This window comes from Charadrius vociferus, unplaced genomic scaffold, assembly GCF_000708025.1.
Source record: "Charadrius vociferus isolate BGI_N301 unplaced genomic scaffold, ASM70802v2 scaffold72, whole genome shotgun sequence".
NCBI lineage: Eukaryota > Metazoa > Chordata > Aves > Charadriiformes > Charadriidae > Charadrius > Charadrius vociferus.
This window is the reverse complement of record NW_009647830.1, coordinates 2,323,417-2,387,802: the sequence shown is the minus strand read 5'-3', so window position 1 is coordinate 2,387,802 and position 64,386 is coordinate 2,323,417. Positions and strand designations below refer to the sequence as shown.

The 64,386-nt window shown below is 37.8% G+C and overlaps 1 protein-coding gene across 3 annotated transcripts; it reads right to left on the bottom strand.

Moving 5' to 3' along the window:
* Positions 1–10,346: 10,346 nt before the first annotated feature.
* On the bottom strand, positions 10,347–51,208 carry NR2C1 (nuclear receptor subfamily 2, group C, member 1). Of its 3 annotated transcripts, XM_009882593.1 has the most exons (15): positions 51,019–51,206; positions 47,119–47,194; positions 43,218–43,325; positions 38,043–38,273; positions 34,588–34,669; positions 31,644–31,823; positions 29,068–29,215; positions 28,876–28,966; positions 27,378–27,562; positions 22,299–22,461; positions 20,090–20,211; positions 16,844–16,983; positions 14,724–14,861; positions 11,332–11,437; positions 10,349–10,905 (listed from the first exon to the last, which is right to left on the bottom strand). In XM_009882593.1, the coding sequence occupies exons 2-15, from the start codon at positions 47,170–47,172 to the stop codon at positions 10,731–10,733; spliced, it is 1,923 nt and encodes a 640-aa protein (XP_009880895.1). In that variant the 5' UTR covers positions 47,173–47,194; positions 51,019–51,206; the 3' UTR covers positions 10,349–10,730. The 3 variants fall into 3 exon arrangements, with proteins under 3 accessions (XP_009880897.1, XP_009880895.1, XP_009880896.1); XM_009882595.1 differs by lacking the exon at positions 38,043–38,273 and having other exon boundaries at positions 10,347–10,905; positions 51,019–51,208; XM_009882594.1 differs by lacking the exons at positions 43,218–43,325; positions 51,019–51,206 and having other exon boundaries at positions 47,119–47,172.
* Between the last annotated feature and the right edge of the window lie 13,178 nt (positions 51,209–64,386).

Here is a 64,386-nt window from a genome sequence, read left to right as displayed (position 1 = left end):
CCCCCGCCCCCGCCAGCGGACGCGGGTGGCTGCCCGGGCCGCGGGGGCTGGGCCGGTTGGAGCGGGGCGGTCCAGGCCCGCGTTCAGTTTGGAGCAGGCCCGCGGTGGCTTTCCCTGGCCTGCCCCGGAGAACGGGCAGGGAGGCAGGTGTGGAGCCCTCCGGTCAGCCCGGTGCCGCCCTGCCCAGCTGCCGAGTACCTTACTCCTGCCTCAACCTCGCAAGCGGCTCTTCAGCCATCCCCTCCTGCTCGGTGACCCGCTCCCATGAGGAATATGGCTCCGTCGTTGTTGTTAACTCTCCTGCAAAGAGTTGTAGGCTGTGATCAGACGCTCCTGAACACCTCCTCACCAGGCTGTAGGTGCAGAACTCAAACCCCCCTCTTCACAAATCCACGTCTCCCTGGCTGGTGGCCCTTGCAACAACCATCTGCTGGAGCACGATCTCAACATCCCACTTTAACAGGACCTCGGTGTCCCAGGTGCTGCCTCACCAGCCAAGGGGATGATAATTAGCCTGAACTGGCTGACCAGGCTTCTCCCAGTGCAGCTAGCATGTGGTTTGCTTTGTTTGTGATAACAGAGCAACTGTCCAGAAACTTACCCAGCGGTGAGATCCTTCTGGCCTTTGTTAAGGTTGCTGAAGGCTATTTTCTGATGAAGACACAGATTTTGGCTTCCAATCTGCATTGCCTAGATCCATAAAAAGAGCATTTGCCTAGTCGTCACACGTGAAGATCAGCGAGAGACAAAACTTCAGCATGGCGGGGGGGGAAACTCCACTTTTTAAATAGAAATATCTATCCTTTATTTCACACAGGTCAGAAGATCTGTGATGAGAAAAGAGTTACGACTGGCAGTGAGGAGTCCAGGATTGCCTACGTGAAAAATTAGAAGATAGGGGAGGTAACATCTCACCCCATGCAGACTGTGGGTGATTGTCAGAGACGAGCTTAACAGTCTTGCCTCTCCCTTGCAGGCCATTAAGGAACGTTTATCTCTTACCTTATCTACTTCTCTACCCCACCATCTCCATCTAGTCCCACTGACTTCTCCTGGTTCTGCACCAGCAGGAAAAAATATTTTTGATCACCCTGCTGTGGACATTGGGAGTACTCTACTGCTGTCACTGCAAGTCTGGTCTGGCAAGGCGCAGAAGCTGCTTCACAAGGCCAGGGTTACACAGGCCAGCCATAGATAGATCCACGGTACCTTGTCAGAACAGGCAGGACTTGGAAAAGCACCTGGTAAACACATCATCAGAGCTGCAACCAGCACTGGCCGTTCAGCAGAGCCCAGCTGTCAGTCAGTACCGAGAGGCCAAGCTGCTGGGTGGGAGCTGACATCATCAGAACTGGGGATTTGGGAAGGGACAAAGCAGGAGTCGAAGTGAAAAATGAAGTAGGTGATGTTAAACCTGAGAGGAACATGAGACTGGGAAAAAGGTTTGTCAGACAAGTTCACAGCGTGGAAGTGTAATTCCCATTTCAACGTCAAGTCTAGTAGTCTAAGTTTCCCATTCAAATTTTTTAATTTGAACACAAGTGATTTTGCGTTCAAACACGAAACACAAGCCCTGCTGATCCAGTGCTCTGCTCTCTAACCACAGCATCTGTTTTGCGGTCTCAGGCTTCAGTACACTTGTAGCGGGTTATTTGCATTTTCACAATCAAAACTCTTAGAAAATTTATGAAATATATTAAAATATGCTCAGATAATTGTACATTAGCAGGCAGAAGAACAGGGAGGAACAGAATTCACTTGTGTTTTCTGTAACTTCATATACAGAAACCACTATTTTGATACAAACTACTGATGATGGAGCGTAAAATATGAAAGAAATGGAGTTTAAATTAGGTCATCCACCTTTTGAAGCATTGGATAGGTTCAACTCTTGAACCAATTTCTAAGCCTATTCCCGGTTCATTTAACTGGGGTAATTTTCATTGACTGAGAGTATAGTTCCATGAGCATTTTCTCTGCTGGTAGGGAAATAACATGGATTATTTTTTTTCCCCCAAGTGTTAAAATGATTGGGATCACTACACTGATCCACGTGGCACCATGAGCAGTTCTGCTGAGTGAAATGCGCTGTACTAATTCCGAAGAACCCGTGGTGGGGCGGTTCTATCTAGTTTCTCTGCTCTCACAGGCAACTCTACCACAGAAGTTTAGTTAAAAGCATCCCCAGGACTTTGCTTCTGTGCTATCCTCCTTTCCCCCTACCACTGCACGCAAGCCACAAATACTCCTCTTTCCTTATTAGCACCCCATCCACCTTTCCCTAACCCAACGACAGTTAACGTGAAAATACATTTAAGCAAGCATTACTACAAGATCTAGTTACTAAAAAATAATCAGGAAATGCATTATTTCTCCCAGTGTCAGCAGCCACAAAAACCTTAAGTGTCCAGTCGTTGATACTTGAAGGCAGCGATATGCTAGTGGTCCAAATGACTTGCTTTCATCTCCAACACAGTGACTCAGAGGACACACTTGGTTCCTACACTCAAGCCGAAATGCACAACCCTGACTTCTTCCAATAAAGATTCATGTAGGAGAAAATTGTATTCTGTACTAGCTGTTGTATATCAGAGCGAGGGTAGGGCTTTACACTAGAGAGCTTGGGGGTAAAGGAATACTGAGGTGGCTGAGCAGGGTTATTCACAGGCATGTATTAATGCAAGAATTTTTACACATGTAAAGAAAAACAGGAGCTCATGAGAGATGGATTCCTACGGTGAAGTACAAATGTTATTTGGGGTTATTTGATAGAGTTATGAGGAGGAAAGGCAAGACGGGGTGCTAGGGATGTTTGTTGAGTAGAGGGAAAAAGGGAGATGCCACAGGGAAACAAAGTTGGAGAGTTCCCAGACAAGCTTTTTTTGTTCACCAGAAGAGCACTTTTTTTCTGGACAGCTTTTCCTCTTCCCTTCAGAGGTGACCAAAAGGCTGTGGAAAGTTACTGGTATGAGAGAGTAATTGATTAGCAGGCCAATTGCGGAACAGGGCTTTGCAGAAGATAGAGCGGGTTCAGAGGAGGGCCACAAAAATGGTCAGAGGGCTGGGACACCTCTCCTATGAGGACAGGCTGAGAGGTTGTTCAGCCTGGGGAAGAGCAGGCTGCAAGGAGACCTTATTGCAGCCTTCCAATATTTAAAGGGGGCTTAAGATGGAGAAAGACTTCTTACTAGGGCCTGTAGTGACAGGACAAGGGGCAATGGTTTTAAAATGCAGGAGGGGAGATCTAGATTGGACATTAGGAAGAAATTCTATGCTGTGAGGGTGGTGGGACACTGGAACAGGTTGCCTGGAGAAGTTGTGGATGCCCCATCCCTTGAAGTGTTCAAGGTCAGGCTGGATGGGGCTTTGAGCAACCCGATCTAGTGGGAGGTGTCCCTGCCCATGGCAGGGGGTTGGACTAGATGACCTTTGAAGACCCCTTCCAACCCCAACCATTCTGTGATACTATGATTCTAAGTACTGAGAAAGGTAAGTTTTTAGAACAGAGGCAAAAGAGACAGCCGGGAGCGTTTTGATGGGGAAAACTCTAAATGCTTATTTCCAGCTGTCATAATTAGTGAACTCATTGTATCATCCAAACTTTATCTTTTACCAATGCACTTTACAAACATTTTCCCTGCAATGTGTCAGTGTCAATTAATTTACTTCATGTCCTTGTTTCGGCTAGGATAGAGTTAATTGTGTTCCCAGTAGCTGGTATAGTGCTGTGTTTTGGATTTAGTATGAGAATAATGTTGGTAACACACAGATGTTTTAGTCATTGATAACTACTGCTTATACTAAATGAAGGACTTTTCAGGTTCCCATGTTCTGCCAGTGAGGAGATGCACAAGAAGCTGGGAGGGAGCATAGCCAGGACAGCTGACCCAAACTGGCCAAAGGGATATTCCATACCATATGATGTCATGCTTGGTATATAAACGAGCTGGCCGTGATGCTGGGATCACTGCTTGGGGACGGGATGGGCATTGGTCAGCAGGTGGTGAGCAACTGCACTGCGCATCACTTTTTCTATATTCTGTTTGGGTTTTTTTTCCTCCTCTTCCTTTGCTGTCCTATTAAACTGTCTTTATTTCAACCCAAGAGTTTTGCTTTTTTTCCCAATTCTTCTCCTCATCCCACTGGGGGCCTGGGGGGGAAGGGGGAGCGAGGGAGCAGCTGCATGGTGTTTTGTTGCCGGCTGGGGTTAAAACCATGACACTTCATGATAAAAACATTACAGGATTTAAACATGGAAATAGTGGTAGCTCATTTCTCGTTTGGGATGCTGTTCTGGGTTATCTGCACGTTCATGCAAGTGCCACATTCATTTATAATAGAAGACAAAGACCAAAAAAAATTGTACTTCTTCAATTATCATTGAGAAATCAATTCTGAAATAGACCAAAACTTGTGATAATTTCACAATTTTAAGCATGAATTCATTATTTATCCAGTAATATTTAAAACTGAGATAATTAAACCTGAATATCTGAAGTCTGTATTTCTTTCAAAAGAAAAAAACCCACCTGTGTTCAACCATGCTCTTAACTTCCAACCTAAAACTGATCCATAATGAATCAAATAATAATTTCCAAATATACATTATTGCATTATATGACATGAAGATCTGCGATCAGGGTTCATTACAATACATATTTCTAAGTAGTGTTTTAAAAAGCAAAAAATTGGTAAATGAAATTTTATAATAAATTATTACATTTTCAAATTCATAGGCCAGAAAGTAGTAAGCATGGAAACAAAGGGTTAATAGCAACAAAGGTTAGCAAACGGCAAGATATTGCAGCTATCACAAATCCCAGAGACTGAATATAAATGACAATGCTACATTGCGTAATAAAAGTGTGAAAGATCCACAAACTCTTTGTAACCATATATGCTGTTTTAGGTCTGTAAGTCAATCCATATAAAACATTAATAAAGTAATAGGTTATTGCAATTGTTTTCTACAATGGAAAGTTACAATTTATTTTAAAAAATACAGCCAAAATAGAATTTACCAATTTAGGCAGGTTTCAAGACATTTACAGTGTGATTTTTTTAATACAACAGTAAAACAATTACAGTGACATTGTAATGCTTACACTGAAACCAATGTACTAGCAAACTGCAAAGGCTGAGCAAAATAAACAGACCAGTTTCAAACTGAAGAGACGGACTTTCACTGAGACTGAAGATCACATAAAGAGAATAAACGTATGGACAGGTAAGTTTGTAATGGCAGAAGGTATTGCATTGAATGTACTTTGGAAAAAGTTTAACATAGCACAATTATTTGCACCAGGAACTTTACCAGTATGAAACAAGCAACCTAAACCCACGTATATATGTACCACATATACTTCCATGAAAAATGTTTGAACTATTAAGCTTATTATGTGTAACATCACTCCCATCTTTAAATGACAGGATTCTAACATGTATAAAATTGCTTTTCCTTTCATGTGATTTATATTAAAATGATTTTTCTTGCTCTTAACATGGAAAATTTTAAAGCTCTTGAAATGGAACTTGTCCTTTCATTGGCAAAGAGACTTCCTACTTTTTGGCTAGTAAGTGCCACAGTTTGGTTAAATCCTGATTGGGTATGAAAACTGTCAGACTGCTGAAGGTCAAAAAGTTGAAAAATAAATTAAAGGTGAAAGGAAGAGGTCACAAGAATAACGAGATATTTTAACATCCATGGTGGAGTGAGCTTCAATATTCATATTTTTGTTAGCTGATTAACAGTGTTACTAAACAGCATGAAAGAAACCAGTAATATTAGCCAGCCTTTCATTCAGTAGCAAAGAACATTTATTCACAAGACTATAAATGACAAAAAATCACACAGGTGGTAGTGTGAGATCATACCATCATAAAAAATAGCTATTAGAAACACTAAGGGCCTGAGTTGAAGGTAAATTAGTATGCTCCATTTAACTGAGCAGCAGTTATCTTAAAAGAACAAAACAACAAAACCAGAACTTCACTATTCAGCCTTTCCATGAGCTGTTGCATCATTCTCAGATGACTGCAATGGTTAATATCCAGAACTAAGGAAAAAACATGTTCATCCCTGTATTAATTTACCTGTTTTAAAGCTCCCATTCCTGAGAAAACCCAGTTAAGCCTCATTCCTTATCAAAAGCACGAATTTACAGTTTAAGAATGATTGATGAAATTATTTTTAAATGAATAATGAAAAATCTCGATGAGCAAAGTGAGTAGCATGGGATCCAGCTTCTAGATCATCGTGAAGATGAGAGATTACATGTGCCAGGCAGCATACACCAGCTGCACCCTACGTTTAAATCATTACTGAACTTCTGATGAAAATTCATTATTATGAAAAAATGCAAGAAAACTTTGGGGGAAAAAAAGGTTACTTACCAGTAGGCAGAGCTCTTTGCAATGCGTTGTTTGTATGCACATTTGCTGTATAGAGGTCCAAACATCAGAGGTGTCCAAGATCAAAAAAATGGGGGTTTTTTGGCCCTCACAATACTGTGGGTGTGTACTACTCTCTCTCCCTTTTCCTTGACTTGACAGCAAGAATAAAGTTATAATATTCTGTCAGCCGCACAGAGCAAGGGAGAAGGGTATATGGTTATCACATATATGGACAACACACAAGTAGCTAGAATCTGTTTGAGATAAGCAACTTTTCTTTACATGCATACCCATATAGATCCCCACACCACAGATAATTAAGTGTCCCAGTATTCTCAGAAAAAGATGGCTGGCAGAGACTTCTTGGTTCTTTGGTTGAAGATTTCTCGAACTAGTTGTCCAGCTTGCAGAGATAGGAAACAGAGAGATTATTGAGCAAAGTCTTAAATGTACTCTGAGAACTTTTATTAGAGTATATCCTGATTACTGATGGTGACTCAACCATACTGTTCAAGAGAGGCAATACAGTCTGTCACCTAGTTTGGAGGTGGTTATCCTGTTTGATTTCTCAGCTGGTCAAGAGAACTAGATTAAAGATAATCTGAAGGTCTCTGTCCCACGCAAATAAGAATATTCTCTTGCTACCCAACATGTGAAGGGAAATCTCAGACCTGAAAATACAGGATTTAAAAAGAAAAACATGGACAGGTGAATTTCCTGATTTGGTGATTTGGCAGAAATCCCAGATGAGTCCAAGGGATTTGCCAGGAAAAGAACAGTAAGAGGTGTGGGAGGGGAAAATGTCAGCCATTGGGATTTGGATCTTCTGCTGCCCAACAAAGGTGATGGGTATCAAAAAGAACAGCAAGGACACGCTTCAAACACCTGAATTTAAACAACCTGATATGAAAAATTACTAAGGTTCTTGTGCTTTTGAGTTGACACATCTTAAGAAAGTCGTCTTGACTCAGCAGTCAGTGGTAATGGCAGTCCACACGTTACTGAAGTAGGCTAACTTGTATTCAAGCAGACTAGGGCACAAAGAGGAAGCAAGAACAGAAATACAGAGAAAATCAGGTTCTAAGGCCATGTCCTCCAAAACAGTGCTCTGATAAAAAAAACAAAGGAAAAAAAAAAAAGAGCAGCATACCAGCTATAGAAAGGCAGTTAAATACCCGTCCAAGACTACAAGAACCTTGCTAGGGCACGCAGAGATTCAGTCAGGAAGGCTAAGGCTCAGCTAGAACTAAAATTGGCCAAAGATGTCAAGAACAACAAGACAGGGTTCTTCAGATATGTTGGCAGTAAGCAGAAGCACAGGAAAGACACAGACCCATTGCCTAACAGGGCAGGGAAACTAATCATTAATAATGCTGACAAGGCAGAGGTTCTCAGTATCTTCTTTGCCTCTGTCTTTACCAGCTGGACCACAGAATCAAGTAGCTATGACAATGCATGTGTCGACTCACGAGTAGTGGAGGAAGGGCTGGTCTGCAGCCTCTTGCAAGGGCTCAACTCACATAAATCCATGGGCCCAGAGGAGATCCACCGTAGGGTATTCAGAGAAGTGGCTAACGTTGGTACAAGGCCACTGACTGTCATCTTTGAAAAGTCTTAGAGAGCTCCATAGAATTCAAAAGAATTTTTTTATGCTGAGAACAATCAATGACTGCAACAACCTCCCCAGGGATGTGGTGCATCACTGGAGGTTTTCAAGATCAATTGGACAGGGTGCTACATAATCTCATCTAGGCTCCCTTTCCCACAAAAGGTTGGACTGGATGGTTGTTCGAGGTCCCTTCAAACCTGGGTTGTTCTATGATAAAAAAGGATGAGCTGAGGGATTCAACTGCTAAAGATTTACATCTGCAGAACACTGGTATTTTCTCAGCTGTTTCTGAAACTGGACAGTACCATGTGAGAGGCTGCATCAGCTGAATCTTTTGGCCAGCTGTAAACAAAGAACAGCATATCACACCTGAGACTAAAGCTATGGAGTTAAGATTTCTGCAAGAATGTGAGAGATTTGCACAATGTACTGCATTGAGAAGGAAAACAAACTTTTATTTCCACCCTACTATTATCTGGGTTACATGGAGAATGTTGGAGTAAATCTCTTCCAAGAGTATTGGGAATGCCTGGGAAACCCCCTCCAAAATATTGAGTAACACGCTGTCAGCTTCCTTAAAAGGTTTAACACAGAGGACTGTAAATCTCCCATGCCTGTTGGGGCCAGAAGCGGGTTATGGATAGCACAGGGCTAGAAAGCAGGGTCAGCATTTCTAAGGAGAACTGAATTGAAGAATGATATACCTCCCATCTGCAACTTGGTCCTACAGATAGCAAGATGGGCCTCTAACCCCTGGGGAGAGAACAAGCACAGCATATTATCAGCAACTGTCTTTCATATTTTCATAAACCCTGCTGATGAGATGCGTATCTCCTGAGACGCAGAGAAGTAGTCCTCATACTGCTCTCCAGGGAACATGGATGAAGAGCTTGAATCCTGTGCCCTTGGGTGGTGGAATATGGGAAGGGCTCAGCTGCCATGGCCAGCTCCAACACTGAAGGCTGTCCTCCAGCAAGTCAGTAAGTGCCAAGGCAGAAGCAAGGAAATGGTTCCATCCCATCGGCGTCCTCAGCACTGAGTGCTTGGGTCTGTGGTATTGGATATGACCGATGCTGTAGTAAAGCCTCACATTGTAGAGCTTGGGTGGCAGAAGATCCAATCAGCTCAGTTAGTGGAATTGAAAGGAACACAGAAATTCAATATCAGAGGCAGTTCTCTGATTCTTTTTGGCTGGTTGAGATCCTCAGGTGCTGAGAAAAACTACAGAACTCACACAAGCCTCATCTAGCAGTCTCTTGGTGTTAGGGTGGCCTTGGAGCTGCTACTGCAGAGTAGGCAAAGGCCCCCATTAAAGCTGATGTTTTGGCTAAGCAATTTCTGGCGCAACTGTCTGTTTCTTGATTGGGCAAGGCTCTTCCTCACCCAATGTTGCCAGAGAAAGAGAAGGTTCATGATAAATAGAACTTGGCCTCGATCCAAGATTTAGATAATCCTAAATGCCAGTGTCAAAGGTAGACCACCACGTATACTAGGATACTTCTCTCATTTTAAGCAACAGGTATTAAATGTGCTAGGGATGTATAACTTGCTGTTGCAAAAGGGAGCAAGAAGCAACCATATTCCAGTGTTACTTGTCAGTGAGGCACATGCCTCAAGATAGAAAAACACTGAAACCCATCCTTAGATGGAGCTATGGAGTATGATACAGGCAACATATATGTAGTATCTAGACCCATTTCTAATAAGGAAAGGAAAAGCAGCAGAGACCATGCTCCCATAGGGAGGGGCACTGGATTTGACAAACTCAAATTTAAAAAATAATCATACGAGAATGGTTGGAAAAGAGAACTACATAGCCAAAGGCTAATGATAAAAAAATATAAACATTAACACAAGTTAAGAGGCATTTAGAATGCCTCCATCATTGTGCACTGAGTATGAAAGACGAAGGGGTATTGTCAAAAAGCTTTAACTTCTGAGACCAGGAAAAACAGGAGGATGCTGTCTTTGAATACCCGCAGTATACACTTTGCTGTTAGTTTTTCATATCATAAAATAGCTGATGTCTACCAAGACGTAATACTACAACACAGTATTCCTTTGCATCCATAAATCAGTCAGTACTGACCCTTTGCCGCTTCACTTTTGATCAACTGCATCACCATATCATCAGAATATTTTAAAATGTGAACAACTTCTACTTTCCCTGCACTTGCAATGGTGTCCAGTGTTTCATTCAACAAGAAACAAATCTCTCTTCAAAACAACAGGGAAATAATGGTCTTGTTTCCATGGAAACACTGGCCTTTTCAGGATGTTTGATCATGTATTTTCCATTTGATCAGTGAGAAAGACCTAGTAGCAAAACACTGAAAACACAACTCAGAGAGGAAAGTTAATTTATTTGTCTAAAACATCAAACTAAGTTGAGATACCTTAGTTCAGTCAAAGATTCTTCCGTTTCTTCACAAGCCTGGACTTCATAAACAAATATTCCAAGTTCATCTATCTACAAAAATAGGATGGACAATTCTTGACTTTCTTCAGATATCAAGTTAATTTACAAGTCCTTGAAGATCAGATGAAAAATAGGAAGTTATCCTATATTCCTTAATACACTCCACCATGTTTCCCAAGTGTACTGGAAAGGAGGAATATTAGCCTTCTTTGGAAAGGTGCATGGGAAGGCTTATTGCCATCTCTTGGAGACAGGGTATGCATTTACATCACCATGACTGCCATGGTACAGAATCCTTCACTGCTACTTTTATACGGCATGACCAATTATCTGAGAGTTGTAGTCCGCTGTCTCCATTCGCAGAATATATGGGATGATGCTATCAATCTGAACATTTCCAATTAGTCCTGCAAAGAATAGCTCTTCAGTGATGGCAGCACTCATCAGCCTAAGAGCAGGCAACCGGAGAAGAAGTCTAGACAGTCTGGAAAATAAGTTTGGTAAAAAGGGTTACTTGTGGTTACAGATTTTGATGTTATTCACAATCATGTTATGATAAAAAATTACCAAGGGACAATACTAGTCAAAATTTGCTATATCTAATTCATGAAAGGCTTTGGACTTAGACTAAATGAGGAAATATTCCAAGTAGGTACAATTCAAAATGAAAATATTAAAAATATTTATTTTATTTCCAAGATTTCATTTTGGAAATTAATAATGAATGAGTAGATAAATAACACTCATGTATGAGTACATGCATAATATTTTAAGTGCTCTAAAGGTAATGTCTTACTTTAAGGAGGTTAAGAAGAAAATGTACATATTTATTACAAGAAATACTGCACAAATCAGTATCACCATTGCTCTGAAAAGAGACTCAATCAAGTAAGCATGTAAGTTAACAAACCTGTAAGTATCATCTGGATATGCTTTTGTTACATAGTCTTGGAACTCCATGTAAGCCTTTTCTTGAAATTTCTCAATCTGTACCACATTTTCTAGACCTGGGTGATCTGAAAAAAACACCCCAATCTACATTGGTATACATGTTCTATATAAGATGCACTAAAATCCATACAGATTATCTAATTGTGAGCATACTGAAATCATTATTTGGTAGCTGTAGCAACTTCACAGTTTTAGTGGAGGACACTGCTTTACCTCTTTGTATTTCTTCTCCTCTATGTTTATGTTTTACTTAATTTTTTATAAATACAACTAGACATTTTGAAGAGCTCAAATAAATGCAGTGCTTGCAACATTTACATCAATCTTGATGATACAGCTCTGTTTTCTGTGTAGCAGTAGAACAGCCTTGTTTCAATATAGTGACATTTATTGGAATACTTTATGCACAGATAGCATTTGGGTGGGAAGTGAAGGATAAAATTAAGATCAGTGGAAAGAGCAGAATAAAAGGCTATGAACCATTTGTTTCCTAAAACCGATCTGTAGCAGATTATTCTTTTTCAGCTGTTCGGTGCAAAATTTTCAAATGTGCTAAATGTAATTTTTATCAGTGATTTAAACACTTGAAATCTAAATCTTGCTAAAATGAAAGGATATTAACCTAACTGCCAGGACACATTTGGAAATTATTATCTGGTAATTCTGAACACTTTACATAGTCTGTAATTTTTATTATCCATTTATCTTAATGTAAATATTTTACTGTCATAGTAGCACAACAAATCATGTAGATTTTATTTTTCAGAAATGGGATTATAAGTGAGCTGCCAAACTGTCAGATAAAAGATTATTTCTAGCAGTCACTTATTCTCTCCAAATATATGGCCGTCTGTCAACAAAACCAGGAGTTTTTGGTCTAGCTCTGCAGATATAGAAGCTTTCAGAGCAATTTAGCAGTTATGTGATACATTGGACTCCCCTGAACACATCATTTCACGGAGGAATATTTTGTCCTATACAGTAATTAAGTCATTCTGAAAGCATGTTCTCAAATTTATGCAGAGGACAAGAGGTTAACAAGTTCACAAAGAAGCAACGCATTTTGAAGAGTTGTTGTTGACATAAAATATGCATCACTTCATGATGCTGCTTTTAGAGGAACGTCACAAACACAACTAGAGGTCAACTTCTGAAAAGAGTAGTTTGAAGGCAACTGCTATTACACTAGTAGCCGTTTATAAAGATGCAAAGTCTTCCAGACACTCCCTTTACACTCATCTCTTTGCCCAAGGCTGTCTTGTGACGGCCAAACAGCTAGTTTGGCATAGAAGATTTTCAGTAATCTTCAAGTCTCCAGCTGTGCAAGACAGCAAATCAGCATGGCCTGCTAAAGCAGGTATTCCTACCTTAGGACTATTCTGCATGTGCAGCCTAGCCCAATTCTGTAACAGAGAAGTAATATCCCTGAAACTGTAATTTCTGTCCTGTAAAATCATTTCCAGAACATCCCTTCTCTTCAGGGTACTGAACGTAACTTTCAGGTATATGAAGATTTTGTTATATGGCTCATAGGATCAAGAATATTGACAACACATTGCATTAAAGCAGCTTCACATCATTAGGAATGTGATCCTGAAAGCATGTGAGCTGAAGGAAAGTAATTTTAATTATGTGACTGGATATAGTCTTTTCCCAAGACATTTCTCCTTCTACCTCTTGTGTTGTCAAATCTAATGAGAAGGAGACAAATTAACTTCAGAATAAACGAAAAAGTCAATAACGCTTTGCAGGTGTAAGGTTTGTGAAGGAAATATTATCTGGTGTCTAACAGGACTGATTTCTTCAGACAGGCCAACAGATTCTGTCATAAATCCTAGTAGACATTGTACTAGAAAATTTGTCTTGAGGTATTCTTTCATCATTTTGTTTCTTTCCTGAAGCAACCAGTTCTGAGTATGGGAATGCCATGAAAGGACTATTTTGGGGTAAGGAACACCTAAAGGAGAATTACCTCTCCTGCAAGCATTATCTACCAAAATTACACAAGAAAACACCCTCACACCCTCCACTTAAAAAAAGTCTCTGCCTCTTCTGAAGTAACAGTGAAAAGTCCAGGCAAATCTTCAGTTCTCAGTGGAAAAGAAAAATTGCAAACATTTTCAAATGCTCTTAATATTGCAATTAAACTCATGGTGGGTACTGCTTATCAGAAAACTGAAAGCATTCCTGTACGTCAGTCTTCTGCCAATCCTCCTCCACATCCTACACTACTGATGGGAGGCAGGTCACTAAGATTCAGGCAGCTTTTTAAAATTTACTCTGATCTTTTCTACGGGACATCAGCATCTAAAAAAAGGCAGAGCAACAAGGATTAAGGAAGCTGTTGATGCTTTTAAAACTTTTTAATGCAAAATGGAGTGACCGAAGATTTGCTTTCTAAATGTGACAGTGAAAAATCTCTGGAGATACAGAAAGTATTTGAGGTTTATACATTTTTCTTTTATCAAAAGATTTGGTCTTGGTTTTATATTAAATCCCTAAATTCTGAATGATGAATCTAAGACCTGCAGTATACTGATATAGTATCTGAACGCCTTTAATGAAAAGTTAATTCTACAAGTTTCAAATAAATAAAATTAATGTTGTAATTTTCTACAGTCCAGGCATATGTGTTACATAATCTAACTACTCTGTCACTATCTATCATAACCAGAGTACTCTTCTTCCTCCATATTGTAGACTAATCTCCCAGAAGGAAAAAATAATCATTATTTTATTTTATCTTCACTGTCCAATGTATGTCCATTAACGTTACTTGCACTACATTAGGCAAATACTGTTCAGAGGACAGAAATAATGGTATAAGGGCACATTTGTGGTGTTCATTCACCAGAAATGCTGTATGTAGTATTTATTTTCAAAATACCCATGTGAAGTGAGGTGACATGTTTCTGTAATTCTGCACCTGAGAATCGATACCCAGCGAGATAGTCTTTCATACATTAAAAACCCAACTTCAATCCATCTCAGCTGGATGTGCAAGAGCAACACTTAAGAAAATTAAACTGCCGGTTCTCAGAAAAAGTACCCCAGAAAGGAGGCACAAAATTAAAAGCAATAAATAAATAAATAAAAACTTAAAAAAACCCCACATCAATGGCAGAGGCAAGAGTAAAATTTAAGTCTCCAAAACAGCATTCAACTATTTACATTAAAAGATTAACCCTCCTCTTCCTACAGTCCTCATTATACACCTTCCAAGACTTCTCAACAAGCAAGGCAGTAAGTAATTCTACAGGTGATAGTAGTAACTGCATATAATGGAACAGGCAGAAGTTATATGGCAAAAAATAGCATAGTTTAAAGTTTTACATTTAAATAATTACGTACCAGGACTGAAGAGGACAATTGCTTTCAAATATGCATATTCATATCCATCTAGGCAAAGCTTAACCATGCTGTTACAGAACTCTTGCAATTTGAAGATATGCTCCATTACTAGTTTTCCTCTGTCTGTTGGCAGCTTATCTAAGTCAACACACACACAAAATATAAAACCTCCAAGTCAACACACATGCAAAAAATGTGATCACACTGGATTTTTAAAAATAATGATTTGTATCATTAGTGGGAAATCTATGCCAGCTATAAACTCACATGCTTGGTCTGAATTATCTTGACACCAACTATTATGGACTATAGCAATCTTTTTTTTCCCCTCACATTGTACAATTAGGTCTCTTCCTGCCACTACAGCTTCTACAATCAGGGGCAGACTAGAGCTTGAAAGGATCAATGAAGGAAAGACTATGAGTAAGGAAAAAACACTGCTACTCCACATCTGTGCTCTATGTCTAACAGTCAGGTGCCATGAGACAAGTTAGTGTACAGTTTTATGGGTTATTTTAGTCAGTCAAAGACCATGCCACTGCTGAAAAAGAAGGTGCACTATACACCTTTCCTGATTTGCGTCTAGGGGAATGTGGTTGGTGCAGAGCTGTTCCCCTTGCGTCAGCAATAGCTAAGCGGTCTGAAAATCCCGTTCCCTCCATGATCCATCAAAGTAGGGTCCCTGGGCCACACAGATTTGTTATCTCTTGGAGATGCTGCAGCTGGCGTACTACACAACTGGAAGACAATAGTTATAAATTTCTGATTTTTGCATTCAAACCGAATTCCTAAATTAAATAGCAAAAATATATATTTGTAATAATGATAAACCCATTATTAATTACTACAATACCCTTTTTGGTTAACATGCTTAAAAATTATGTAGACTAAAGCAAGCTCCCAAATTCCATTTGTATCCCTCCTAAAGACATTCACAGATTTGTTAGTATGTTAGCTGATCCATAATATTTAGTGGTTTAATCAATTTGTTTTAATGATAAACTATTGTTATTTATAGGAGGATCTTGTGGATATTTTTAAATCATGAAAACCCCTCAGAAATAATTCCCTCATCATACAAGCAGGGGAAAAATTTATAGTCTGGTGAGCTGTTTTTCTACAGCTTACCAATCTGTTTTGCATAGCAATAACAAATTTTCATCCACATAACACCAAATAACCCTAAAGTCTAGTTAGACCTGAAAATGCTAAGATTTTTGTGTGTGCACCTACCTTATTAAAAATCTGTTAAGACTATGAACAGATGAAGACTACATTATTTTTGATTGGTTAGATTTTAGTGCTGAACACCTTGTGAATGTTCACAAGCACATAAAGAAGATTAGCTAGAAGACTCCCCTGCCACTCAGAAGAACATTTCCTTCCCTGTAGATGGAAGAGGAGGCCAGCTGACACCTCCTTCTCTTGGAATGAAAAACACGCAAAAGATGCAGGACATAGGATTAAGAAGAAAGGAAGTATACTTTGTGAAGGTCTGTTGATGATTTGCATGTAGTCTAAAACTAGTATACGGAAGCCAGCAAGCCAGGTTAGGTAAAGGAATTACATCACCAAGCTGGCAGTTGGCTGCTTTGTTTCACAGTTATGAGCAGCAAGGACAGGTGGGTCATTCTTTACTTTCTACCCTTGACACAGAGGAATCACATTCACAGTACACTTGTGAATATGTGTGTTCTTAATGTTGATGCTGCCTGAAATATTACTGATTTGAGCTGATGTATACTAACAGAAGAGCCAAACACTATTTGACATTACACAGACACAATAAAAAACCCCCAGTAAATGCTAATCTATATTAGAAAGATTTGTTGTTGTTGTTGTTGTGTCTTGGGTTTGGGTTGTTTACTTGTTTTGTTTTTTTTTTAATTTGGGGGGAATTAACTATTAGCATAGCTGACTTTTGCAAAATTGCTAATAAATTCCATCTTGTGAACTGATTTTTCTAGTATTATTTTGTTTCAATACTAACTGCTAAACTCTACAAACAGTAAATTTTCATTAACAACTGAATGATAACTAAGAAACTTCTACGCAGTTCAAAACTTAAAAACCATGAAGTAATTCCCCAAGTCTGGCAATGTGCCCAGTATGCACCTTACCTTGCTGTAAACTGCCGTGAAGGTGATTAACAAACGCAGTTAATATAGTTGCCACATTCATAACTTGTGAACACTGTGCAAGACCAAGTGTAAAAAGTTCGTTCCAGCAGGCTTTTACTAATGATATGCTGTTATCCTGTCTATTAAAAAATACATAATTTCACTTAATAAAACCAGCCATTTGCATTCACAGTTTTTTTTTAATTTGAAGAACACTTCATGAAACATTCATCCAATTCAATCATTGCAACCAGTATCAAAATGAAGCCCTGCATCAAAAGGATTTTTATTTGCATACTAGGATTAAAGTACCTGTTTTAGAGTGACATTTGCAAAGAAGTAATTTTTGTTTTAATGCTCTAAAAGGAAATAGATCTGTATTACAAAAGCAAGCTGAAGTTACAGTAAATGCCAACTGTCTAGGCATATTCCATTATGCTAGTTTTCTTATGATTTACACTATTTTTTGGGTAACATTTACATGCATGGACAAAAAAAGTTCGCATTGCTCCTGTATTGTGGATGTAGAATAGACTTAAAGGTCTATTTAATTTTTTTTCTACTTGAAATCTGGCAGTTTGGTATAATTTCTTAATCAAAAATACATGTGAAATGGAACACGTGAGATCAAGTTCCTGAGCTTCCAGACTGCTATTCTCTGTATCCTCTTCATGTTTGGAATCAGGACTGAAATACAGACTTTTAAGTATAAATAGAAGTCACGAGGATTTGTCTGCTGACAGAATTAGTCCTTAAATTAAGTTTCATGTGTAGTCAGTATTTTTTTTCAGATGCTGAAGCTTAAATTTAGGTGTATCAATCCATATTCAGGCACTTCCTTACTTTCAGTATTCCCAAGCATCACTAACTCGTAGAGCTTAGCAAGAGCTCAGTACCTTAAAAAGGAAATACTACCAGTGAGGAGTCAAATTCAGGTACCATGTGTCACAGTTTTAGCCAGTAAATATAAATATAAATAATGGAAAGTTAAAAGAAGCACAAGACCTATCAAAGAAGAAAAGCACAAAAGCTACAAAAATACAATTAAATAGATTTTTGCAAGAACGTTGATGAACATTGACGAACTCTTCAAGAACATTTCTGATGATTTACTGCAATACTAAAATGCCAAATGACAGACTAATGTAGCCTTGTCCTGTACTGCATTACAGAGAGCTCACCTAGGGCAATATTTTTTACTATGATCCAGTTCTTGTTATGGTAGACATGATACTGTACATGCAGCTTCTACACATATTTGTCACATCCCCATTCATCTCCTGTCAAAGGGACTATGCTGAGGAACAGTGAAAAAAGGGTGTACTGGCTACTCAGCTGGTATGCGTGTGGATAGATGTATCATCTAGAGCAACTTTATGGCTGATCAAACTTAAGCAGCCTCAAAAAACTAAGAAGCTGTAACCAGCTTGATGAACATTTCAGTAGGAACATCTCTTGCCTACTAAGATCCTCACGCAGGAAGATGAACTAAACAATAACTTGGTATCATTAACGACATCAGTATGCCAAAGCCAACTGTCTTCCAGAGACTAAGGAAAACATTGCCTGAGGAGGAAACCACCTGGATACAATTATCTATCTTCCTTACAAAACCGTTACTATGGTTTTGTTTTGGCTCCTCAACTCCTCTCAATTACTAGTACCATGAATTTCTCTTAATTTTCAAAGTCAAATGAGTCACCCTTCTAAAAGTCAAAATTATAGGATATAATGTGCTCAAACTAAAAATGCTGCATTAATTTCAAATAAATCTCGACATGAAAAAGTATTTTAAGCTCTTCAAAAGGAAAACTTTATATTTATGTTAAACGGTGTTTAAATATACTCTTGCCCAGGATCTTGATTGGGACTGTAAATGCTAGCACAGGTGAATATTAACACTATTAAGACAGCCTACTCCTCTTTTTTTTATTCAGACAGAAAAATGTACTGGAAAATAACATATTCAAAAAATATGCAGATTTTCTTTAAGCATTTCTTGTTAATCTTTTTGGAGAGACAGGTCTTCTGTACAACATTTTATTTTTAAAAAACAGTTCCCATTTATTGTTATAACACTAATTTGCAGTGTCCCTCAGTTGCAAAAACCTTTAAAAATGTATAATGATATAATGTACTATGTTAATTCCTATGTATTTTGAAATTCTGTGGGGCAACAATTTCTACTAAAATAAAACATCATATTTACCTGATCTTTTACCCTTGCTATTGTTTAACTCTATAGAGTTTAATTTTTTTCTTCTCCAAAACACAGGCTTCGATTACACACAATATAGTACCTTTCCTTAAACAATGTAGAATCATTTGGCTTAAACATCTAAGTAAACACAAATGATAATCAGAGCTCATCCTGCTTTTGACAGCTTTCCTGGAAAAGGGGACAATGCCTCACTTTAAAAAGGAATTCTCTTTGCTGCCACAGTCATGCACTATTTTGATATCGCATAAAGAAAAATACTGTAGATGAGAACAGACAAACATGATTTATACTCCATTTGTGTCAGAGCTGATAAAGTATCTTTATTTGTTTGATGTGTTTACATAAAATTACTTTTGAAAATAATATAAATCACTTTTCCTCATGCTGTTTTGAGATGTTTTCTCGTGATGATCGGCAATGTGCTACTACATTTGGCTTAAGAATTTTAAGTGATACACTGAATTCTGCTGGAAAAGCAGGATGTTATACAAACTGTAAAAGGAATAATAAGCATTACTTTCTGGTCACAGCAACCATTCGTTTTTGGAAAATCCCCTGAAATTAAACAACTTAATCCTGAATGCTTGCTGAATCTAGCTAATCATTTTCTTCATATAGGTTATTAAAGGCAAAATTAATACTACTAATTCACCTATAAAGATAACAATATCTGGGGATCCAGAGAGGAGTTTCTTTGTTGTGACTGCCTGATAAGCATCTTAGTTTGCGATGTAGCTATTAAAAAATGATAGGAAGTCCTATCTTTATTAAAGAAGTAGCAGTGTGCAGGCATTTGATTGTTATAAATCTACTCCTTTTTCCTTCCAAACCCAAACAAAGTACCTGAATTGGACTGAAGTTGGGAGTAGTTTTGATTAAGAAAATTTACCTTCATGATGAAGATCTATAAAACAGTTTTAATAAGTAGATTTATATTTTAAAGTGTCCCTGAAGATGACAGTGAAAATAAAAAATTTAAAAGTGCGTATTCACAACATGAGTGTACAGAGCAACCAAACACTTACCCTAAAGCTTGGAAAGATGGAATGGAACGTGCCCAGTGCATGGACAAGAAAAGCAACCTGGAGGCAGACTCGCAGATATAGTGAACATTAAGATATTCAGGCATAGGAGAAGGCATGGTGAGCTGGCAATCAAAAAAAAAAAAAAAAGTGCAAATCAGTTATTTTACTTTCTTCATAAAAAACATGGTAAGAAAAAATCAGTCTCAGAGTTTCTTTTAGGTGAAAAAGTAAAACTGGTTTTTAAATAAGCATGAGATAATCCTGAAATAAAATTGAATGACTGCCTTTTTTGTTATAAGCCACACTGTTATACTCTATAATAACTACAAAGCAATAAAAAAGGCAAACAGTTTGAATCTTTATCTTAGATAAAGGTGTCTGGGACACCTCGAGATGGAAAATCCCAAATAAAACCCAACTTTTGAAACACTCTCAAGGAATAAAAGTTTTAGAACAAACACTGTTATTAGAATGAAGTTGCTTATATTTATATATAGATAAATACATTTAAAAAAAACAAACACAGAGGCATCATTACTTTCTAAAGCTTCCCCCAGAGGAGTGGCAAAATGACCTGAAAAAAATAGAGGAGTTCCCACAATTCCTGGGGAGGGTCTGTGTGTGGGAATTGTATTTCACAAAACATCTGGTTTTGTACTTTTAATTAATATTTTATGAATAAATGCATCAAAAGTCTTTTGATGTGTGAGTAAAATGCCTAATACACAGCTGCCACCAAGTCCTAAAACTATAATCAATATACATCAGAAAGGACCAGCTCTACCTTTCTCAACGTACATGAGTAAAATCAGGGGTGTTACTGTCAAGAAAGTGGGATTTGACCCCAAACTGCTAAATATGGCATTGTAGTTTTATCTTCAGAAATTAGTGCTTCTTAATATAATGGTTTGGCTAACACAATTTAAAAAAAAAAACAACACTGACATTTGCATTAGAGAGATGTTTATCTGAGTGATCAAAACATGCTGATGAGAAGGTATTATGGTTTAACCCCGCCAGCAACTAAGCACCACAAAGCTGCTCACTCACTTCCCCCAGCAGGATGGAAGGAGAGAATTGGAAGGGTAAAAGTGAGAAAACTTGTGCGTTGAGATAAAACCAGTTTAATATTGGAAATAATATAATAATAATGAAAAGGAAAATAATAAACAATAATTAAAAAAAATAAAAATAACAAAAATAAATAAAACCCAAGAAAGACAAGTGATACAAATAAAAACAATTGCTCACCACCAGCCAACCGATGCCCAGCCGCTCCCCAAGCAGCAGCCCCCACCCTGCCAGTCTCCCCTCTAGTTTATATGCTGAGCACGACACCATATGGTATGGAATATCCCTTTGGTCAGTTGGGGTCAGCTGTCCCGGCTGTGTCCCCTCCCAGCTTCTTGTGCACCCCCAGCCTATTCGCTGGGGGGGGGATGTGAGGAGCAGAAAAGGCCTTGACCCTGTGTAAGACCTGCTCAGCACTAACTTAAACATCCCTATATTATCGACACTGTTTCCAGCACAAATCCAAAGCATAGCCCGTTACCAGCTACTGTGAAGGAACTTAACTCTATCCCAGCCAAAACCAGCACAGAGGGGCAAAGTTTAATAAAATGCCTGGTACTGAAGAAGTTCTCAGATGAGCAAGCTTTTTGATTTGTCCATGAATAATAAGATTAAAAAAAATGAATAGAAGAGTTTCTGCAGCCTTGTAAAATGAGAAATAAAGCCAGAAAATACATGGCTCACTAGAAAAGAAACCATATTTTCCCATAATGATTAAAGTCAATTAATACCATACTAAAATAGGGCATATACACATAGGAGAAACTGACAAATACACTTAAGAGTCCCAAAATCCAGTTGCAGATTATCAGATCCACCTGTTAACAAGTAAGAATGTGGATGCTGATTCTCTGCTTTGTACGACTCTTGTTTATGTAAAACCTTTTACATGGATTACCTAGTATTTTAAGGTAAGAAGCCACAAAATAGTGTAGCTAAACCACTGAAAAGAGCTGTACATTTTCCAAAACAAATAGTTAACTAGTGAACAAAGGCAGTGTATTCATCAGAAATGAATGCCAATAACTTAACAAATAGTTAATCTAAGAAATCCAATACAAGATTTAATCAGATCATTATTTTATATTACTATGTTAAAATGGTTGTAAGTAGTCAACAGTAAAAAAGTATTAAGTACCCTGAATGCTACATGTGCATCACTAAGTAGTGGCCCCTCTATTTCAACGATATTCATGCTTGTTTCTCCACCAATCAGCTGTACGCTGGCTTCAATATTTTCAGAGTTCTGGCACGCTGCAGTCTCTCCTGGATTTAATGCTTTAGCAAGAGTATCAAATGCCCTGCAAGATCACAACAAACAAACAAACAAACAGATTAAAAAAAATAATTAAAAAGAAAATAAATTTTTAGAGACCATTTCAATTTAGGACGAAGCATGCACATGTGTGAAACCTGTATTTAGATGCCTGTTTCAAAGAACTGGATTTGGAAAACAGAAATTAGTAGCATGCTTTTCCTGCCGCTCCACCAAACAAAATCCGTGAAAACTCCAACTTACAGTGGCTCTGAAACAAAAATTAGCAGCAGACTCTGTTCACACTAGTTGCCAACAAATTCACAGTTTTGACATATTGATTGTGTTGCTGAATCACAGTTTGCCTTTCAAGATCTCTTTAGTGATGTTTACTGAGAGTGCTGGCATGAGCGTTTTGAGGACATCAGACTGCTGTTAAAGTAACTTAGGGCACGTGTAAATTTTACAGGCTTTTTGCTGCTATGATGCACAAAGAGAACAAGCTTTTTTTTTTTTTTGGAGTAATGAGTTGTGGTTAGGTTACTCAGCTTAATTTGAAAAGACAGTTCTGAAATACGTAAAAGAAAGCACTCTTATGCTTTCAATACCATCCTTAGTATCCTTTGATGTGTGGCAGTGACTCCTGTGAAGACCAAATCACATGCACAAATGTTATGGTGGAGATGCCAGGAAGAGCACAGATATATTATTAATTACTTTGCTGCTCGATGACAAATCCATTGTTTTTCTGTGCATGAATACACCTGAAAACCAAAAATTATATATCTTCAATCAAAAATATACAGATTTGATCACTGCCTACAGACAGATGACATATCCTGAAAGCAGTATCATTTGTACACAGCGTTGCATGAAAAACTTATGCACGGAGTTCTGAAAACTTTACAAAAGCTGATTAACAGCTTGTATGTAGAACTGATTCTCAACTTATAGAGACATATTTATTATCACAGAATCTAAAATCACTGATTTAATGCCAAAGTCTGGAGGAGAATTTTACCACCTTCTCTTCCCCCACACTCCCTAGCTATATATATTCATTAACATGCTAAAAAAATCTAAATGTTTACTGTGTTTGACATAACCATTTACAACCAAACCAAACATCACAATAAAAGAGCTGCTGACACTGCCTCAGGCTTGAGATGGTAAAAGAACTAGTTTTTGGTCCTACACTAGCCTGCACAGCTTGATGTGTACACGAGGGTGACTGCAGCATGCAGAAGTGGAGTAAACAGACGGTAAGCGGACTACACAGATATACCTGGGATGTTTTCTGTCTCAGGTATAAGGAAAGTAGGCATAAAGGGAATGCATTCATGGGTAAGATCTAGAAGTTACATTATTGGACTCCTGCTAGGAGATACGAATTTCAGGCCCTGCGTGGCTCACCCTTGGCAGCCTTAGATAGAACGAGCAAACCCAGCAGCTCAGTGGCAGCTGCTTCTCAGGAAAAATAGGATCTCTGCAAGCCTCTTCATGTAGCAGGCACAGAAATGTGAGAGGAACAAGATCCCTCCTTTCCCCAAAAGGTAAATATCATGTGCATCTGCCACGATCATGTATTTATTCTAGTATAGGCTGAAGAGTCCCTTTTAAACAGGGTGGGCAAGTACACTGGTTAACCATGTCTGCCCATGATATTCCAACTTATTCTTGAATGTTTGCTTTCAAAGAAATCCTCTCCCTCCTAGCTCATAAACTGGCAGTAGTAAGCCAGAAGAAGGCAATAGAAGTGCTGCTTCCTCACGGCTCAGCACTGTGGGTCCTTTCCATACATGAAGTCCAACATGAGCAATTGTTGCAAGATAAAACACCAATAAAAAGAGAATCTAGAACAAAGCTTGCTTGCCTGGAACCTATGAAAACCTAGCCCACAAACTGAGGAAAAAAGGTATAATCAACATTAAAATACATGGTATTGATATCCTTTACTAGAAACCACTTTGGTTCTCTTTTTGTCAGGCCCAGTCACTAACAGATATATGGGACTGCTGATAAACTGTAAAAATGAACACAGATAATGAAGCCATTAGAGGACAAGGCATATAACATTACAATATAAAAGCAGTGGAATGCTAGCAGCAGTTGTACACTAAATTTGTGTCAACAAAAGTGAAGGTTTAACTACTGTAGCTGCAAGCAATGGAATATAATAACATTTTATAATAACACATGAAAAATGTGGATGGATAAAACTTGCTTCCTGAAATCCCTTAACCTCCTTTTCTTCAGTAAACATCTGTGTCTGTTCGACCAAGCTGGCATAGGGCCTGGCAAAGAAACCAAAGGTTTAGATAAAAATATTAGTTTCTGCTTGGGTAACAACTTCCCTTTCATAGGAATATTTAACTTGAACCTCCCCACTGGAAACCTATTAGGTAACCTACTAGACAAGAGTATGCATTAAGATGAGTCAGAGCTCTTCCAAACTCTCTGGTTGAGAGAACTTGGTGCCTTGTCATAGGGAGATTTTTTAAAAAGAACAGGAACACTGAAGTTGGCAAAAGCAAGCATCTGCAAGTGCCAGGAAATAAAGAAATGAAAGATATTGTGCAACCTTATTACTACATATTTTTGAACAGCTGTAGTATTGAATGAAGTTTATCAGCACGTACAACAATACTATTTACACAGCATATTCTTACATTCTTTCACTAGGACACATAAAGGACCAAATCAGCATCTATATAAAGTCACATTAACTTTCTAGGCATCATATAAGGAAAAGAGCAAAACAAATGCATTCTGCTTGCAATTACACAAAGCAGTAGAGACTATAGGGAAAATCATATATTTCATAGAATTGTCTAGGTTGGAAGAGACCCTTGGGATCATCGAGTCCAACCATTTACCCTACTCTACAAAGTTCTCCCCTACACCATATCCCCCAACACCACATCTAAACGTGTCTTAAACACATCCAGGGATGGTGACTCAACCACCTCCCTGGGCAGCTTATTCCAATGCTCGACCACTCTTTCTGTGAAAAATTCTTTCCTAATGTTCAGTCTAAATTTCAGTCAGTACAAACTACTTCAGCATGTATCAGTCTTTTTTTCCTTGATGGATTTACTTCACATACATTTTCAAAGCAGCATGTACAACGTAGATGGTGTGTAAAGAAATATTGCTGGGGCGGCTGTCAGAAGCTTGCATGAGATGACAACCAAGGAAGAATATGATTGTAGCTGACAGAGTAACTGAGTACGTACTACACAGAATACCTTACACATTACGCTTGCCAAAATGGCTCAGTTAAAACCAATGCAAGACCCAAGTTTGTAAGATATTCAAGGCACTTGGAGGACAGGGAGATGATCGGAGACCAACTTAGTGGCCTTCTATGATGAAGCGACTACATCAGTGGACAAGGGAAGAGCTATGGATGTCATCTATCTGGCCTTCTGTAAGGCCTTTGACACGGTCCCCCACACCATCCTTCTGTCTAAATTGGAGAGATAGGAATTTGATGGGTGAACTGTTTGGTGGGTGAAGAATTGGTTGGATGGTGGCATCCAGAGGGTAGTGGTCAATGGCTCAATGTCCAGATGGAGACTGGTTATGAGTGGTGTCCCTCAAGAGTCCGTATTGGGACCAATACTGTTCAATGTCTTCATCAATGATGTAAACAGTGGGATCAAGTGCACCCTCAGCAAGTTTGCAGATGATGCCAAGCTGAGTGGTGCAGTTTACACAACTAAGGAATGGGATGCCATCCAGAGGGACCTGGACAAGCTCAAGAAGCATGCTTGTGAACCTCATGAGGTTCAACAAGGCCAAGTGCAAGGTCCTGGACCTGGGTTGGGGCAGCCCCCAGTACCAATACAGGCTGGGGGATGAAGGGATTGAGAGCAGCCCTGTGGAGAAGGACTTGGGTGTTCTGGTGGATGAAAAGCTGGACATGAGCCAGCAATGTGCACTTGCAGCCTAGAAGGCCAACTGTATCCTGGGCTGTATCAAAAGAAGCATGGCCAGCAGGTCCAGGGAGGTGACTCTGACCCTCTGCTCTGCTCTGGTGAGACCCCATCTCACTCACTACTGCTCTGGAGCCCTCAACACCCCAGTAAAGACATGGACCTGTTGGAGTGGGTCCAGAGGAGGGCCACAAAAGCGATCAGGAATGGAGCACCTCTCCTACGAGGACAGGCTAAGAGAGCTGGGGTTGTTCAGCCTGGAGAAGAGAAGGCTCTGGGGAGATGTTATTCCAGCCTTTCAGTACCTAAAAAGGGCCTATAAGAAAGATGGGGACAGACTTTTTAGCAGGGCCTGTCGCAACAGCACAAGAGATAATGGTTTTAAATTAAAAGAAGGTAGATTTAGACTAGATACAAGGAAGACATTTTTTAAGAGGGTGATGAAACACTGGAACAGGTTGCCCAGAGAGGTGGTAGATGCCCTGTCCCTGGAAATGTTCAAGGTCAGATTGGACAGGGCTCTGAGCAACCTGATCTAGTTGAAAATGTCCCTGATCATTGCAGGGGAGCTAGACTAGATGGCACCTTTAAAGGTCCCTTCCAACCCAAACTATTCTATGATTCTATGATAATCAATGAATGTATTTGTATTGACGGTGAGAATTCTGTGAGTTCTCTTGTGTAGAAAGAAAATGCTTTTCAAACTTTTAAGGCGATTAATAGTGACAGGCATTAAACTACTTACACAGGTGAGATCTCTAAGAAACAGGATGATACAAAGTACTTAGGCGATAGTACAAGATCTAAGACACGTTAAGGAAAACCAAAAGGTAAGAAAATCAGTTATGAGATTTACATTAAAAATTATTTCAAGTACAACCAACTGAAAGTATTTATTTCTCAAACAGAATTTCCTTATGATTTCACTTGGAAGAATCTTACAAGATTTATCTTCTATATGAGCTCAGGCTGTTATTTTTAATGCAGTTAAATTACCTGTATTTTTAAGTGTAACATGCCTTACCTTGTAACATCACTACTAGCTTGTTCTTCTTGCTGAAGTTCAGATAATGATGCATCTCCATTACTTAAACTCTCAATCATAGATAGCTCTGTACTGCTTTGTGAGAGGTCTTTGCATTTACTGAGATTTGCTAATGAAGTCACCACATTTGCCAGTGTACTTAAATCCCCCTGACATGCTTCAACCTAAGGGAAAAGCAGAGTTTTTAATTCTCTCATATTGGCAGCAGTTAACTTGCAGTAGAAGAATCTAACTTTTACGTAAATGAAGAGTTGAGCGTGTGAATAGACCTGTAAGAAATTATTGTTTTCAGTAAATGGGTAATCATAATGCAGCAATTAGATGCTGCACTGCTTCTAAAATATGAAATATTTAGACATTTACTTTTACAAGTAATAGCTATCTATTTCTTTCTGAAAGAACGCTACAGATGGTAAGAAACTGCAGAAAGGGAATTTATCATCTCCACTCACTAGTCAGTCACCAGGACTATAAGACTGCACTAGATTATATTTTTAGCATCTTCCTTCCTTCCTCGTGTAAGTGAGTCATTAGTAATACGGTAGGAAAATGTTTGAAAAGAAGGAATAGATAAAAAGTCACCTTTAAAAGCAAACAGAAAAGTAATTCTGTTGCAGCCTTTTTAGTTTCTATGTCTTTATTTAACTGCAAGGGGACAAGGTGATACAGTAGTGACCAGCAACTCAGAGAGGCAGTAAAACAGGTTTGCCACCCTGCCCCCCCCCAAAAAAATAAGGAAAGTGTATGATTACAGACAAGTATGCTGCTGCTAACACCAGCATGCTACGTGTCATTTAGCTTGCACTGTCACAGTCTACAGACAGAGCCAGAAAAGTGAAATGGAATAAACAACTTCTGATGGGGCCCTTTGCAGACAGAGCAAGCGAGGCAAAATGCATGAAAACAGTATGAGGTAATTTAATATCAGCTAGAAAAATACAAAAGCTTCCTACTGTGCATTTTTTAGGGAAGTTATCACATGGCTTTAGTGGATCAGTAAGTGTAACAAAATGGAAACAAAGGAAAATCAGCTTAGAAATAAGATTGTTGCTGAGATAGCTCTTATTAGCTTTGCCAAAAAAATGAGTGATTCAAGGGGAAAAAACCTAACAGTATTTATGAAATGCACTGTGATAATGCCCTGTGAGGTTTTGCAAACACCTCACTTTATTGGTACAAAAGCAATATTCAAGTGTCAGGATTGCCCAATACAAAGAAAAATAATGCAGCCCTTAAAGCTCTCTAAAAATGTGGAGGAAGGCCTTTACTTTGTAGAGTTTTTAGCATTTTTACTATGCGAGGCTAAAAGCATTCTTGTGAAGAGAAGGCGTTTGCAACAACAGCAAATGTTGAAAGGAGTGTTTTAAAAATGAATTTAACAAAACAGAAGTACAACAAAACAGAACACCCATCCCTCTCTACATATACAATTACAGTAAACAACACTAATTAATATATCAGTCACATTATCATATACCTTATCTGGAGTCATCAGCACAGTAGGCTCACTTTTTATTGCAGACTGATGAATGTTAACAAACATTCCTGATTCCAGCAGACCTGTTGATCTGACACAAAACAGCACACATTTTAATTTTGGTTAATTTTAAAATTAATTTTTCCTGTTTCAGGAAACAGACATAGCTGCTTCTGAGTAGAATTTACATACCTCGCTGTTTCATTGTCTGTTACAAAAGTTGGAGTTGCAGCTAATGGGCTACGAAGATCTTTCCGAATGTAAATCTTTTCTGTAGAAGCTGCACAGTTTGAAGATTTTTCTCTTGACACTTCAATAGGTTTCCTCTCACACTGCACAGCTAACAAAACAATATGCAACTATTAAGTCACATCCCAAATTACAGACTAAGAAATACTCTTTTTTTCCTCTCTTTATTTAATGTGCAATTTTAATAATGATTCTGAAAATAATGAAAAAAAAAATTCCCATAACCAATAATCTAACAACTTGGGTAAAAAACAACACAACAATTTTATTTGTTTCTAACAAAATGATGTAGTAGTCAACGTCTGAGAGCAAACATATAGACACTAAATTTTTCAAGTTACAATTAAGGGAGAAATCCCCTTATACCTTATTTTTAATTTGGATTTTTAAGTGGAGGCTTACTGCTTCTCCTTCTCTCAATTTCACTGTCCCACACTTTCAGTTCATTCATAAAGGACTCACTGTACCCTTTTTGATGCCACATAATTTTATGCACTTAAAGAAGCTTCTCAAGTTAGGACCTCAGACAATACACAGGGAAATGGACATTCACAAAGTTCAGTTCAGACCATTTAAGATCTGGGCGACATCCTGAACCACAATCACTGACTTCAGAGAAGAAGCACATTTTGATTTGAATATCTCAGTGAAACTAGGTGGAATGAATCTGGGCTATAGCCTACAGATCCATCACCTTGCTCTGGATGGATTAGAGGACACTAAAATGAAACTTACAGTATTATAACCTATGGGGAACTCTTTAGCTCAATGGAATAAAGCCACGAGAAACCAGTTTACAGTTCGAATTTAAAAGTTCAAAAGAAAAACATAATTTCTGGAAAAATAAGGTAACAGTAACACAACACTTACTGTAAAACTTAATTAATAAAAGGTATTTACAAAGGACAAATTTTTTAAAAATACACAGTAAGTTGTTCCTCCACAAATTTAAAGTGGTGCAAGTCATTTTATAGATCAGAATAAGATCTTGAAAGAGAGTGACAAACCAGGCCTATACATAATTTAAAATACGCATCAATTCACCAGCCTGATAAGCACTGACTACTGGCTAGCAGAGCCTCTTTAATGTTGTACTGCGCGTAGAAACTACTTAAGCCTATAAAAAGAATCCTGAATGTTCATGATTTTAAAACACAAAGGCAAACAGGAAAAAAACCTAACTTTTTTTTTCTTCAATTACACATTTTCAGAAAACGTGTAACTAAAGAAAAAAACTAAAAAGCTCTCAAGTTAGTAGCAGACTGTGATGCGATTCAAATTTTTACATTTATAAATATCATAAACCCAAATGTAATATCATTGAGTATTGACAATGCCATTAAAGCTACCCTGTAGCCCATGAATGGTGCTTTGAAAGGGTGGAAGATGAAGGCAAAAAAGTCTTTTATCTTCCTTTGCTAACCCCGTGCTCACTAGCTGGATCTGAGTTTGCTGAGAAAGGGCCAAGACTTCTTCAAGGGACAAATAACCCTAGGGAAGGAGCTACAGTACAAGACGGTGCTGAGTTTTCCTTCCTCTCCCCACTCCACTGAGGAATGAGACTTCTTGTCCCAAAACAATCCTCTCCTCTGCTCAGTATTCCCCCATGACCCAGAGATCCTTTTCATACCTTCTGACCCCCAACCCCAGCAATTTTGTTCTGCTTGAAAAGTCTTCTGTGGAAGGGCAAAGTACTGCCAGCTGAACCAGAGGGAAAGGGATAAAGATCCCCTTTCACCGCCCCAGCTTTTCCTCCCTTTCTGAATTAATTTCCTCTGTGCTGGAAACGTGTTACTGGTTTCTGCTGACAGAAGCAGGGCTGTAAGGAGGGGAATGTCCACAGAGGCTCAAGAGGGTCAGCAAAATAGAGCTGGATGGCAGAGAGCAGAGCACAAGACTAATATTGTGCATATAGCAACAGCGTGGCAGTATCAGGGCTGAAAAATTTGTGTATTGCTTGATTTTCTGCATATTTAGTACTCTGATGATACTGCTGTGGTGTTGCAATATCACTACATCCAATGTATGGAAATCTAAAAAGAAACTTGAAATCTGCAGGAACTGGTAAGAACTGAACTCTAGACCACTACAGATCTCTGCCTTGTGAAAAACTGGCTCTGCAGAGCTTTGCAGCAATTGCCAGTAATCTCCGTTGTGGAAAAAGTGACAAGAAGGTAGAAGGATTCAAAATGTTCAGTAGCTAAATTTACACATAGAAGAATTGCATGTATAAAAACCAAAGATGGAGACATATTTAGACATTTGCTACCTAGAAATAACAATTCATTCACTTTTACCACATGCAATGTGCTTATTAAGTTTGTCGAGCAATATGCATGCTTGAAAACATTTCAGACTTCTGATATATCAAACTTGTACAATTCTATAAAGGAAAAAGATACAGTGATTTAAAAATGTAAAAGCAAGACAACAATTTGTATTAATACGAAGCGTATCTTTTGTAGCACAAACGTTAACATAGCTGCCAGCTAAAATAAGTTGCACTAATTCAGACTTACAATCTTGTTTCATTCCAAAAGCGATGCATCTCTGCAGCCTACAGTACTGACATCGATTCCGGTGGTGTTTGTTAATGACACAGTCTTTTGTTCCTCGGCACGAATAAACTAAATTCTTCCGTATACTCCTTTTAAAGAATCCTTTGCATCCCTCACAGGTTACTGCTCCATAGTGACGCCCTAGTTACAGAACAATATAAACCACAACATTAATTTTACACTGCAATATTATTTTTGAGTTTGTATTTATTAAAAAAAAAAAAAAAAGTATTTGCTATTTTACCCACAAAAAGAACACTTCTTTTCCCCATAGTTTACAGATCTGAACACATATCATGGCTATAAAGCAATACAGGAAAGTTAACCATTTTTCTAGTTCAAAGCACTTAAACAGGACAGATTTTACAAATAGGCAAGTTGCTTATTAAATTCTTGCTGAAGCTGTTGACAGCAGCGTTCAAAAAAGCTAAGAAAACAGGTTAGCAAGAACATAGAAGAAACTCTTTTAATTTATACCTTCTTTAGCAATTTTTAAAAAAAGTCCCTACAGTCAAGCCCTGTTATTGCTCATTACAAATTCAGCTGTTGAAATTGTATGCATTAAATCTAATGGAACCATGGAAAGCGCAAATGCTGGCATTTGACAGCAGTAGGTAATCACTTCAAAGCTTTACTTTCACCTTTCATTCTCCTAACAGTGTAATGGTAAGGGTTCTTTCACTAAAACTTCAATGAAAGAATAATCTAAAACAGCTAAATATTTTTTTTTTTAAATCAGTTCTTTGCTGAATTTTCTAATATATAATACTAACATACAAAAATTTCTAAAGCAGTATATGTTTATACTATATAGTATATTCACACCACAGAAAAAAGTCAAGTTTAAAAATTATTTTTCAGAAGTAAATTGTTTTGATTCTGTTATTCCACAAAATACAAATATCACTTAGAAGTACTGGTTTTGATCAGGGCATGCTTGGCAATTCCAACAATTTTAATTTTATGATCCTGAAGAAAAAAAAAAAGTCTAAAGCCAAAGATCACTGACAAACTCAAAATACAGTGGAGGCACTAAGGCTTCTCTTTGAACTAAGTAGGGTGCCTGACAGAAATAAACCTCAAATATGAACTAATTTAAAGGGAAATATATTTGTACATTCTTTCCTCACTCCTCACAAACTTTTATTTAGATACATCAATCTCGTCTGCCTGAAGTTTCTAGTAGGTTTTCTAGATTCCTTTATCACAACCATATTACCACGCTATTAAAATGTGAAATTTATAAAGCATCATATATATTAAAAGAATATTACTAAGTGAAACATTTTAATAGCAGCTGAAATGTGAATACTTGATATCCACTCTGCAAAGCACCAGCACTGCTTCTTCACCTACTCTTTAATGTAGCTTTTTGGACTCCCGCTTGGAGGTGTCTGCAAAGCAGTTTGCATGATGGTGCTTGTCACAGAGGAGGCACCCCAGAACCTGCAGCTGCTCAGGGGAACATGGCACTCTCCCCAAATTCACTACCACTGCTCCATATCCCCGGGCCAGAACAGGAGGAATAGCTCCTGGGACCTCCAGCCTCTCAAGGAATACTGCAGCCCTCCACTGGGGAGCCAGAGGAGTTTTGCCAGTTGGAGCAGACCAACCAGATCTTTGCCTTACGTTTGGCAGAAATTTTCTTTGAGATGGGTGAATTTAGAGCTGTAGGAACTACATTTGTAACGCTAAACTTTGCCGCAGTAGAAAAATTTTAATTGGCTTGGTTTTCTAGGAAGTTTGCTCCCCATCCTACTACTTCTCATGGTGATATCCTAACACTACCTACTTCTTCCCCCTGGCCCCCCATCTTTATACACTTTATTCCCATCACTTCCCAAAAGGAGCATTTAACTGCAGCTGTCATACGTTGATATTACTGGAGGTCCATCATACAGACTTCACTGACAAACCATAAGAATCTTCTAACGGAGCAACCATTTCCCTACTTAGACTAATTTTAGCTAAGTAAGTAAAGAGCAAAGTTAAATGTCTCATCTCTTTACAACCCATTATCTTCTGTAACAGAGAAAGTGCAAAGAAAAAGAAGCTTTCAGCTAAACTGTGCTGAGGAACAGCCCTTGTATTTCTCTCTCTCTATTTTTTTTGAATAAAAAAGAAGACATCCGCTCAGTAATTCCATCTCTGACAGATCTGGAACATCCGATGGCAGGCACACATGCAAAGGGAATGTGGTAGACAGAGTTCTCCAGTGCACTGCTTCCACTGTATTTCTTTCCAGTCTCTTAATAACATTACATAAAATTCAGTGCATGAAACATTTTTCTTTTCTTACCTTAGCACTCTACTTTGGTCATATATGAATATACCATTCTTAAGCTTACTTTTTACTGGAACTATAATGCATTTGTACAATTTTAATAATGATTCTTCAAATAACCAGCTGTCCTGCACAGATTTCATATTAGCAATTTTTTCATATATTTGCAAAGTCTTCCTTGCCTACTGGTTTCATATTTAAAATAACAAACAAGTTTCTCATATATTATAAGAGAACCTGTTAACAATAACAAAGTTCACTGCATGACCTTATTTTAAGGAAGAAAAAACTCTCAACGTTGTTGCCTAGGTAATTTTATCAACGAGACTTTTAGAATAGGAAAAAAACGCATCAGTGTAAGAAAAAAAGGCAAAAAATATCAGGTAGAAAACATTACATTTATGATGTAAAACAATAATAAATCCCACCTATGAACACAGGAGTACCATTTAGCGTAATTCTCCACTGAAAGAGTAGTGTATCCTTTCTGTTCATGCATGTATAGATATATACATGTATATGCATGCAAATTGTTATATAGCTTCAGGAGAATTTTAAATTGCTTTTATAAAATTGCACCGCCTTAAAAAAAAAAAGAAAGAGAAAGAAGAAAGTAAATACCTGATGCCTTGTCTCCACATACAACACACAGATCAAACACTTTATTTAGGCCCTGTTCATTGGGGGAGTTGTCTGTTAAAATCTGGAAAAAAAGTGTGAAAGAATTTAATTTTTCTTTTTCTTACCATCAAGAAAGATTAAAATATATCTCATACTTGTGGTTTTTCTCTAAGATAGGGAACCAAATCTACAAAGTATAAGGTTTTCTTGACTACATTTTACAGCCTTCACAGACACAAAGGAGCTACCTGCCATGCCACTGTGCTCCTTTTCAGGATGGAACAAAAGTTTTACTTGTAATATTTTTGAAAAGAATTCAAGATTTCATTTATCTAAATACTACTTCTGCAAAATGGACTGACATTTTGAAAAACATTTAGCATCTGCATACTCTTACCTTTTGTTCAAGTTTGTATTTATATCCTAATGACTTGTTCATAGTACAAAAGAGACTGAACCATTAAATAGATGGAACAAAAAATCCTGTGTAAAGGCTACTACATCTACATTAAGGTTTATTAATGCCTTCTTTTATATTACACATAAATGGACCAACAGAAAATGTACTCTGGACACTACCATTACCTATCTAGTGGTATATAGTTTGGCTTTCAGTAACAGTTTGACATTATTACAGTATCCTTTCTTGTCTCATTCATTTATCTCTGGTACCTGTAAAGCTTCATTAAGCACATAATATTAGAAAACCAGCACTACAGGGTAGGTGCTATTGCCTTCCATTTGATCTTTAAAAACTCTACCCCACTGCGACATAAATAAAGCACTGCAAAAATTAAATTTAAAAAAGGAACACACATAGCACGAGTAATAACCAAACATCATCTGGACAATTATGTAAAGCAGAAAAGAAAAAATTATTCTTCCCATTAAAAAGAGATTATAATTGCCAGACTCTCTCATTCTTGCTTTGCATATTCAAAACAGGACCTCTGATAAAAAGAAAGATAACTTACCGAAAGAGAAAGTACCCTATCTTAAGAAATCGCTTCTTAAGAAAGTTTGGAAGACAGTATAGACAATATATACGGGAACATTTAACAAGCACACTTCTTTCTAGCTAGCCTTTGTTAACAATACTGTCTCAGACATTAATCTATTGGGTTTTCTTTTAATATAACATCTTTTTAAGAAAAATAATATTGATGAGTTAAAAGAATATTAAACTTTCATTCCTTCCTAATTTCCATTATTAACATTATGTATTTTCATAATATTATATAAAATACATATAAACAAATTTTAAGTCCTTCCCTAAATGAAACCTGCACTGAAACGGGAAGTTACACATAAGGAAGGACTACAGAATTAGGCCCACGAGGAGATAAAAATCTCAGACTCGGAGAACTCATTAACTGACCCTTAACATGAAGAATAAAAATTGATTATTAAGATGAAGAAGAGCCACTGAAGGTAAAATAGATGATGGCAGAAAAGGCCTTGCCAAGTGAGTCAATGTAAAGATAAGATGCAATAAAGGAGAGGTTTTTCACAGAGCCAATGAATGGGAATTTCAAGTGAAGGTTACAGAAGAATGAGAAAAAAAGGTGAAATTGCACACGAAAAGATCATTTAGGGGAAAAGATATGAAAGATCCCAAAGAGGATGCAGTTGAACAACAAATGAATGGTACTTTGTATTTCACGAACTTTAAGTGGAAAAAAGAAATTGCTACCCATACATACAATCTAACTAAAGTGACAGAATACTGTTGCCTCTCAAACTGCCCTATTTTGCTTGAACTGTACAATCAGAATTACAGCTTTCAAATTTTTTTTGTCCAGACTTCCTCTATTCCTGGATTTTGCTTTTTAAACCAATGTGGCATACTTCTCATCTCTTAAGTTGTCTTTGAAAATAATTTTTTATACGGATATCCCGCTGGTTTATATTTTTGTTGAGGTTTACCTAAAATACAAAGTGTATGATACCACTAAACATGCTTAAATGCCTCTCAATAGGATTGGCTTTTGCGACTGCTCCCCTATTCATAGCAATCAAATTCTTTGGAGCAAGGACCTTGGCAGTCCATTTGCCAAGATTTGTGCGTTTCAAAAAAAAATGTGTAATACAGAGATATGTTTCAAGCTTACAAAACATGTGGGTAGCGAATCAGAGTAGTGGACTGGCTCCCAGATAAGCACAAATGAAAAAGAGCAGGGGTCTTCAGTTGAAAAGAGACGACTTGAAAGAGGATATAATAGTGATTTATAAAAACAATAGGATCCTTTATTGCTGTTTCTTATAGTGCAGGAGACACCTAATTAAAACATACTTGTCTCAGAAGATCAAATCAACTGAAGTATTCTTTGCACAGCATACAATTATACTATAGGATATTATGCAGACCAAAGCATATATGGTCCATATAAGTAACAAAACAGGTTGTTAAACTTTAGTGGCAGCTATCAACTATGATGGTTTCACTCAAGTCTCCAAATCAGAAGGTTGCTCTAAATCATCAGCTAACGGAAGTGAAAGAATATGCTCAGAACGATCATTATTTACCTGACCAGTTTTTAATATTTTTCCTTAAGCAACTGTTTCTGGCCATCATTTAAGTGTAAGACACTGGACTAAATGGACTGTAGCTATCCCAATGTTGCCTGGGCTACCACATTGATGGAGTTTAACAGCAGCATGAATGTACATGAGGAAACAATATGCAATAACTATGCTTTAGCTGGAGTGCAGTAATCTGCTTCCTACTGAAGGAGCTCACATGACCCAAGTCTTCAGTGCATGTTCTCCTCATCAGTGCCATCCCATCCTTGCCAGGTGAGGATATGGGGCAGAAAGCCTGTAAGTTGGAGGGTGAGGACTAATGAAGCTGCACATACAATGTGCATGGGAGTAAGGCGCACTGGGGACCAGTCTAGGGAGTTACAACCCTGCCTAGTTACAGTCTCACATTAGTAAACCCAAAATATTTAGTGTGATTTCCCTGTCCCCCACTGAGTAATGTCCTTCCCTACCAAATATTCTCTCTGACAAACTACCTCGGAGTACAGTTCACAAAGCTGAACAGTAGTTACAACAGCATACGAAAAGGAAAACAAGCAGAAGGAAATGTTAAGTGATAAAGACAATCAATGGAGAAAAAGGTATGTTTTTCAACAACACATGAAAACAGATGGAGAAGCAATGAAGCAGAAATAAAGAAGGACTGCTGGTATGGCAGGAGCTGGAAATCACTAAAAATAACAGTATTCTTTCTAATGTCATGAGCCAGGGTATACATTTTAAAAGCAATAAATTAAAAAAAAAAAAGTTTTCTTTATAATTTCTAAGTATCCATGCTGAGTCCTAGTGCAAGGAAAAGTATACCATTAAAAAGAACGCTCCAAAAAGGAGAAACCAGACAGACATATTTGGAAATAAAACATCTCTTCTTATCCCATTTGAACCAAAATTATGAAATAAAGTGGATTATCTACCTGGATGTGTTGTGCTGATATATCAGGGGATGCAAAAAACAGTTGGTTGACACCTGCAGCATCTGGAGTTGCTAGGATAACTTTTCCTGGAGTGGAATCTTGTCTGGCAAGGATCACCTTGCTTGGGGTAGAGCCATCATGATTTGTTAAGATGAACTGCTTGCCTGCTGAGCTCTGATCAAGTGCTGTAACAATCTGAATCTTCTGGCCCGTCTGCTGATCTGTGACAATCTAATAATACATTTATCTCAAATTGTTATGGTAACTTAAGTTCACCTTTGGGGCCCAATCTGGGCACTTGAAGAAAACGGGAATTTTGCCTTTGACATTTGTGAAGCAGGATCGTCTTCCCCTCTGTCACACAAGAGTGAAGTAAACTCAGGCAAAACCTTGGATTTTCACTGTTTTTGAAACACTTCAATCAAGAGTGTCTGAAGTCAAAACCTGAATTCATACTCCAGTTTTACAACTGGCCCGTGCTTTTACAACACTACTGAAACCCTTGACAATTCTAGCACCCAGAATACGATATGTCTGTAGCTCATCCCTAGGACCTGCCAGGTTATGAGAGATCTTAACTCTTAAACTCACTGCATACCACGTGAAGTGCTTAGCACCTCCAAGATTTGGCTGCTTAACAGGAAGCTTCCTAAAACCACAAATGTATAGACTTCCAAATGCAAAAAGTATGCATCAAACAGCAAGAAAAGCAATAATCTTGTTGCACCTGTATATACATTTTAGGCTTCTTTTTGGGGGGGGCTTTTTTTTAACATATATATTCCAAATTAAATAAGTAAAACAGGATCTCTCTCCCTGCCATTTTTTTCTTTTTTTAAAGGAAAAGCATATTTTCATGTTTCATTTCATAATTAAGAACAGACCTACAGACTGTTTTTTCCATTTGATTCCTATTTTCAAGCACAAATACAGCATAACTTTATTAAATAATCCTTCCCTAAACTCCATTTTTTGCCAACTTTGTCAGGAGATTATAATCCTCAGAGAAAATAATCAAGATTCCATATACCTTCCATTATAAATCTCACTTTCACTCACTTCTTGCCTTTCTCCATCAAAATGCCTATACAGAAAACTGCCTAGTTTATTCTAGAGACTACAGAGAATCATCCTACGAAGACCATTTCCTGCAAAATATTTTTGAATTACAGATCAATAAAATAGCTCCAATGAAATTCTTTTTTACCGATAACCAAACATTTATGTCCATCTATCCATCTCTAACATTTCATCAGTTGTTACTGATGAAATTATTTATTTCACGATCTAACCTTTATCATAATCAGTTTCATGTAATTAGGGCACCAGTATTTATTATATTTTCTAGGTGGAGAATGGGTACAAAGAAACTGAATGAGGCCTAATTTCACACAAGTGTTTATCAACTTTGCTATTGCACCTTCACAATTAGCTTATTACTTCCTCTAAATGTTCAATATACTTAAATTTGTTTCAAAAAGCTGTGTATAGCTTATGTTTTAAAAAGATAAGCAGCAAGAGACAGAAATTACTGAACATCTAATTTCAACAGTTATAAATCAATATTGCCACTTTCAAATATTCAGGAATTACGAGTTTCAAAATATTCAAAAGGAATGTGCTCCTTTCTGATAGCCTTCTGCTATTAACATTTGTATGGGTCAAATTTCAATTTTTCTCTGTAAAACGCAATTAGAATCTTAGTTAAGAGAGAAGTCCAGGCAAGATGATAATATTTCAGACGCTAAAGATTTAAGAAAAGAACATAAATTATCGTGAGATTTGGGATGTAGGGTGGGAAGACAATGCAAAAACTCCACAATAGTCACCAACATGATTAATACAGGGATTTCCATTCAGTTTTCTCAGATAGCCACAAGTCCAGGGCCACAAATGACTACAGCAGTCCCTTATTTCTCCTTTCAATTCCTTTATGTCGGTTCCATATTCTTTAGAAAGCAAACTTCCTTGCCCTTGTAATTCCCTTCTTTGCTTAACTTTCTCCTTCTATTCCATTTTTCTTCATTTTACAACCTTTATTTCTCCTGTGTCATTTCTGGGTATTTTCAAAGTAGCTGATGTTCCCTTCCCCTTCTCTCCAAACACATCTACTTTATTGGGATCAGGAGAAATCATATATATGCATGTCATCTGCAAGAGGGTGCATGCATGTACAAAAGGCAAACATAGAGTATTGTGCTGCTTCTTGAATTTCCAGACCTGCTCTTTAAAAGATACTCTTATCTAAAATCTGTCTCACTATCAAAATTTAAAAGTGCAGCTCTGTGTACATCAATAAAAGGCATATACTTTATCTAGTTAGGTTTATATAAAGTATAGTATAAAACTAGTTCAAATGTGTATCTTCACTGTTTGGGACGTGCTGTATTTTGAGTTAAAGTTGAAACTAATTTTTGGATATATATGCTAAATTAACTGCTTTCGTATTATAGTCCAGCTTTGCATTTTTAAAAAGTATATACATGTAGAAAAATATGGCAGGACAGTAGGCAGAAGAACCATTGCTACTTCACACAATTCACTTCACCTCTTATTTAACAAATAGTGTCCCAATTCTTCAGTTGGCTTCCTGCAATTCTAGGGGGATGCCCATGTAGTTTTCACTGCATGATACAGTAGGTAGAGTGTTATGTTAAAATTAATACAAAGCTATTCAATCTGCACAAATGGTTTCTGCAGCTGCCAAGCATTTGACAGAGGCGTAAGAGAAAGCAGTTTAAACAATTAAGCGCAGTCTGTCTGCAGCTGACCTCTTATGGCCATATACTGGCAAAAACTTCACCTAAATTGCACTGGGACTCTGAAAGTGGAGCAGTCCACCAAAGTATAACAACTTGCAGTACCTAAATGTTGAGATAAGAGGAAAAAATAATCAGAGGCAAAAAGAAAACCACTTATCTTCTCAAGGGAATCCATCAGGGCTCGGTGACAACACATTACGTTTCTTAATAATCTGAAGCACAATGTTGCTAAAGGGATCATGTTATAAAGCAGGAATATATTAATTCAGGATTGTCCGTTTAAAAAATTCACTTCTCCCATGTATTTCATTGAAGCACCCTTATAATAATGGAGGATAGTATTTTCCTTTAGTGCTTTTAAGCCTTGTCCACTAATAAGTTTTGACTTCCATTTGAACATCATTTCAATAAATTGAATGCCTCAATAATTCTGTTTCTATTTTAGGAAAAAAAATAGTTTCTAAACAGAGGACTAATCCATCTGTTTACAACAGAGCTGGTTTTGAACCCAAACGTCTGTTTAACAACAAATGTGACATTCAACTTTTACCCTAGAGAACCAAAATGTTAGCATTCCCTAGAAGGGTGGACTAATGAAACATGCTTTAAAGAATATTTTACTACGGATTTTGTATTTCAAGATTTCAGATAATTATTTATATGCATTTAACAATAATAAAAAAAGGAAAAAATAATTATTGAAAATATAAACACAAAATTAATCCATTTAACATTTATTTTGAACATTTTGCTGAGATGTATTTGTTCCTACAAACTATTTTACTCTTCATATAAATTGTTTTGAGGAATGTTTTCATTTCTAAGTTCTGTTCTCATATCTAATTTATTGTTATTTATATTGGTAACATGTTTGTAGATGCCTGTTGCAGGAAGGATGTCATTCGACTGAGGGCTGTTCCACACATATCAAGAGACAACCACTGCCCCAAAGCGCTTACCATCCATTTTGAAGCAAGAATCAACAAGCGTGGTGAAAAAAGATAAAGGACAAAGTAGCTGGGTTACAAACAAGTGATCTTCCAGCTACATGAGATGATGAAAAACTATGTAAAGGTCCCTGACCCTATGAATATTATTCTTCTATGTTCATCACATTTTCAGTAATTACAATGCCTAACCAAAAGTAGTTCTACCCCCACAAACAAGGTGACACACGGGTTAGAAGTCTGCCACTGGCTTTGAACCAAGAGAACCGTCCTGCTGTTCAACAATAAAGGCTCACACCTTTATATGTCATCGTCCCACAGTCAGACCCTGATGCTGAAATTACATTAAATGGCTTCACACTACAGGGACATTATAGCATACAGGTATTGATAAGGAAAAGAGAGGATAAAGAGATGGTGGTTAACTGATTAACATAAATAAGTTAATAAAAGTTACATCTGTACATGAAGCGTAGAAAAGGAGTGGAGGTAGCTGAAAGAATAAAGATCTACTGGATAGATAAGACCGGTACCCTGACTACAGCACAGGTAGGGGGTGATAAAACAAAACAAAAGACCATGTATGCAGGGCAGTTATGAAAAGTCTTGGAAGGCTGAAAGCTTGGATGCGGTGCACCGAAACAGGAAAAAACAGGGGAAAATATTGAAGAGTGAAGCCATCAAAAGAAAAAGCAGCCAAGATTATACTAGCAGCTGGCTCACTTAAATGAGAGTGGTTTTGTATGCAACAATATATATCTGAGAATATTTTTAGAATTTATTCTGTGGTTGATATTTTTCTCTTGAATTAAATTTAAAAATAAAACATTGGCAAGGACTCGCATTGATTTTTAAGGGATAAAATAACATAAGGGATAAAATTCCATTTCCCAAATCCTTCCAATCTCCATATACACATATCTATGTCAATATAACTACCCACATGCCAAAAACTTGGAGATCGTTACCTGGCCAGGCTACGAATTAGCATACCAGGACACGTAACATTGGTTGAGACAAACAAAACCCAGTATCTTTCTCAGACATCAGGTTGCCTTGCACTCTTTCATGACTTGTATCAGTGATACAATGCAGTATTTCCCTCCCTCTCTCTCTCCCTGATCCAAAATGTAGAAATGTTCCAACAGCTCAGTTGAATTACCAAGTCTAAAAATTATTCAGCTTTTAAAGAGCAGTATCATTGCAGTATTGGGAAAAGTATTTTTCTGTTCAGTGGTTATAATTTTTTGTAAATCTTAAAATTCTCAGGAGAAAAAAAAGAAAAAAAAGGGGGAAGCATTGGAATGATGTTTTATTTCTGTTTATATAGAAATGGTCTCTGCCATCCAGGGCTGAATATTTACATTCAAGCAAATAATATGACACAAATAAAAAAGAACTGTATGCGAAAACCAGCAGAAATAATAGTTAATCTCTGCTTTTAAAATATATCAGAGGAAGCATACCTGTATACGTTGTGGTAAAGAGAGGCCCGAATCTGCAGGGACGATCTGTATTCGTTGTGCTGTCCCATCCATTAGTGTTTGTGTAACAGCTTCCTGGGAATGGGTAATCTAGAAAAAAAAAAAAAGAAACAAATGTAATGGATTGACAATTGATATACTTAAGGATGGATACACTACCTTAACGGACAAAGCCTTAAGATTTCACCAACTTCCGTTTTCTCTGCACAATGCAATGGGAAGTCTGACACTCTTACTGTATAAGGAATACAAATGCTTGTAATCTAATTTAATAGCTTAATTTTGCTAGTTAGATAATTCTGTTTGTTTCACTGTTTTAAACCCCTTTTGAAATACCTTCCAACTTGAAATTTAGAAACACATCAAGTAAAACAATTCATTGTTGACAAGTCCATGTAAGTCAATCAGACTGAATATTTACTGCTGTTGATGTTCATGAGGCATGTACTAAACACGATACCTTTCATCATAGCTGTGCTACATTTACACTAAAATATTTTTACCTTAATGGCTTACTTAAAGTGAGAAAAGAATTTTTGGTGTGGAAACACAGCAATTGGCCTTTTCTGTCCCGTTTCTGTTCTTCTGTTAAAGCAGCAAAACCAGAAGAACAGAATTTGATATTGGGGAACTATCAAGAAAGTTAGAGAAAATTAAAGAAATGCACAAAGGTGGCAAGAAGCATATCTTAAAACAAATATAAATGTCTGTGTGAATGCTCTCAGACACGATTTGTGGAAGTGCTTTAACAATTACCAGTATTTAAAAAAGTCTTCACGTGCTATAGCCAAAGGTATATGGGGGAGGGTATTATTCATTAATTTGTCAATAAAAATTAAGAAGTACAGCTGCTATTTACAGAGGCTTGATCAGAAAGGCTGGACTTTTTGTAGTATGAAGGAAGTTTGTCTTGACAGTTTACAGATACCTTCAAACTGAAAGTTTTGTCTTAAATTTCTGAGTAACTCCCTGAACTTCTTGCAGTTCAAAAACTCTGGAACATCCTGCAATTCTGTATTAATAATAATACTCAGTATTTACACCATCATAAAAATGTTCCTCTTCAACTGCCGCCCCCCTCAAGAATTAATATAGAGAATATATATCTATATATGCAGTAAAGGTACTGTTGTCCTGATCTTGCAACCACATGACCATGTAAATGCTACTACCAGCAGAAGGAGGCAAGAACACACAGCTGGAGGTGAGCGCAAGAAGGGGAAGGAGCGGTGGGTAAGACTTCCCCTTACAGCAGAAATAAAAGCTCTCGTCAGCCTAAAAGCTGGCTTTGAAATTTTACTTGAAAATGCATTACTTTTGGTACTAGTCTCAGCTCTTATAACCTACTTGCTCCCATCCCTTCAGCTCGGTAGGTAAAACTGGTCGGTTAGTTGTTCAGTGATCTGGAATAGGACACTGATGCAGGTTAAAAAGCAGCCCAGCAAACAGACAGACAAACAAAGGCTATTCTTAGCACAGATCAAACCTTCAATCCAGATCTCCACCATGCTCAGAAGCAGACGCATCAGAGCAAACAAGAGTGGGATTAAGCTGCTGGGGGAATCGCTTAAGCTGCCAGTGGCATCAAAAGAAATGCTTGTCAAACTACTGCCCAAGCCATTTTGGAACACTGCTTTCTAAAAATACCCAATTTTTCAGGAGTATGACTATTTTCCATATTCAAAAAATCCATCTACTTCTTTGCTTAAGTAAAGGACATAGAAGAGTTCGTTACACAGCAACATCGAGAGTTTGAAAGAGATACTTCCAAGCACTAAAATTCTGCATCAGGCCTCTCAAGTGACATGTACACGTAGTGATTTACAGGCAATTTGGAGTTTTAGGTGAATTTATCTTCGTTTTACAAAATAAGCTACATATTCCAGGATGGTTCTATGCTTGCTCCCTTAAAATGTCATGATCTACATGTTGTGTAAGGTAAAACTGCTCTTCAACCCCACAAAATGTCAGCTTGACAGTTTTACTTCTATACAGAATACATTTTTTAATTGCGGTTAAAAAAATACTGATAAGAATAACTGCAGTATTTGTTAAAAACTGTATTTTCTATGTGTATGACAGACTCTGTTTCGGCAAATATGTAGATTTCCTCTGTTACTGTTACCTGGCAGGACTGTGGAAACAAACCACCATATACTTAGTGTACCCAACCACAGATTAAAGAAAAAAGATTGCTGCAGACTCTTGGCAGACAACCTCCCCACATGAATCAAGGAATGTGATCTTGATGTATAAATATGAATTATCTCACACTCAGCAAAAGATGATTAGCAGTTCGCAGAATTTGAGAAAAGATAAATATTGTGCAATGCTCCACATAGGCAAGGCTATAAATTCTTTTTTCTTTTAAAGAAGTTTAGCTTTTATGCAAAAAAGCCCTAAATTAACAAAAACACATTTGTGAACATCATGATAAAATCTTTGTGGTAATTTTGTGTTTTAAAATGCTTCATGAACAAGAATTAATATAACAAAGAAATCAAAAACCTATGTTGCAGAACACTTCTGACCACTATTTCAATGAGACGCAGGAGCACTTTCCATTCTCCTCAGAATGAGAACACCTGTCTTTTTCCTTTCACGTTCTACTCATGTAAATTTTTCTTGTAAATTCAATTAAAACTATTCCAACACTCAAGAGAATTACAAATGCTAGCAAAAATACTGCTGAAGTTCCATTGACCTCAACCTATGGTTTTCAATGCTTACAGTGAACAGGAACACCACCATGCAATTACAGCTGGTAGGTCACAGGTAGGTAGGAACATACGGTATTACATGAAGACCCCTGTAAGACCACTTCCCTTGCTGACTCCACCTTTCAGGCAGTGCACTCATGCATGGCATGCACCTTTGACAACAAAACCCCACCCCAAAACCCAGGAAATATAGCCTTACACAAGGAATTATATTACCAAAAGAAAACTACACTAGACACGCCATTCTCACCTATAAAGAGGACAAGTGAGAGAAAGAAAACACCATACATCACATAAATCATTTATGTCCTTTGAGACAGCCTTCACAACGCTCAGATGCTATAACAATAAAAGCTCTAAGAATTCATACAGAATAGAATTAAACATCCCTCCCTCATCCCCACCCTTTCTATTTGAAATCAAGACTGACAGGAACTAAAATTACTTGAAAAATAAGTCCGTGTCTAGACAAGAAACGAACAGTGGATACTTCAAGCTAAAAATACCATTTATTTAAGATAAAGAAGATACTGCTTGTATATAATTTAAAGTGGTGCTAATTTTAAATAGACTGCTATGATTAAACTGTGCATCTCCGGAAGTTCTCTGGCTGCAGCACACAGATTCTGCACACAGGTTACAGAAAATAAAAACCTGAAGTTAGCAGAAACAAGAGTTCAATCTTCCTTTTGACTTATACCAAACACCAACAAATATTTCACAGTGAAGAGCATGGCAAACCTTTACTCATGAAAACAAAAATGACAACTGATGCAATTGCTTAATTGGAAAGTAAAAGCTATGCACTGACAATTCTCTTGATTGTAAGTTTTCGAAATGAAATCGAGCATAGCAATTCTACAACCAGAGGGCTCTCTGGAGACCACTACAGGCCCAAAAAGCAGAGCTGAACAGCTAGTCACTTACTGGAAACACTGCTAGATTTTCCTCAGCTTCATTTCTGTGGGGCAAACTTTGGCAAGAAATATTTCGCAGCCTAACTTTAAAATGGACATAATAAGTTCTTCTAGTCTTTCATGGGAGAGTCTCCAGAAGCTTTGGGTGTACTAAAAATGATTTTCTCTTGTAGTTTTGGGGTTTACATATCAGTCTCTGCATTTTATTATTCAATGTCTCTTAAATAGGACTCAAAATTTATGTACCTCTCCCATTTGCTGTTCAATAATTTGATGGGCCAGTTCCTCTGTGGTTGCCATGATCTTTAATCACCAGAATTTCCTGTCAAAGAAAGGAAAGAAGATGCTTAACATCTATAGCCTCAAAAGTAAAAATATCTTGGGGAAAATACAGTTCACATAAGTCAAGTATGTTCATAGTTGGCTGAAGGTGACATCCCTGCAGAATTTAAAGTGTGATTAAACTATAAAAGTAATAATTTATTTTCTATTTGTAAACTTCTGTGTCTTTTTACTCAAATAACTCACACAGTGACTTCCTATTTCTCCTCCTCTGTTTTGCCAAAAAGCAACAATATAATAAACTCCCTGTGAGAACAGAAGTGTATTACTGACCATGACATCAGCAGGGACATAAAAACTGAACAGAGACAGTTTTGTTAATGCAAATCAAGGGGGAGGGGAAATGTAACTTCTTCTGAACTCATACTGATTTTTTAATATCAACAGGAGTGCTCAAAGGCCAATTTTGTAATTAATAAGGGGCACTATTTGGGAGACAGATAATATTCATTTTTAAAAAATAATGCTGTTTTGCCATCAATACTGTAGTTGCAGTGTAAGAAGTCCAAATCTTCATAAGAAGAATTTTGTAGGATTTAACAGACACTACTATATTAATGCAGTATGAAGTATTCAGATGTATGCCTTGTTTGTTTGGATATCGATTTGCAAATATTCACTAGGCAGTACTTAAAAGGAACATACACAAATTACGAAGCACCATAAACACTTAATTGTCCTGACAAAGGGTGTATTAAAACCACTGTAACACCTACTTCTTATATAAACAAAGACAGAACCCTTACACGAAAGGATCTGTCTATATGCTAAATTTGCTTTGTTTCAAATATACGATGTACTCAGGTTATACAACCTCTTCATTGCAGACAAAGTTTTAAAGATGTTTAATACCAACACGCATATTCCTCTATTAACATAAGAATAAATGGCATCAGTATAAAGGATTTTTTACATGGTATAAAAGATTTATTTAATTACAATTATTAATATTAATTATTTACAATCAGGAATGGTGCTGTGACAGCATACAAAATGTTAGAATGCTAATGAAAGTAGTTACATATGTAGAAAAGGTATATATATAATTAGTTGGTTTTCACGCTACCTTTGCTAGAACTCTTAGGAACTATCTCCGACCCCAGTGATCTCTAAACTTTCCCAATCAACTACGCAAATAAAAACATTAACTCATTTTGAAGCTCATTCTGCTCTTATAATTGGAAAGAGATACCTCTTTTGACTAGGACAAGAACTGCAGACCTCGGAAGTGCGCGTAGCGGTATACTAAATCCTAATCCATGTGTGGAAGGGAAGACAATAGAAATATTTGGGGACTGTAGACCGTTCCTAATCACGCAGCAGCACGCTGCATTGTTAATTAAATTAAGACAAAAGATGACAGACATACACAGAAAACATATGAGACTGATGCTTATATTGAAAAGCATTATCTCCTTAGAAGATCTAATAAATGTCAGCACCCTTGCAGGAGCACTCTGTTAACCCACTTCTGCACGCAGTGAGCTGCAGCACAATCACTATTCACAGAGCACTTTGAAGTCAGCCAATGTATTCTATCAGATGTTTTCTTTTAAATAAACACTTACTAGTAACAAAATATCGCATTTTTTACACACTCAGTGCCAGAAATTAGTACTACTTCACAAAAAAAAAAAGACAAAAAAGACAAAAAAGAAAGAAAAAAGAAAGAAAATCTAAAAAGAAAAGTTTAATGTCTCAAAAGCAAATCAGAGAACTATTTAGTACGACAGACACTTTTGGGTAAGAGATATGGACTTTTTGCAGAGTTATTTCAGAGGAAGATCTTACTGTTTTGTGACAATTTGACGTACCAGAAATACTGTACATATGATATTTTGCAAAAAATTACAAGTAAACTAAGTTAAATGCTGAAATTCTAGTCTGATCTCAGAGCTGATGCTGTTTTAAGTGGGGTTTTAGACTAGAGACTGATGTCCCTTCCCACCCGTAATATTCCACAACCCAAAAATGCACTATTTTTTAGCTACTGAAACAACAAGAGTTGCCTGCAATTACAAAAAATCCCCAATATTTTGAAAGCAGTTTGATTTGCAAGATCATTTGACTGCCTCCATATAGGTCTGCTGTGCAGATATTTTCAAGGAAATAATAGATAACTATCTAATTTTGAAGTCTTACTTCAGTGAGTGTCTAGTTTAAAGAGCTATGCACAAGAAAGCTTATTTTGAGCATTTGAAACCAATTTTATGGAGAATACATGTTCCCCTATGTCAGCCATTCGAGACGGCGGAAACATCTTCCATTCTGCAATCAGTCTCTAGCATTTCCTACATTGTTTTCCCAAAAGAAACTAGACTACATTTATATAATTTTTTTTTTTCCATCAGAAAAACCAGGTCTATAATCTTTTGCATAACAAAGTATGATTACGACCCCCTCAATTTTAGTTATATTTATCAACAGAGCCTATGGCTACTTTAACTTTATTTTATCCTTTTCTAAAACTCCTAGTGTTTCGGCCTGTAGAATTAACATGTTCCAACAAGAATATTATTACCGCTATATCTGTGTTGCACCAACTCAGCAGCACATGGAAATGAACAATACAGCACATTGAAAAGAAAAGCTTAATTTATTGTTTGTCTAGTAAAAGCTTGTAGTCAAATACTGAACTCACGCAAGAGGCAAAATCCGGAAAATAACTTTTACAGAAATTGACTCAGACATGAAAAATAAAAAAAATCCTTACATCTTATAATTACATATTCTCTTTAATGTTCTCTGTCATGCAATTACGTTAAATTAACATACCAACACATTAATGTTTTTGCCACAAACTCAGTAAATGAAAAATGGAGAGATCTGATTTCTCTAAGTCTCCGCGACTACTTTGTCCACAGTCTTAACAAGGAAGAAAGGTCTTTTCTTTTTAATGTTGCTTACTCGATGCAACCTTATTGTCCTGGTCTGAAGTAAAACAGAACCATTTTTCAGTTCAGTAATTTCGCTTCTTAGCTAAACCTCTTCTAACCACTGAAATTAACAGCATATTGTGCAGACAATGTTAGCTCTGAGTGGTAACACCTATGTTTATAGTTGATCCCCAGGCATGGTATGCAGAGAGGCTCTTGCTTAGATTTACTGCTATAACAGCCAAGGCAGCTGACTTGGTGATGTGCCCCGTTGGAGGGTCGGAAGCGGAAAAGTGTAGAGGGGTCGCACCTATGGGGAGGAGCGGACAGAACAGGTCACCCAAAACTGACCAACAGGATATTCCATCCCATCTGCCTCATGGCCAGTATAAAAGCTGAGGGATCAAAAGGTCAGCCCTCTTTCTTCAGTAGCCGGTGTCCAAGGAGGACTCTGTCTGTTCGTCTGCCTTTGATCCCGATCCTGCATCCAGATCTGGAAATTCAGTTCCCGTCAATCACTGAATCCAGTCTGGGACTTCCCCAGTACCTGCTGGTGATGCGATCATCATCTTGGGAGCTTGATACACTTTTGTACATATTTCAGTATTTCCTTATTATTTTATTGTTAATATTTTCATTAGTTTAGTTCCTTCTAAACTCATAAGTCTCTTTCTCCGTTTCTCCTCCTCTCCTTGAAGAGAGAAGTTGGGAGAGCATCTCAGTGGCCAGTCTGGCCCAAACCATGACACTTACTCAATCAACTCTGTCTCCAGAAGGGCTAGCCCTAACCTATCTCTGGGCCTGAGTTTCCAGCCTCTCTCCCTGGTGCCAGCACTGGTACATTTGTGACTTCACAGCCAGCAGCAGAGCTTTGTTTTTGTCCGTGTTAGTTCTCAGCCCAAGGAATGACTTGCACTTGCTACGTTACCATGCAAATGCTACTGCTGTACCAGTGGTGGAGGGGAACTGTAAATCACACCTTCACACAAAAGCAGAAATTTACATCATCTTAAACCATCTGAAGTCTCCCATACTCTCCCACAGCTCTATAAATTGTTGCGAGATGAGCCTTGGAGATTAGACACACTTATTTTTGGATCTTACAGATAAACCTGGTGAAGAAACAAGAAACAGGACGGAAAAAAAAAAGCAACAGACAGCCACAGGACAAAACAGGCAACGCTTATGATGGTGAAGTGGCCTAGCAGAGACTTCTGGTCCATAAGCTAAGTACTGTACAATTAGAAGATTGACAGGGATCTCTCCTCTTTCCTCACCCCCTATTTCTAGGAAGAGTATTATTTTCTAATTATGGGAACCTTAATAGTCAAAGCTACTTTTAAAAACAATGTGAGGACAGAAGAGCAGTTATAAAAGTTTCACACACATGAGCTTATTTATAGCTAAACCCTGTATTCTCTAGTAGAAATACTCTGCATCACAGAGTTTTCAACCGCTTAGTAGTTAGCCCTCCAGTTAACAGACATGGACCTTTTCAAGTCCCAACACAGAACTAAACAGTGTTTCATTTTTGAGATATTGGACTTTGTCTTCTTTGCCATACTGCCAAATCCTCACCAACAGCACAGGGAGAATTTGTACTGGTTATGGCAGAATTCTGTATTGGTGCTAAGAACTGTCTGTAACAAGATCTGTCTCTTGTGAGCAAGACGAGTAGCTATGAGACAGAGCAGGTATTTTTACATTATTAATTCAGTGTTATCAAACAGCACTAATAAAATATTGAAAATACTCAGGTCTCTCAAATCCAGAATTGGCCATAGACATTCTTTATTCTTGCTGTTAGGAGCAATGTAAGTATACTCTCTTTTACTTTTAAGAGCAGTGGAAGAAGTTCTCTAAAAGAGATTGCCTATCTTGATGATGAGTTATTTTTGCAGGAATTCTAAATTAGAGATGAGAAAAAAGTAGGAAGGAATTTGGAACAGAATAGAGTGTTACTCTATCACAACCTCCATGATGTACTCAGTTGTAGCAATGCAGTCTAAATGCCCCCTAAATAAACAAAACTAAAGAAAACCCAAAGGGCAAATCCTTTCACAAACCGTTTAAAATCAAACTGCTTTAAAGGTGATGATTGTTAAATAAAATGTTAATGAAATTACAATGGACTTTAAAAGCGCGACTAGATTAATATTCCCTAAAGAAACAATGCTCCTATCCTTCCCCTATCAGGAGAATTTTACTGGTCAAAAGGATTTTCTTTGCAATGTGATTCTCAGAACCTAGAAAGAGAAATTTGTGTTCACAAGAGTTTTCAAACCCAGCTATTTCTGGACTTGAAGAAAGTCACCTATCTACTCAAAGCACCTTCAAGGAGGTTTCTCTCAACAACTATAATCTTTAGAGAATGACTTGTAAATGGCACATCTCAAAAAAAATATCCCTCACAAAAGCATAACAAACACTTAAGTGTCCATCATTGAAGGTCTCAACCACCACATAAGGACAGCTTTTAAGAATGCTGGTTCTAACATCACTGTTTCACTGTACACCTGACAGTGCTTCTTACGAAAAAAAAATAAATCCTTTTATCTAGAAAAAAAAATATCCTTTTATCTACAAGTAGTCGACAATAAAAATTGAAAAAAATAAGAGGGAAACTCATCTTGAAACTGCATAAATTCTTGATCACAGTAATGAATTCACCAGCTATGAACTCGAAGTATAAATATAACACATCCCAATCCTGTTGGGACACAGAAACCTCAAACCAAACCAAAAGCTTTTCAATTGCTTATCCAGTCATTCTGTGCTGCTAATTACATCATCCTGCAGCTCAGAGGCACGCTTCTGCACTGTCCTCTTGGCAGGAAACAAAAAGACCAACCTTCAGTATCAAGAGGCATGCACTTTAAGGAATTACTTTGCACCTGCTAGTTAGTTCTTTTAAACCAGATGTGACTGCTCTCACTGCTAAGATGTATTAGTAAAACAAGTTAGCTTAAAAACTGAAAGTGATTTAAACTGGCGTGATTTACTTTGCAGTAAAGCAGTGATGGAATATGCATGTATTCAACTATGATGCTCCAGCCATAGTGAAACTAACTTTCAGAGAGGCATAAACCATTAGAAGTGAATTTTTGAAACTTCATCTAAAATAGGCATCTGCTTCTCATTTGAACTAGACTTGCATGAACAGAGTACTTCAAGCATACGAACAAGACTGAACTCCCATGATGAAGAGGAATCTGGAGAATACGTTGAGGCTGTCCTACCTCTTCATGCACGTTAGCATACCTTTACAATTATATATGTAAAAAAAAAAATCTCTAACACAATAACTAGGATCTTTCCTAGATGTAATTCATATCAGTACCAACTGACAACTGCTACACTATGAAAGTAGGTTTTTTAGTTAGTGTTTACAACAGTAATAGATGCATTGGAAGACTATACTCAGTTTTTCTGCATTTTCATGCATGCGTTAGAACGTGGCAATTTGTGGCCTCTTGATGTGACATTAATCATCACTTGAACAAAAGGAAGGGGATATTGGCCCTTTGTATTATTGTATTGAAGCTTTGTCATTCAATGCCGTCACTATTATAATAATAATAAATATATATGGAGAGAGAGTTGAAGTTTTTCGCATGAAGAACCATCCCTCTGGTAAAGCCCTATTTATTTATTTCAATGCAAATTCCATTTTTGAGGGTACTGAACTTGTGATTATGTGGTTTTGAGGATATACTGCAGAGGTGTAAAGTTCTTGAGTTATAAATGCTGATAAACCCATTTATGGAGAAGTGAAACTTTAATTGCTTTGACTCAAATTGTAAAGTTTAAAAGCTCTGAGTTAAGTTAGAAACAGTCCTATTAAAAGCATAAAATGTACTGGTGCATTTATACTGTTGCAACATTGCATTTTTAAATTTCTGCAGTGAAACAAGCCTGTAAACAAAATTAAGACTGTTTAAAATAGATAAATGCCAATATATCCCTCTGGGGATTTTTTTTTTTTAACACAGTGACTTCCTAGGACTCATGTACATCATGCCTGATCTATGATGTTATGCTGATTATGAGGATGTGATCTTATGCTGGCTTCACTTCAGCAGGTGAAATTCCTTTGTGTACACAAAAACAACTGGAAAATTAATACTCCTTAGCAGTCAGTCCCACTATAGCTCTTGCTAGCGAGTAAAGCACTGATTCAAATTCTCAGAAACAGGCAACCAGTCTGAAACACTGGTCCAACTTTTAACAGTGCTTATAAGCAGAGGCAGCATAGTTTGGAATGCCCTTCTTAATTAATCCTTCACCTCATCTTCTCACTCAAAGTGTACGTGTGGATGAGCTACTTCTGAACTGGTTGCTGAATCACTGGAGAGCAGTGCATTATTTCTAAGTTTGTTTCTACCATTTGAGTTAAAATGCCATGCAGTAAACAGTAATGCTCTGCAACCTGTTCAACAGCACCTTGGCCATCTGTACATTATAGGTGGGATGACAGCTAGGAGTGCCAACTCTCAGGAGATGCACCGATGTCCTTGATTATATATCAGACCTCTTAGAGTAGAGTGTAATCTTAATTTCGGCCTGAGGAGATGGAATTTCCATGGACTTTAAGGAAAAAAAATTGTAAGCAATTTGCATCTTGATAGCGTATTGATAGGACGAGGGGTAATGGGCATAAACTTGAACATAGGAAGTTCCATCTTAACATGAGGAGGAACTTCTTTACTTTGAGGGTAGTGGAGCACTGGAACAGGCAGGTGGTGGAGTCTCCCACTCTGGAGACATTCAAAACCCGCCTGGACGCTGTCCTGTGCAACCTGCTGTAGGTGACCCTGCTCTGGCAGGGGGGTTGGACTAGATGATCTCCAGAGGTCCCTTCCAACCCTAACCATTCTGTGATCTCTGACACTTGCAATACCACACTCAACTACATCCTAAAATAAAGCCTAATAAAAATCAGGTTCCTCCCTCATTTACCTGACATGGCATGAGGCTATGGCTCATGTTGGTACACAGTTTCATGCATTGCAAATGCATCCTTTGTAACCAGTGTGACTTGTAATTACAGACAATGAAAAAAGCGATACCTTTTACAGGATTATTCCCTTATGTTTTCTATCTTTTTTTTTATATAATGTGAAATTAAAGAGTATTATTGACAAGAATTTACAGATGAATTTCATGATGTTTTATATTTTGACACGTGCAATTTCAAGTTGCATAAACATTCAGTAGTAGGTTCCTTTGTGTGCTGTTGCTTTATTTAAATTAGTGATCCCTAAACACAAGGGCTCTAACTAACAAATCCAGTATTTGTAACAACGGTACTCTGTACTGAAATGCCTCGACTTATATCACCCCCAATAAGCCATGTGACTTGCTCTGAAGAGCATTTATCCTGGTGAAAAAACTCACCACCTTTAATGTTTAAATTATAAGCTTTCAGGCAGCATTTCATGCCACAGCTCAACTGCTGAAATTCGTAGCTGAAACAGGCATTCCTATCTCATTCCCCATTTTAGCTTTATTATTTCATCTCTTCTTGTGCTGGTATTGGTATACACATAATGCCCTGAGGAGTCAGTTCAAGGAACTCAACTGGCACAAACCTCTTTCTTATTTGTAGAGTCAGGGCGTAGTTTCAAAGGCAGTTTGAACAGAATTACAGCTCACTCCTGTGGAAGAGGTCCTGCTGACCCTGACCAAGCTGTGGTGGTGATGATCACACCCTAGGACAATTCAACTCACTAAAAAGATAAACTAACCTAGCAGAAATACACCGGATATCTGCTAGGTAAGCACACCAAACTATTTTACTTCACAGTCGGTTCATTCCACCACAAACAAAAGGGAGAACATGTTACTAGAAGTCAAGTGAGGAAGGAAAAAAAGGAAGATGGAGGAGGAGGCAAACCTCCCTTTCCATTGGTGGTGGTGGGAAACTGATAATTCCGTTCAACTGTTCCGTGAAACTGTACCCTCTGTTTTCAGCCCATCCAGCTGCCTGACACAGCTCACTGTGAAGACAGACAAGCACCACCTCCAGTTGTGCAAAGCAGCAAGGCTGCCCCTTTGGGCAGTAGCCACCTATCAGGCTCTGCATCTTGACACTGGAGATGAGGGGGCAGGACGGGTCAAGAACTGGCCGTCAACAAAGTCTAAGCTAACTTTGGGACAGATGTAAAAAGTTTCATAGTTTGCCTTTTGTTTACCTAAGGATCTATATCAGACTTCACATCAGGTATGTTTAATCTATCTGTGGAGATCTCTGCAAAGAATTAAGCAGAAAAAGTGCAAGTGCTTTGGCTGTTTTTTCTTCTATTTTGTAAGCTTACAAATTTAGCACATTTTTCATGTTTTTAAAAGCTTCTTTTCCTGAGTTACTCCAGCCAACATTCCCAAAAACTGAATTGTTTCACATGAAATGATGAATATATTCTAACTCTGAGCTATCAAATTGGGAAATAGTCTTTAAATTCTTTAGAAAAAAACCTTCATTTCCCAGTAAAGAAAAAGATCTAAATAACTGTTGCCACAAGCTGAGTTTCGATCTTCAATAACTGGAAGTAATCTTCAAGGTGTTCTCATCTAATCTTCCTGATCTCAGAAATGCTTCTTTTTTTCCCACATTTGTCCAAAGCACACCACACACCTTCAAAGCACACATCAGGCAACAGAAATGTCTTTTATTGCTAGTATAGGAAAGAAGTAGATTGAGTCAAATAATTGGTGGTTTCCTCCTTGAGAATGCTTTGTTCTCCTTTCAAAGGGAATTAGACAAATCGAGATAAACCAAATTTCATGCAAATGCTAGTTAAAGACTACTAATCACATTAATATTTCCTTTCTAAAATTATCTAAAACAATGAAAGGATAAGAGTTAGAATTCTACAAGAGACCAGTGAACACAACATGAAAAAAAAATGCACATATTTCAGGATCTTCTTTATAATGTCCCACAATTAAAAAAACCTGTAAAAATATTAGAGTTATATTACTACTCCAAGACAGGGAAGGAGGAGAGCCAAGGCTCCTGCCAATACATCAAGCACTGAGCAGTTTGCGTACAGTGCCCAATTAAATTTTACCTTGTTCATATCTTACTTTGAATACTCTTGCAAAAATTACTTACTTCACTCACCATTTCAATCAGTGATTCTATAGTTGCTTATAGCAATTATTGCTTAATTGCTTAACTGTTTTCCCATTTTCAAGTCAGACTTAAGATCATTGCCTTCTACAATGAAGGCTCTGAAAAATGAAATAAGAAATGCTTTGTCCCATGACCATTTAGCTAATGATGCTGTTCACTGCTTAAGCTCGAAGTAAGAGCTTCTACAACTTTTTGCAAATCTGCCATTAAGATTCGAAACACTTTCTAAATGTCTACAAAACAAATACATCACCTTCCTTCAATTTGTCTTAAAGGAGATGTGTTGCTGACATCAATGTCAAAACTGACAACATTTAGACTGTCAACATGATTAGATCACTGCCTCTCCAACTGTCCAATATATTCTACTTTTGTACCCTGGTATTCCCTCAGTCTGTGATGATCTGTTTGTGTATTTTCTCATTAGTGGTAAATTTCTGGGGTCAGGGAAAAAAAAAATAAAAAAATCTCTTTCTTATACCTAACACACTAAGGCTCCCCTTCTGTTACTCTAGGTACAGAGTAACACAAATATTAGCATCTGTATTTATACTGATTAAACCTGCTTTACAAGTATTATCACTGCATTTATTTCCTAAGTTATTTCTTGAGTGCTTGACAGTATCACATAATTAAATAAAATAAAATAAAAAATGCTCTTTCCAAAATCTTTGAAAAAGAAGCTAACTCACAGAAAGACAGAATTATATATCCATCTCTTCTTTTCAAAACCTTAATCCCCCAACCCAATTCATTAGAAGCAGCATCTAAAGGCAGGCATTTTGACAAAAGACAGGCATTGGACTTCCTCTGTATTATTCCCAATGCATTTATTGCATCTCTCTTCAACCTTCAGACTCAAATGAAATGCAACCAGAATCTCTTTCTGTAAGTAAATCCTATGTAACTTTTGTTAGTTTATGTCCCTTGTAAATGCATTAATGAGCCTTCTTGTCAGGAAGAGTCAGTTATTTTTAAATACATCACTATCATCAGTGTTAGCCCAAACTTGTTGGTGTTGAATCTGGCCTCATTGCCAATCGTTTTCCATCGCTACTTTAGATTAGCACTCCATAAGACACCGTGTCAGTGGAAAACCTTCCTTTGCTTGCACTAACTCAACCACTCTTCCTTACTTCTTCCTCAGTTTTTATGTGCCAGAGTTTTCCCAATGTTTTCATCAACATAACTTAGGAAAGACTTACTTTTTAAATTCTTTTTGGCTTACTTCAACTGAAACGTGTTAGGAAACATTCCCACAAGAACAGCCAGCAGATTTGAGATTTGAGTCGCTCATTAGAAGCACTAACCACTCCACTAGTACAGTTATACCCAGAAGACATAATGTTTAACTCACACCCTTCTCCAGGGACAAAAGTTATTAAGCTTTATTATCCTAGTAGGAAGTTCACACTAATACTATTTCAAAATGCTATACCAGTGTAAAGTAAGGACTTTAAAAGCAGTAGCAGGAAGAATATTTCTTTATGTTTGGACTCTCCATTTGATATGAACAGTAGCATCTCTTCTTCTATTACATTGCAATGTTGGTACAGCTGTCCCACTATGAAGTACCTTGATTTTAAGTTAACACCCTTCAAATGAGTAAGAACAAACCGCACTGGTATGAAGATACAACACTAGAAAATTCTGTCCGCCCCAGAGATCTTCAGTTTACTTTAAAAAAACAAAAAAAAAAAGTCATAACCCTGGCCAGTGTAGTTTTACTGGTGCAAAAACAATGCTTGTAAAATTTGTGTGATTTAACTTACCCTGTTGGCAGTGTCAAACCAGTTTGATTGTGTGTACATATGGACTGCATAAAGATTGTGGTAATGACTATGTATTAACATACATTCTGTACATAGACAGGGGTCTTTCCTAGATTAAATCCACCAGTAAAAGATCAGATTGTCCTGGTTTGAGGTAAAACAACCAATTTTGTTCAGTAACTTTGCTTCTTAGCTGGGCCTCTTCTAACTACTGAAATTAACGCATATTGTGCAGACAGTGTTCACGCTCTCAGAGTGGTAAGACCAATGTTTATAGCTGATGCCCAGGCATGGTATGCAGAGAGGCTCTTGCTTAGACTTACTGCTATAACACCCAAGGCCAACCAACTTTGTTACTTGCCCCGTTGGAGTGTCGGAAGCGGAAAAGCATAATGGGGTACCATCTGCAAGGAGGAGTGTACAGGACAGGTGACCCAAAACTGACCAACGGGGTATTCTATCCCATCTGCCTCATGCTCAATATAAAAGCTGAGGGATCGAAGCTCAAAAGGTTAATATAACAGAAAGCAGACTGGAAAAGTATTCCCTCTTAAAAGAAACTGTCTTAATCTCTCTATAGTCATACTGCTTCAGTAGTAAATTATTTCAACAGATCTCAGAAGATGAACTAAGGATGTGCTATTTTAGCTCAGGTCATCACACTGGGCTTACAGCTGCTCTGTACCTTAAAATGGAAACAAGTCCTCATTTCCATTCTCAAACTCATCATGTACTAATTAAGAATTCAGCATAACCAGTGCCAAACCTGTTTAATAAACACCTACACATAAAATAGAAAGCATTTAATCCCTCTATGATTCAAAGTGCCAGAATTAGGGTGATCTCTTACTTGTTTTAAGCACTAAGATTTCTTAATACTTCAGAACAGTATTTGGTTATGCTTTAATAATAAATTGAGCCAAGGAATCCAAACACATTTGTGAAACAAATGACACTACTCTGCTCAATGCTTCATACAAGAAAAGCTCAATGAATATGGGAAGCTAAATGAGCTATTCTTGGATTATCGTTCTATAAGCCATATTGCTCAAGACGGTAGAACAGTTGGCAGACTTGAAGGAGTAACATTCTCTTTATCAATGAACTACGGAATATTTACGTGACTCTTGACACCCAGTTAGATACTGTTTATTAAACTTGCATGACATCAAGATTTAGAGAGTACATATGTAAGAGGCAGATAACCAGAGGAAACTGAAGCAGCTAAACCTGCAGGCAAGCAAGGGAAGATGACATGCTTGTAAAAGCATAAGGGAGTAATTAAAAGGCACACGGCAATAGAGAAAGATGCATTTGCAGGCATGCCTGTACAATTCATTTAGAATCACTGCTCTTTCATGTAAGCAAGTGCTACAGTGGGAGGAGAGGTGAGAAAACAGAATTGCTAGGATAAATTTTCAGGAGACTTCAGAGTCACTCTTAAAGTTTGGGCCACCAAAGGGATAGTCTCACTTTTAGCCGTGGGCTCCTGTTGCTTTTATCATGTCATCTCTAGAACCTTCGTGAGCAGCTACAGAGCTGATTCAGCTCACCAGCGCCACAAACAGTGGGGGAAAGGAAGGAGGAGGAAAGGCAAGGGGGCTGCCTGCAAGCTGAGCACTGGCTACACACCAGAGCTAGGTAAGGAGACAGCCATTTCATCAGGTCAAGCTGCCCTGTGTAATGCCAGCCATAGCCTGCACCTCCACCTGAAGCTTGCAAAAGCCTGCATTGGTACAGGACAAAAAAACCCCAAACTGGTTCCCTGCACCCGAGCTGAAGCTGCACAATGAACCAGAGCAGGAAATTCACCTGACTGAAGACTTCCCCCTTCATTGAATTCGGTTCAGCCAGGTCCATTCTCCTACCGGGCACACAAAGATTACACTAACACAGCATAGCAAGTGCACACCCTTCTTTCCAAACACGGAGAGGCATTACATCCACTGCGGTATAACTACAGCAGTTCACAAAGAGGGGTAGCCCCACTCCTCATTGACAGCTTTGTTCCTCTCCGCATTTGACCTTGTGGTTGTATAGCTATAAGGTAAGCTAATCTTCTGAATTTATTCACCCTGACGCTAACAATTGCTATATGTAACAAGAAAAGCAGGTAGAAGCAGAAATAAGACCATTTCTTTTGGAAGAAGCCCATATTGTTACACCAGCTTAAGTATAACACCAAATAGCCCATATAGGCATGGTGTGATGTGACTGCTCAGAGCGTTCACCAAACTCAGCCGCAGGCGAGGTAGCTCATACATGAAGGTATGCCATGGAAAGGACTTTCAAACCTATTCAACCATCCTACTAACTCTCCCCTTACAACTTGCACATGTTCGTATCCAGAGAAACTTCCCTCAGAAAAACACCCCTGTGTTTCACACACATCCTTCCCGTAAACCAGTGCTGACATTGTTTCACATAAAAATATCCCTTTAAAAATATCATCACCTGCTTTTTCCCTGGATTAGACTTTGTTAGAGGGTGTGTGTATTGGTTTTTTTGTTGTTCGGTTGTGGTTTTTTTTTTTTTAATTCCTATAAACATGTATGTAAAGCATTCTGGAAAAAATATTGTCAGTCAAGAGTTAAAGCATTAGTCATGTTGACACTTACACCGTCCTGCTAATAGTTCAAAGGAAACTTATTACCAAAACAAATGGGGCAGTTTTCACACCACAAAGTTACTGCTAAGCTATAAACAGCAACCTCAACTTATTTGGAAGGAAATAACCATTAATTATTGCTAACATGACAATAGCAGAGGGTTTGGCTTTAGTCTTTTGGTGGTTTTTGTTTTTCAAGTTTCTGGTTTAACTTCCTACAAAGGCAGTCAAATACTTAGCTCAGTCCAGCTTGCCTTACTATCAAGTTGAACAAAAATAATTTAAGTTCAACAAATTTGAACAGCCTTTCAGAGAAGGCCTGGCCAAAACAACAAAATTAATCCAAGTATTGATACAAAAAGGCAGTTCTTCGACTAAGATTTTCAGGAAGGATCATACTCGGTTACAAAATCCTCAGCACTGCATCATAAGATAAATGGGACTCGCTCAGAAAGCACAAGAGACCTTCCAATCTGAGAATTGGAAATTCAGAGTTTGATTCTTCAGAAGAGAAATCCTTCGTTGCTTTAAGAGTTTGTGAGTACTATCTAACACAGTAACCTCAGGAATCAAAAGCTGCTGACTGAAAGGTAAGAATACAGACAAGTCTGCATAGCACAGAATAAGGATTTGATTAACTGCACCTTTGCAGTTTTATCCATCATTCTTGTGCTGATGACATTCCGTTTTGCAGCAGCTTACCTTATAATGTACAGGCACAAGTTTAAACTGCTAAAAGCAGCTCGAAACAGCACTGAGGAGAAACTGTAAAAAGTTAACCATAAAGTAACTTGGGTATTGTTTAGTCTTCCCTGATGGTCACTGTTGGGTTGCATGCTGCAGCCTGAATGCGACAAAAAGCATGCACAGACAGCTATGCCAGCCAGAGCCTGCAGCCCTTGCACCCACCCCAGCTGCTTATGGCTTCCTCACAGTGGATGTTAACACCCCCACAGGTCTGGGAAAGCAGACACTCACAAGAGAAGTGTATCAACCAAAATAACTCAGGTTAGCAAAGCTTACTATTAAAACTGCTTAAGCCAGGATGGCTACTGAGACTGGAAAGGCATACGTACCCTCTGCCAGGTGCAGCACTGCCAGCTATGATGCACACTTTGTCCACCAGCGGAACAAACATGTACAAGTTAAAGATTTGACACCACTATTCCTTATACACAGTTAAGCTCCCTACTTTAAGCACAGGGTACTTTTTTTTTACAGGGATTTTTCACCCAGACATTAGACACAGGTCACTTTCTTTAGGGAAACTGCTTTCCTTCGCAAACTTTAAGGAGACTCCAGCAACTTCACTGGCTGCACAAATTTTAATTGCATAATACAATGAGCACACAATAAATCAAAATGAAAATTGACTATCAGCACAGGGAACAAGCAAATTAATCTTACCAGTGTAAATATTTAGATTTCACATTATAGATGAAAGTTAGTTTTCACTGCACATTTAAAGCACATTAGCTTTAAGCATTCTGTAATTATATTTTGCACATGAAGTATTTAACTGCATGCCGTAGTATCACTGGGTTTTTGTTTGGTTTTGTGTGTCACATGTGTCTCCTCCCCCCTCCCAATACACCTTTCATAACAGAATACAATCATGAAATAACTCAGGTTGAAAGGTACTTCTGGAGGTCATTTGGTCCAACGCCTTTTCCCCCGAAGCAGAGGAGTCGGCTTCAGAGTTACACACGTTGCCTGGTGCTTTGTCTTCAGAGGCTAAGAAACTTGAGGAGAAAAATCAATGTAGGCAAAAACCAACACCCTCTCCTCTCCCCTAATGTAGCCTGGGCTATGGCTAGTCTTAAAGATATCAGAACTCCCACCAAATTTGCTACCTTCACCACAACATTTCACAACAAGATACAACCAGCAAGAAAGACAGAGATACTAATAAGCGCCCCAAGAATTGAAGGGGAAAGTCAAAGCTAGTTAATCTACTGTGAGCTCTTTTCTGTAATAAGCATCTTGATCTGTTGTTGTAGAATGCAACAGACTTAAGTGTTGTCCAATCACCCAGATAAAGCAGTTTACACAAACTGCAGAAGCATCTGAAGACTGTACACTCCACCAGGTGATGTAAGTTATGTTCCTTACTTTACCATGCATGTGCACGTGTACAGCTGACCACCATATCACATGAAAATACTTAGTTCTGTGATAAGAGAGGGTCTTCAGTGTCTCTGGAGAAAAAGCTACAGACAGTAATAGAACATTTCACAGACCTTAAGACTTCCCTCAAACAAGTGTCCCAGAGGAGAGTTTTAAAGCAAGGAGCAAGCTCTGGGCTAAATGCTCTGTTGGACTAAGACATCTCATGTCACAACTGGCTACCACAGACTAGTGGAGAAAAAAAATATTTAGAGTTATTTTCAGGGAGAAATGCTGTTACAGAAAAAGCCATACAAAATCACAAAGTGTAGAACAAGGAGTCACCAGATCAACACTACCTTACCCAGTACAGTAATGTGATGTTTTGCCTCCCCCTCTCTGATACTTGTCTAGCTACTTGTAGAATGGTGATCCAAAATCGGGAAGCTGTCCTGCAGAAAACTATTTTAATGTTTTGTCATCTTATTTGAATGCGATAGACATGGATGCAGCTCTTCCTACCGTGCCACCTTTCCCAAGTGCACCTTGCTGATGCTGGTATCAGCTTCAGATCAGAGCTTTCACATATGAAGAATACCCAACTCAGTTTTCCATGAATCATGTCCACACACTCATCTTGCAGTAAAATCAGTATCAAAAGACTTCCCCCCCCCC

Excerpts from the sequence above, each read along its gene's own strand:
- NR2C1 (XM_009882593.1), bottom strand. The coding sequence starts at position 47,172 with ATGGCAACCACAGAGGAACTGGCCCATCAAATTATTGAACAGCAAATG. Across the intron at positions 34,670-38,042 it reads TATCAGCACAACACATCCAG|ATTTTAACAGACAACTCCCC; the intron begins GTAGATAATCCA and ends CTTTTTTTCCAG. Across the intron at positions 22,462-27,377 it reads GCTAGTAGTGATGTTACAAG|GGCATTTGATACTCTTGCTA; the intron begins GTAAGGCATGTT and ends GTGATCTTGCAG.